General features: G+C 43.3%; 2 protein-coding genes and 1 pseudogene across 3 annotated transcripts; 2 read left to right on the top strand and 1 right to left on the bottom strand.

Annotated features, from left to right (window-relative positions):
• Positions 1–3,520: 3,520 nt before the first annotated feature.
• LOC132438597 (protein POF1B pseudogene) lies at positions 3,521–5,289 on the bottom strand (annotated as a pseudogene).
• Positions 5,290–28,134: 22,845 nt separating this feature from the next.
• Positions 28,135–38,120, top strand: LOC132437620 (signal-regulatory protein beta-2-like). The gene is given in 5 exon segments (XM_060030966.1): positions 28,135–28,255; positions 34,505–34,870; positions 35,942–36,283; positions 36,818–36,883; positions 37,954–38,120. Coding segments are annotated over 5 exon segments (1,062 nt in total).
• A 6,565-nt stretch (positions 38,121–44,685) lies between these two features.
• NSFL1C (NSFL1 cofactor) lies at positions 44,686–65,741 on the top strand. 2 transcript variants are annotated; one of them, XM_060031101.1, is made up of 10 exons: positions 44,686–44,908; positions 47,271–47,368; positions 53,223–53,296; positions 55,190–55,223; positions 55,796–55,961; positions 56,570–56,662; positions 57,876–57,985; positions 58,390–58,527; positions 63,310–63,474; positions 64,622–65,741. In XM_060031101.1, the coding sequence occupies exons 1-10, from the start codon at positions 44,804–44,806 to the stop codon at positions 64,782–64,784; spliced, it is 1,146 nt and encodes a 381-aa protein (XP_059887084.1). In that variant the 5' UTR covers positions 44,686–44,803; the 3' UTR covers positions 64,785–65,741. The 2 variants fall into 2 exon arrangements, with proteins under 2 accessions (XP_059887084.1, XP_059887083.1); XM_060031100.1 differs by lacking the exon at positions 55,190–55,223 and having other exon boundaries at positions 44,692–44,908; positions 53,223–53,297.
• The last annotated feature ends 6,348 nt before the right edge of the window (positions 65,742–72,089 follow it).

The following is a 72,089-nucleotide window of genomic DNA, read 5'->3' as shown; positions in this document are numbered from 1 at the left end:
ATAAACAAAATTGATAAACCATTTGCCAGACTGATCAAGAAAAAAAGGAGAAGACCAAAATCAATAGAATTAGAAATGAAAAAGGAGAAGTAACAACTGACACTGCAGAAATACAAAGGATGATGAGAGATTATTATAAGCAACTCTGTGCCAATAAAATGAACAACCTGTAAGAAAAGGACAAATACTTAGAAATGCACAACCTTCTGAGACTGAACCAGGAAGAAATAGAAAATATAAACAGATCAGTCACAAGCATTAAAATTGAAACTATGATTAAAAATCTTCCAACAAACAAAAGCACAGGGCCAGATGGCTTCACAGGAGAATTCTATCAAACATTTAGAGAAGAGCTAACACCTATCCGTCTCAAACTCTTCCAAAATAAAGTAGAGGGAGGAACACTCCCAAACTCATTCTATGAGGAGACCCTTACTCTGATACCAAAACCAAAGATGTCACAAAGAAAGAAAACAACAGGCCAATATCACTGATGAACATAGATGCAAAAATCTTCAAAAAAATATTGGCAAAGAGAATGCAATAGCACATTAAAAGGATCATACACCATGATCAAGTGGGGTTTATCCCAGGAATGCAAGGATTCTTCAATATATGCAAATCAAACAATGTGATACACCATGTTAATAAACTGAAGGAGAAAAACCATATGATCATCTCAATAGATGCAGAAAAACCTTTTGACAAAATTCAATAACCATTTATGATAAAAACCCTCCAGAAAGTAGACGTAGAAGGAATTTACCTCAACATAATAATATGACAAACACACAGCCATCATTTTCCTCAGTGGTGAAAAACTGAAACCAATTCCACTAAGATTCGGAGGAAGACAAGGTTGCCCACTCTCACCACTATTTTTCAACATAGTTTTGGAAGTTTTAGCCACAGCAATTGGAGAAGAAAAAGAATTAAAAGGAATCCAAATCAGAAAAGAAGAAGTAAAGATGTCACTATTTGAAGATGACATGATACTATACACAGAGAATCCTAAAGATGTTACCAGGAAACTACTAGAGCTAATCAATGAATTTGGTAAAGTAGCAGGATACAAAATTAATGCACAGAAATCTCTTGCATTCCTATACACTAATGATGAAGATCTGAAAGTGAAATTAAGAAAACACTCCCATTTACCATTGCAACAAAAAGAATAAAATATCTAGGAATAAATCTACCTAAAGAGACAAAAGACCTGTATGCAGAAAATTATAAGACACTGATGAAAGAAATTAAAGATGATACAAATAGATGGAGAGATATGCCATGTTCTTGGATTGGAAGAATCAACATTGTGAAAATGACTCTACTACCCAAAGCAATCTACAGATTCAATGCAATCCCTAACAAACTATCAGTGGCATTCTTCACAGAACTAGAACAAAAAAATCTCACAATTTGTATGGAAACACAAATAACTTCAAATAGCCAAAGCAATCTTGAGAAAGAAAGACAGAGGTGGAGGAATCAGGCTCCCTGACTTCAGACTATACTACAAAGCTACAGTAATCAAGTCAGTATGGTGCTGGCACAAAAACAGAAATATATATCAGTGGAGCAGGATAGAAAGCCCAGAGATGAACCCACACACATATGGTCACCTAATTTATGATAAAGGAGGCAAGAACATACAATGGAGAAAAGACAGCCCCTTCAGTAAGTGGTGCTGGGAAAACTGAACAGCTACATGTAAAAGAATTAAATTAGAACACTCCGTAACACCATACACAAAAATAAACTCAAAATAGATTAAAGACCTAAATGTAAGGCCAGACACTATTAAACTCTTAGAGGGAAACATAGGCAGAACACTCCATGACATAAATCACAGCAAGATCCTTTTTGACCTACCTCCTAGAGAAATGGAAATAAAAATAAAGAAATGGGACCTAATGAAACTTAAAAGCTTTTGCATAGCAAAAGAAACCATAAACAAGACGAAAAGACAACCCTCATAATGGCAGAAAATATTTGCAAATGAAGCAACTGACAAAGGATTAATCTCCAAAATTTACAAGCAGCTCATGCTGCTCAATTTCAAAAAACAACAAACAACCCAATCCAAAAATGGGCAGAAGACCTAAATAGAGATTTCTCCAAAGAAGATATACAGAGTGCCAACAAACACATGAAAGAATGCTCAACATCATTAATCATTACAGAAATGGAAATCAAAACTACAATGAGATATCATCTCACACCAGTCAGAATGGCCATCATCAAAAAATCTACAAACAACAAATGCTGGAGAGGGTGTGGAGAAAAGGGAACCCTCTTGCACTGCTGGTAGGAATGTGAATTGGTACAGCCACTATGGGGAACAGTATGGAGGTTCCTTAAAAAACTACAAATAGAACTACCATATGACCTAGCAATCCCACTACTGGGCATATACCCTGAGAAAACCACAATTCAAAAAGAGTCATGTACCAAAATGTTCATTGCAGCTCTATTTACAATAGCCAGGAGATGGAAACAACCTAAGTGTCCATCATCAGATGAATGGATAAAGAAGGTGTGGCACATATATACAATGCAATATTAGCCATAAAAAGAAACGAAATTGAGCTATTTGTAATGAGGTGGATGGACCTAGAGTCTGTTATACAGAGTGAAGTAAGTCAGAAAGAGAAAGACAAATACTGTATGCTAACACATATATATGGAATTTAAGAAAAAAAAATGTCATGAAGAACCTAGGGGTAAGACAGGAATAAAGACACAGACCTATTAGAGAATGGACTTGAGGATATGGGGAAGGGGAAGGGGAAGCTGTGACAATGTGAGAAAGTGGCATGGACATATATATCCACTACCAAACGTAAAATAGATAGTAAGAAGCAGCCGCATAGCACAGGGAGATCAGCTTGGTGCTTTGTGACCACCTAGAGGGGTGGGATAGGGAGGGTGAGAGGGAGGGAGATGCAAGAGGGAAGAGATATGGGAACATATGTATATGTATAACTGATTCACTTTGTTATAAAGCAGAAACTAACACACCATTGTAAAGCAATTATACTCCAATAAAGATGTAAAAATAAAATAAAAAAAAATAAACTGAGTTTTTAAAATTCTATAATATTCCTTTTCGTTGTTGTTGTTAAAAAAAACAAGCAAACAGTATTTACTCTTGTAGCTAAATTGCACATCTAATACCATAGAAAACCTTCTAATGGAATAACTTGTAAAATCTCTACCCCAACTAATTAATTCAGTGTCTAGGGAGCACCCTATTGAAAAATAGTGGATTAAGTCCTACAGTGTCTGTAATTGAGTTTTAATGATTGGTGCGTTGCTATACTGAATACAAAAATGTGAAAGAAAGGAGTCAGGCCTTGTAAATGGCTGGATAAACAAGTCATTTTTATAGCTAATTAATTCCATTAGACTTGCTAAGTAGTAGCATGATTCAAAATATTGATTGGCTTTAGTTATGGAAAAATAACAATTAAAGTACTAGTGAAGACACAAAAAAAATTCCTTTGAGTTGGAGATTCATTCATGGACAAGTACATTTGTCTTCCGTTTCTCAATCACAATAGTCTGTGTGTCACTCCCTGGTGGTATATATTCATAGTCATTATACAGGAGGCCTAGGATTGGATATTGTGTTCTGTACTTTCTAGTGTTAATAGTTGTCCTTCCACCACTGAAGGGTCGGTTATGAGATGAATATATTTCTTGTCTCAATTTTGAGAGTTCCTCTGACTGACACTTTATAAGGGAATCCTTGTCTTCCTGCAAGCTTGTCAGATCGTGAATCTTGAATTAGAAGTCACTGAAACTTCCTTCTCTTCTTGAAACATCTTTTTGGCACTGATTTAATTGAGTCCTTAGTTTGCGGATCTCTCTGTCTTTCTCCGTTCTTAAGTTTTTTACCATCTCCGTGTAATGGTTGCCAATCTCATCCATTTTAGCCTGCAGCATTGGGCCTGTGCAAGTCTCAGAAACTTGAATTCTAAGATTTTTCTTCTCTTGCTCTAAATTATGCTTACAGTATTCCAGTTCTTTTAGTCTATATTCTATGTCTGATAACATACGCTGAAGAGAGAGATTGTTTTCTTCCAATGCTTGGCACTTTGCTTGGCATTTTGAGGTTGAGTCTTGAAGTCCTTGCTGCTGCTGGTGATTATTTGCTCTCACTGATGCCAAGAGTTCTTCATACTCTTTTATTTGAGTTTCTTTGAATGCCAAGTCTTTCTCAAATCTTATCTTGTCATTTTCCAGGGATGTCAAGTCATTGTGAAGATGTCCTCACTCCTCCTGTATGTTGCTGAATGTGGACAGCACTAGCCGTAGTGATTTATCAGACACACCCCTCATCTGCAGCATACAGCGAATTTGCTGTTTTGTAAGTTCTTACAGTCCTTTTGGAATCACTGATTCAATGTCTTCTGACTCATCTGTAGACTCAAAGTCCTGTTTGCTTCCTCCAGTTCTCTGCATATGTTCTAATAAGGTCTGTATTTTTACAGCTTAGATCAGCAAGCAACTCTCCAAAATATTGGGGGTCAATTTTTCATGGCCATCATCCTGAATTATCACCTGCTCATGTGCCTGGTTTGAGCCACCATGACACAGTTCAATTCTAGTGTTTGTAGAAATTGAATCACTTCCTGTGATGGTTTGGATTTGCTGGCTAGAATGTGATTGTTGACAGTGTGGAGAGTGGATGATCTGGGGCTGCTGGACAATGTGATGATGGCTGAACCTGAGGATAGCATTCCTGATCCATATTTAGCTTTTCCACTTTTCTTATGGTTTTTCCATAAATAACATTATCTCCTGGAAAGAAATGGCCTCCTCTTAGGAATGGAGACAGTGGTTCCTGTTCAGGATTTTGCACTCTATATCACCTAAAAATGGTCTGTGGATATGTAGTGACTCTCACCGTTGGAGAATGGAGTTCCTGTTCAGTATTTGGGGTTGTACGTAGAGTGCTTGGGGCACAAGTAGATATTTTCAGAGTTGGAGAATGAAGTTCCTGGGAACGGTCACTCCAAACCAAGCTTTTGTAGGGGGAGGTAGTTTTGAGAGGGGAGAGCACTTCCCATGAGCTGATGGGGTCCAACTCCTGAACCACCTTGTTCATGGGCCCACTGTAAGTCCTCAGTCACTCATACACAACATTTTTTCTGGAGGCTGCTGGGCTTGGCTTGACTGATGGTAGGAGTAGTAATTCTGGGGCTGGCACTGCAGCACCTCTGGGGACTGCTGAGTCCCACAGCTGCTGCTGCTCATCTCACTCCAATAGCTTGAGTTCATCATCTTCTCAGTGGTCAGCAAAGTTCTCCCCAGATGCTCTCCGTGACAGCAACAGAAGCAGGTCTGGCCAAAACTGGATCCCAAAAGACATCTTGGGACAACTGGCAAAACTAGGAGGGGATCTGAAGATAAGATGATAGTAATATTTCAGTGTTCCTGATTTGGAAGGTATTGTGACAATGCAAGAGAATGTCCTTATTTGTAGGAAATACACACAAATATTTAGGGATGATAAGGCAAAGTGTCAACTATTTATTCACAGATGTTTCTGAAAAAAATAGTTCTTTGTACTATACTTGCAGACTGTCTTTAATATTGAAATTATTTCCAATATTTTTTAAAAATAGTGACATTCTTTTGTAATGGAAAAACTCATATCTGTTATAAAACCAATAACCAGCTAACATGTACTGGGAGCTTATTGTGTGCCAGACTTTGTTTTGAATGCTTTACATGTATGAATTCTTTGTCTTCACAAAGAGCAGATGCAGTGTGGCCAATAACTATCTTCATTTCACAGCTGAGGGACACAAAGTTTCAGTAACTTGCCCTAGTTCACGTAAATGGTAAGTGACTGACTGGGATTTGAACCCAGGCAGTCTAGTTCAAACTCCCTCACTCTTAATGACCATATACTCTCCTTTGATCCTCTTGTCTAGGTCAGTGACCTTAAATACCATTGATAACCCAAGAACTCCTATTCTTCCATCTGGGACCTCTGTCTTAAATATTATAACTAACTACCTACTCAGTAGCTCCACTTAGAAAGCAAATTTAATATTTCAAAACTGACCTTCTCATCCCCCTAAAAGCTGCTACACCCATAGGCTTCCCCATTTCAGTAATTGGGAACCCCCTTCATCCAGGTGTTTGACCAAAAATCTAGGAGGCATCCTTGACTCCTCTTGTCTCTCATCCCGCATACTTCCTATCAGAAATTTTGTTGATTCTACCTTAAAACACATCCAGAATCCAGCCATGTCTCTCCATCTCCACTGCTTAGATTCACCTACCACCCTCTTTTCTAGATTGTTGCAATTAGCGCCTCACTGGTCTCCCTGCTTCTGTCCTTGCCTCATCCATTCTCAATAGAGCCAGCAGGGGACACTTTTAAACAAAAGCCTGATCCTGTGCCTCCTCTGCTCAAAACCTTGCAATAGCTGCCCTCCTCACTGAGAGAAAACTACAAAGTCCTTACCTGGACTCCCATGGGCTCACCTCAACTCCTTTTCCTTTCTCTATGCTTTTTTCATAGGACTTATCACTTTCTAACACACTCCATCATTTACTTATCTGCTTTATTTATTATTTATTATGTATGGCTTGCCTTTCCCCCTACTCCCTAAAATGTAAACTCCAAGAAGGCAGCGAGTTTTGTCTGTTTGGTCCACTGGTAATTCCTAAGCACCAAGAACCTGGTACATAGTGGGTGCTCAATACTTGTGGAGTGAATGAATGAATGACTACACTACAGTCTTTCATGCTGAGTAGGTGAAAGAAGGAATGCAGGGAAGGGTAAAAAGAAGGCAGGAGACAGAATGGGAGGAAAAGAAGAGAGAATCCTCAGTCTAGGACTGCAGAGAAAGTTCCCTGGTCCTGCCAGCTCCTCCAGCTTATCCCATGATCTGTGACTAGAAGTTTCTAGGAAACCACAACGTTTAGGAAAATCATTCTTTTGGGAAGACAGCGATGAGTACTTGACAGTAAGGAAGGCTTGACAATGAGATAGTTCTAGACTCAAATCTAGGGCTCACCAACTTCTGTCATTTCCCTTGTGGCAGAAAGGCAATTTTCTTTTTTTTTTGCGGTACGCGGGCCTCTCACTGTTGTGGCCTCTCCCATTGCGGAGCACAGGCTCCGGACGCGCAGGCTCAGCGGCCATGGCTCACGGGCCCAGCCGCTCCACGGCATGTGGGATCTTCCCGGACTGGGGCACGAACCCGTGTCCCCTGCATCGGCAGGCGGACTCTCAACTACTGCGCCACCAGGGAAGCCCAGAAAGGCAATTTTCTGACGTGGGATATTGTCATGTGCCTTCACCTAGTTTCCAGGGGGGGAAGGCTGGGAAGAAGCAGCCCTTTACTTCACCTCCTGTGAGGGGTAGGGCTGAAATCCTTTCCTGTATAGTCTCTGGCCCCAGGCACTGTCCTGCCCTTGCTCCTTTCTCAGGGTAAATCTTCTGGTTATCAGAACATGGGATTCCAGGTACCATGGCTGGCCACATCCAGGCAACCCACATCACTGCCCCTGGTTGCCGCTACTGTGGACCCTACTCCCAGGATGGCCCTGTGAGTAGGATGCGGGACAGAACAGGAGTGTTGGGGAGCTAAACCCAGAGGTCTCTGACATTGCAGATCAAGATAAAGGTAGACAGGGAGAGTCTACACAAATGACTTTTCCCCGCCTCTATCCAGGTGAATTTTACCCAAACCTCTTAAACAGACTCCCTTTTTGTTCCTGTTACTGTAACAAATTTATTGGACATACTGGACTCAGTAGGGTTCAAGGAGAAAGCCACTTCATTCTCCCTCACAATAACCTTTCAAATAAGATCTAACAAATCATCCCCCCAATGGGTAATAGTCATTACATATTATTCAGATTATAAAAATTGCAATCTCTCATTCAGTAGTTTCCACTCCCACAGATAGACCAGCCCCAAGTGGGAAACCTGTGTGGTGCTGAGTGATGAGTAGGCTTCTTCACCATTTCCCAACTTCTCTTCCATTCATTCTTCCTCTCACTGCTGTCTCTGGATCCCCCAAGACTGAGAAAGAGGGAACAGGGAAGAGAACTTCCTAACCATTTTCCTTTCCATTTTTCCCCTTCAGTGACACAGTGGCAGCCAGTAGTGGGTGGAGAAGTCCAAGTATAATTTTTTCAAATAGCACTGTTGTGATTCCCTCTGAGATATCCCCCCAGGGAACTACAAGCTGCAGTTCAAGCAGCCAGCCAGCCCCTCACCTACACTTGTTTGGGTGTGAAAGAGTGAAACTTCCAGGGACACATGTCCAGCTTAAGGGTCCTCCTAAAACCCCTCAGTCAACCTGAGGTGGGGTGAACTCCTCTTCCTTCCCCTAAGCATTTCCACAATCCATGCTCTAAAGAAATCCCTACTCTAATCTCTCATATGGTTCTTCACGCAGCCTCCTTTTATATACTGTCTCAGTAGGTGTTGGGCTACTGATGATAGAACTAGTCTTGGACCATCTGTTCTGCACATCCTGTGTAGATGATCCAGCCACAGTGATAGAGTCTCATTCAGCACCCTGGATAAAGCTTGGCATGCAGTATTGATGATTGCCAGACACTTTGTTATTTTATTTAATCCTCGTAAGACAACAGTAAAATAAATTTGCTATCCTATTTTAGATATAGCCTCTCTCTCTTCTCTCTCTCTCTCTCTCTCTCACTCGCTCTCTCTCTCTCTCTGTCTCTCACACACACACACACACACAAATACACATAAAGATACACACACTCATAGAGTTTAGGTGTTTCCTAGATTCTGCTGCTAAAAAGATGACCTCTGAACATTCAATAAAAACAAAACCACTATATACATGGGTATGTCAAAAGCAGGCCTAAAAATATTTAGTCTGGAAAACCCAACTCCACAATGGACAAAATGACATATTTGCAATCTAGGAGTTCAGGGTGCCTGAGGGAAGTGTTGCTTCTCAGGATGGTGGAACAATGCCTAGTCAATGCCTGGGAAGCAGCACCCCACAAATCAACAGCATCACATAAAACCACACTGTAGGAAACTTGCTCCCTCACTGATAGGAGACCTAGACTGAGCCCAACCTCGATCTGGGGTATAAAAGCAGAGTGAGAGATTTCCAACTTTAGGAGGAGCATAGGACTTGGCTACAGAGGACCTGGGGTGAAAGGTAGATCCAGATAGGAAGACAAAGAGATTAGTTCCAATGTCCAAATCCCAGACAAAGGAAGTCTGTGTCACTGTGCTGTACACTGGTAACTGCTCATCTGTGTTGAACGGGAAACGAGGTAGAAAAAGAAGTATAATTTAATGATGTACCTAGAATGGCTCTGAGGGGTGATTGGAAAAGGGCCTTCATATAGGACAGCAGACTGCAAAGATGGGATAGGTAGCTGAGTTCAAATTCCAGTGTGTCACCAGAAGATAACAAGACATAAAAAGAAAGAGGGAAACATAACCTATTCAAGGAAACAAATTAAATCTCCAGACACCAATCCTAAAGAAACATAGATTTATGAATTACCAAACTAAGAATTCAAAATAATCATAATAAGGATGCTCAATGAATTAAAAGAGGGCACAAATAGGCAACTAAATGAAATCAGGAAAATTATGCATGAGCAAAGTGAGACTATAAACAAAGAAATAGAAACTATATAGAAGGAAAGAATAAATTCTAGAGAGGCAGAGTCAAGATGGCAGCGTGGGAGGATGCGGAGTTTGCCGGACACTGGTGGGGGAACTCGACACCCAAGGAGATGGGAGGAAGCCCTAAGCGACCAGGAAGGACGTTGTGGGGGAGTGACGGGGGAAGAGAAGTGGAGGCTGGACAGGACCAGCACCTCTGAGGGGCGGCTGGGAGATGGGAGGGGTTCCTACACCTGTAGGGACCCTTGGAGGCTAGGTGGATCCGGGGGAACTTGCCTAGCATTTCTGCTGCCCAATCAGGCCCCAGGAAGCCTGCTGGGGTGCCCAGCCAGGTCCTCCACATTCCGAGGCGCCCTCCGGCGACCAGGGTCCTAGGATCATAGGAGGGAGGACCGGAAGAAGAGGAGAGGCCAACAGGGAGGGACCCTCCAAGATCAGAGGATCAGGCAGAACGTGCCTAGTGTTTCCCTGCCCACTCGGGCCCAGGGAGCCTGCTGGGATCCTGAACCTGGTCCTCTGCCCTCCAAGGCCACAGGCACTCCTGGGCCCCTCCTGCTGCATTAAGCCTAAGCCCCACCGCCCACCACCCCAGAGCCTTTTCTGGCCCCGTGTGTCTTAAGCATAGGCCCCGCCAACTACCTAAACTCTGCCCCTGCCTAAACCCTGCCTCCCCACTGTCAAGGCTTTTTTCACCTTTCTTATTATTCCAACTCTTTTTTGCTATTGCTGTTCTGTTTTACCTTCCAGTTGTTGTTTCATCTATATTTTTATATTTTTATTTTTTCTAATGTATCTGTTAGTTTTCTAACCTTATTTTATTTTTTACTCTTTGTTATTGTTCTTCTCCTCTTTTTTTTTTTTTTTTGCCACCCCATGCAGCTTGCAGGAACTTGGTTCATGATCTGGGGGTCGAGCCTGAGCTCCTGCAGTGGGAGCTCCAAGTCTGAACCACTGGACTAACAGAGAACCTCAGACTCCAGGGAAGATTCATCGGAACGAGGTCTCCCAGAGGTCCTCATCCTGGTACCAAGACCCAGCTCTACCCAACAGCCTATGAACTCCAGTGCTGGAAGCCCCAGGCCAAACAACCAGTAAGACAGGAACACAATCTCACCTATCAAAAAAAAAAAATGAGATGACAAAAAAATATGTCATAGATGAAGGAGCCAGGTAAAAACCTACAAGACCAAATAAATGAAGAAATAGACAACCTACCTGAAAAAGAATTCAGACTAATGATTGTAAAGATGATCCAGAATCCCAGAAATAGAATGGAGGCACAGATCAAAAAAATACAAGAAATGTTTAACAAAGATCTAGAAGAACTAAAGAACAAACAGACATGAACAACACAATAACTGAAGTGAAAAATACACTAGAAGGAATCAATAACAGAATAACTAAAGTAGAAGAATGAATAAGTGAGCTGGAAGACAGGATGGTAGAAATAACGGCTAAGGAGCAGAATAAACAAAAAAGAATGAAAAGAATTGAAGACATTCTCAGACACTTCTGAGACAACACTAAACACACCAACATTTGAATTATAGGGGTCCCAGAAGAAGAAGAGAAAAAGAAAAGGTCTGAGAAAATATTCAAAGAGATTATAGTGGGAAACTTCCCTAACATGGGGAAGGAAATAGTCACCCAAGTCCAGGAAGCACAGAGAGTCCCATACAGGATAAACCCTAGGAGAAACACACCAAGACACATATTAATCAAACTAACAAAAATTAAATTCAAAGAAAAATATTAAAAGCAGCAAGGGAAAAGCAAAACATAACATAAAAAGGAATCCCCATAAGGTTATCAGCTGATTATTCAGAGAAACTCTTCAGGCCAGAAGGGAGTGGCAGGATATACTTAAAGTGATGAAAGAGAAAAACCTACAATCAAGATTACTCTACCCAGCAAGGATATCATTCAGATTCGACAAAGAAATCAAAAACTTTACAGACAAGCAAAAGCTAAGAGAATTCAGCACCACCAAACAAACTTTACAACAAGTGCTAAAGGAACTACTCCAGGCGGGAAACAGAAGAAAAAGACCCACAAAAACAAACCCAAAACACCCATTTATGATAAAAACTCTCCAGAAAGTGGGCATAGAGGGAACTTACCTCAACATAATAAAGACTATATATGAAAAACCCACAGCAAACATCACTCTCAATGGTGAAAAACTGAAAACATTTGGATTAAAATCAAGAACAAGACAAGGATGTCCCCTATCACCACTCTTATTCAACATAGTTTAGAAAGTCCTAACCATGACAATCAGAGAAGGAGAAAAAAATAAAAGGAATCCAAACTGGAAAAGAAAAGGAAAACTATCACTGTTTGCAGATGACATGATATTATACATAGAAAATCCTAAAGATGCCACCAGAAAACTACTAGAACTAATTAATGAATCTGGTAAGGTTGCAGGATACAAAATTAATGCACAGAAATCTCTTGCATTCCTAAACACAGACAATGAAAAATCAGAAAGAGAAATTAAGGCAACAATCCCATTTACCATCACAACAAAAAGAATAAAATACCTAGGAATAAACCTACCTAAGGAGGCAAAAGACTTGTATTCAGAAAACTATAAAACACTGATGAAAGAAATCAAAGATGACATAAACAGATGGAAAAATATACCATGTTCTTGGATTGGAAGAATCAATATTGTGAAAATGACTATACTACCCAAAGCAATCTACAGATTCAATGCAATCCCTATCAAACTACCAATGGCATTCTTCACAGAATTAGAACAAAAAATTTTACAATTTGTATAGAAACACAAAAGACATTGAATAGAAAAAGCAATCTTGAGAACGAAAAACAGAGCTGGAGGAATCAGACTCCCTGACTTCAGACTATACTACAAAGCTACAGTAATCAAGACAGTATGGTACTGGCACAAAAACAGAAATATAAATCAATGGAACAGGTTAGAAAGCCCAGAGATAAATCCATGCACATATGGTCACCTAACTTATGAAAAAGGAGGCAAGAACATACAACGGAGAAAAGACAGCCTATTCAATAAGTAGTGTTTGGAAAACTGGACAGCTACATGTAAAAGAATGAAATTAGGGGCTTCCCTGGTGGCACAGGGGTTAAGAACCCGCTTGGCAATGCAGGGGACACGGGATCGAGCCCTGGTCCAGTAAGATCCCACATGCTGCGGATCAACTAAGCCCAAGTGCCACAACTACTGAGCCTGTGTGCCACAACTACTGAAGCCTGCACATCTAGAGCCCATGCTCCACAACAAGAGAAGCCACCACAATGAGAAGCCCACACACTGCAATGAAGAGTAACCCCCACTTGCCACAACTAGAGGAAGCCCATGCACAGCAACAAAGACCCAATGCAGCCAATAATAAATAAACAAATAAGAATGAAATTAGAATACTACCTAATACCATACACAAAAAAATAAACTCCAAATGTATTAAATGCCTAAATGTAAGTCTGGACACTATAAAATTCTTAGAGGAAAACATAGGCAGAACACTCTTTGACATAAATCACAGCAAAACCTTTTTTGATCCACCTCCAGGAGTAATGAAAATAAAGACAAAAATAAATGAATGGGACCGAATGAAACTTCAAAGCCTTTGCACAGCAAAGGAAACCATAAATAAGACAAGAAGACAAGCCTCAGAATGGGAGAAAATATTTGCAAATGGGGCAACAGACAAAGGATTAATCTCCAAAATATACAAACAGCTCGTGGAGCTCAATATCAAAAAAAAAGCCCTATTAAAAAATGGGTGGAAGACCTAAATAGGCATTTCACCAAAGAAGACATACAGATGGCCAAGAGGCACATGAAAAGATGCTCAACACCACTAATTATTAGAGAAATGCAAATCAAAACCACAATGAGGTATCACCTCACACCAGTCAGAATGGCCATCATCAAAAATTCTACAAACAATAAATGCTGGAGAGGGTGTGGATAAAAGGGAACACTTTTGCACTGTTGGTGGCAATGTAAATTGATACAGTCACTATGGAGAACAGTATGGAGGGTCCTTAGAAAGCTAAAAATAGAACTACCATATGACCCAGCAATCCCACTACTGGGTATATACCCTGAGAAAACCATAATTCAAAAGAACACATGTACCCCAATATTAATTGCAGCACTGTTTACAATAGCCGGGACATGGAAACAACCTAAACATCCAATGACAGATAAATGGATAAAGAAGATGTGGTACATATATACAATGGAATATTACTCAGCCTTAAAAAGGAATGAGGGCTTCCCTGGTGGTGCAGTGGTTAAGAATCCGCCTGACAATGTAGGGGACACGGGTTCAAGCCCTGGTCCAGGAAGATCCCACATGCTGTGGAGCAACGGAACCCATGCACCACAACTACTGAGCCTGAACTCTAGAGCCCATGAGCCGCAACTACTGGGCCCGTGTGCCACAACTACTGAAGCCCGGGTGCCTAGAGGCCATGCTCTGCAACAAAAGAAGTCACCGCAATGAGAAACCTGCACACCACAACAAAGAGTAACTCCTGCTCACCACGACTAGATAAAGCCCATGTGCTGCATTTAAAAAGGAACGAAATTGGGTCATTTGTAGAGATGTGGATGGACCTAGAGTCTGTCATGCAGAGTGAAGTAAGCCAGAAAGAGAAAAACAAATATCGTTTATTAATGTATATATGTGGAATCTAGAATAATGGTACAGATGAACCTATTTGCAGGGCAGGAATAGAAACATAGAGATAGAGAAAGGACATGTGGACACGGTGGGGAAGGGGAAGGTGGGACGAACTGGGAGATTAGATTTGACACAAATACACTACCATGTGTAAAATAGATAACTAGTGGGAACCTGCTGTATAGCACAGGGAGCACAGCTCAGTGCTCTGTGACAACCTAGATGGAGGGATGGGGTGGGGTGTTGGAGAGAGGTCCAAGAGGGAGATGATATAGGTATACATATAGCTGATTCAATTCATTGTACAGCAGAAACGAACACAAAATTTTAAAGCAATTATACTCCAATAAAAAAATCAGAAAAAGAAAAGAATAAATTCTGGAACTGAAGAATACAATAACTGAATTGAAACTTTCCCTTAGACAATCAACAGCTGACTTGCCAGGCAGAAGAAAGAATCAGTGAACTTGAATACAATAGTTTCTACATTACCAAGTCAGAGGAGCAAAAAGAAAAAAGAATTAAAAGTGAAGAGATTCTAAAAAACTTATGGGACAACATCAAGTGGAACAACATACACGTATGGGAGTCTGAGAAGGAGAAGACTGTGAGAATGGGGCAGACAGCCTATTTCAAGAAATAATGGCCAAAAACTTCCCAAATCTGAGGAAGTAAATGGACATACAAATTCAAGAATCACAGAGAACTCTAGTCAGGATACATCCAAAGAGACACACACTGAGACACACCATAATCAAACTGTCAAATATCACAGAAAAATATAGAATCTAGAAAGCAGCAAGAGAAAAAGCAATGTGTTCCTGTTAGACTATCAGTGAATTTCTCAGCAGAAACTTTGTAGGCTAGAAGTGAGGAGAATGATATGTTCAAAGAGCTGAAAAAAATTTTCAATCAAGAATACTATACTATATGTATTCTATATACTATACTATATACTATACCATATGACCCCACAATCCCACTCCTGGGCATATATCCAGAGAAAACCATAATTCAAAAAGATACATGCACCCCAATGTTCACTGCAGCACTATTTACAATAGCCAGGACATGGAAGCAACTTAAATGTCCATCAACAGAAGAATGGATAAAGAAGATGTGGTACATATATACAGTGGAATATTACTCAGCCATAAACTGGAATGAAACTGTGCAATTTGCAGAGACATGGATAGACCTACAGACTGTCATACAGAGTGAAGTAAGTCAGAAAGAGAAAAGCAAATATTGCATAATATTGCTTATATGTGGAATGTAGAAAAATGATATGGATAAACTTATTTGCAAAGCAGAAATAGAGATACAGATGTAGAGAACAGACGTATGGATACCAGAGAGGGGAGGGGGGGATGGGATGAATTGGGAGAATGGGATTGACATATATACACTATGTATGAAATAGATAACTAATGAGAACCTGCTGCATAACACAGGGAACTCTACTCAGTGCTCTGTGGTGACCTAAATGGGAAGGAAATCCAAAAAAAGAGGGTATATATGTATACATATAGCGGATTCACTTTGCTGTACAGCAGCAACTAACACAACATTTTAAATCAACTATACCCCAATAAAAATTAATTTAAAAATAAAATAAAATAAATTGAGATGTAAGTGTAAAATACACACCAGATTTCAAAGATATCATAGGAGTAAAAAATGTAACATGTCTTATTAATAATCATATTTATTACAAGTTGAGGTGATAATATTTTGGATATATTGAATTAAATAAACTTTGTTATTAAAATTTTAAAAAAGAATACTATACTGAGCCAAATTATACTTCAAAAAGAAGGATAAATTAAGAGTTTCAAAGATAAACAAAAGCTGATGTTGTTCATCAACAGTAGACTTGTTCTACAAGAAAATGCTGAAAAAAGTACTTCAAGTTGAAGCAAAAGTACAATGAAGAACAGTATAACTCCCTGATAAAGGTAAATGTATAGAGAAATACAGAATCTTGTAGTATTGCCATGTAGGTGTGTAAAAGTGGCATGGAATTTTTAAACAAGAGGATTAAAATAATCATAAATCTGTATTAATAAATGCACAATACAAAAAGAGGTAATTTGTGTCATCAATAACATAAAACAGGGGACAGAGAGGTAAAGAAGTAACATTTTTATATGTAATTAAAGGTAAGTTGTTATTGGTTTAAAATATAGGTCAACTTCAAGACATGTTATATAGTTACAATGGTAACCATAAAAAATATATAATACACACAAAGGTAAATGAGAAGAAAATCAAAATACATAATGAAACAAATCAACAAAACACAAATAAAGCAGCAAGGGAAGAATGGATGGTCAATAAAGCTATGAGACATACAGGAAAAAAATTTTAATGGCAGTAGTAGTAACTACATATCAGTAACAACTCTAAATGTAAATGGATTAAACACCTAATTAAAAGACATAGATTGACCAGATATGTTTAAAAAAAAAAAAAGGATCCAACTATATTCCATCTACAAGATCTTCACTTTTTATTTTTTTAATTTGGCTGAGCCACAGTGTGCAGGATCTTCACTGTCATGCACAAGACCTTCATTGTAGCATGTGGGATCGTTAGCTGAGGCATGCAGGATCCTTTTAGTTGCAACATGCAGGATCTTTTAGTTGCAGCATGCGGGATCCAGCTCCCTGACCAGGGATCCAATCCAGACCCCCTGCATTGGGAGCGTGGAGCCCCAACAACTGGACTATGAGGGAAGTCCCAAGAGCTTCACTTTAGATCTAAAGATCTACACAGATTAAAAGAGAAAGTAAGAGAAAAGATATTCCACATACATAGGAGCCTAAACAGAGTAGGGATGGCCATACTCATATCAGACAAAATAGACTTTATGACCAAAAAAATGCCACAAGCAACAAAGAAAGATATTATATGATGCTAAAAGGATATTAATTCACCAAGAAGATATAACAGTTGTATATCCATATACATCTAACATTTCAACTCCCATATATATGAGGTAAACATTGAAGAACTGAAGGGAGAAATAGACAGAAACATAGTAATAATATGAGACTTCAAAACCCCACTTTCATTTATGGATAGAATAATCAGACAAAAGAACAAAGGATCAATTGAACCTAACAGACATATTCAGAGTACTCCACCCAATGGTAGAATACACCATCTTCTCCAGCACACATGAAACCTTCCCTAAGTTAGACCACAAGTTAGGCCACAAAACAAGTTTAACAAATTTAAGAAGATTTAATTCATACAAATATCTTCTCTGATCACAATGCAATAAACTAGAAATCAATAGCAGAAGAAAACAGGAAAATCCACAAATGTGCGGAAATTAAATAATTCATTCTTAAGCAAGCAATGGATCAAAGAAGAATTTTAAAATATCTGGAGACAAATGAAAATGAAAACACAACATACCAAATCTTATGGGATCAGTACTAAGAGGCAAGTTTATAGTTGTAAACATTTGCATTAAAAAAGAAGAAATATTTCAAATCAACAACCTAACTTTATGCCTAAGGAACTATAAAAGAAGAACAAACTCAACCCAAAATTAGGAGAAGAAAGAAATAGTAAAAATTAGAGCAGAGATAAATGCAATAGAAAACAATGGAAAAAATCAATAAAACCAAGAATTAATCTTTCTAAAGATCATCAAAATCAATATACCAATACTAGACCACCTAAGAAAAAAGATAAAATACTTAAATAACCATAATTAGAAATGAAAGAAGGAACACTACAATAAATGTCATGAAAATTAAAAAGAGACTAATATAGCAATTATATGTCAGTGAATTGGATGACTTACAAGAAATAGATAAATTTCTAGAAACATACAGCATAACAAGACATGAAGAAATAAAAATCTGAATTTCCCTATAATAAGTAAGGAGAATGAAGCAGTAATCAAAAACCTTCCAAAAAAGAAAATCCCATAACCAGATGGCATCACTGGGGAATTCTATGAAAAATTTAGAGAAGAATGAATACCAATCCTCCCCAGGGTTTCCAAAAATTGAAGAGGAAGAAATACTTCAAACTTCAGCATTACCCTGATATTAAAAAAGACAATGACTCAAGAAAAGAAAACTACAGACCAGTATCCCTGATGAATGGTCATGCAAAAATCTTCAACAAATACTAGCAAATCAAATTCAATGCACATGAAAATGATTATATACCATGAACAAGTGAGATTTATAAATGGAATGCAAGGATGGTTCAACATATAAAAACCAATCAATGTAACACACCATAATAACAAAATGAAGAACAAAAACCACATGATTATCTTAATTGAGACAGAAAAAGCATCTTACAAAATTCAACACCCTTTCATGATAAACACACTCAACAAACTAGGAATAGAGGGAGATTACCTCAACATAATAAAAGCCTTACAGGAAAAGCTGACAGCTAACATCATACTCAATGGTGAAAGACTGAAAACTTTTCCTCTAAGGTCAGGAACAAAGATAACAACTCTTGCCACTACTATTCAACATAGTACTAGATCAATTAGACAAGAAAAGAAATAAATGGCATCCAAGTTGGAGAGAAGTAAAATTATCTCTATTTTCAGATGAAATGCAATCATACGCAGAAAGCACTAAAGATTACATACACGGGCCTCCCTCGTGGTGCAGTGGTTGAGAATCTGCCTGCCAATGGAGGGGACACGGGTTTGAGCCCTGGTCTGGGAAGATCCCACATGCCGCGGAGCAACTAGGCCCGTGAGCCACAACTACTGACCCTGTGCGTCTGGAGCCTGTGCTCCGCAACAAGAGAGGCCGCAATAGTGAGAGGCCCGCGAACTGTGATGAAGAGTGGCCCTCACTTGCCGCAACTAGAGAAAGCCCTCGCACAGAAACGAAGACCCAACACAGCCAAAAATTAATTAATTAATTAATTAATTTAAAAAGATTACACACACACAAACTTTATAACTAATAAATGAGTTCAGCAAAGTCTCAGGATACAAAATCAACATATGATAATCAGTTGTGCCTCTATAAACTAACAATGACCAATCCAAAAAGGAAATAAAGAAAATAATCCCATTTACTATAGCATCAAAAAGAATAAAATGCTTAAGAATAAACTTAACCATGGAGGTAAAAGACCCATTCAGTGAAAACTATAACACTTTGCTAAAAGAAATCAAACTATAATAACTATATATAACACTTTGCTAAAAGAAATCAAACTATAACACTTTGCTAAAAAGAAATCAAACTATAACACTTTGCTAAAAGAAATCAAATCACTTTGCTAAAAGAGGAAAGACATTCCATGCTCATGATTGAAAGACTTAATATTGTTGAAATATTCATAGTACCCAAGGCAATCTACAGATTCAATGCAATTCCTATCAACATTCCAAAGACCTTTTTTGCAGAAATAGAAAAATATCCTAAAATTCACATGGAATCTCAAGGGATCCTGATAGCCAAAACAATCTTGAAAATGAATAATAAAATTGGAGACCTCACACTTCCTGATATCAAAACATACAACAAAGCAGTAATATTCAAGACAGTGTGGTACTGGCATAAATATAGATATAGATAGATATAGATGTAGATATATCACAGTAGAATAGAATAGAGACCCCCAAAATAAACCCTTCCATATATAGCCAAATTATTTTCAACAAGCATGCCAAGATCACTCAGTGGGGAAATAATAATAGATTTTGTAAATGGTGTTGGGGAAACTGGATACCTACATGCAAAAGAATGAAGTTGGACCCTTACCTTACAATCATATACAAAAATTAACCCCCAAAAATGGATTAAAAATCTAAATGTAAGTCTTAAAGGTGTAAAAATTCTAGAGGAAAATATAGGGGAAATTTTCATGACATTAAGTTTGGCAATGATTTTTTGGATATGACCCCAAAACCAAGGCAGCAAACATGAAAATTGACAAATGGGACTACATCAAACTTTAATATTTCTATGCATCAAAGAAAACAATCAACAAGGTAAAAAGGCAACCTACAGAAAGGGAGAAAATATTTGCAAATCATATATCAGCTAAGGGGTTAATATCTAGAAAATTCTACAACTCAACAACTACAACAAAAATAACTTGATCAAAAATGGGCAAAAGACTTGAATAAACAATTCTCCAAATGAAGAAATACAAATGGCCAACAAGCATATGAAAAGATGCTTAAAATCACTAAGCAGAAATGCAAATTAAAACCACTATGAGGGCTTCCCTGGTGGCGCAGTGGTTGAGAGTCCGCCTGCCGATGCAGGGGACACGGGTTCGTGCCCCGGTCCAGGAAGATCCCACATGCCGCGGAGCGGCTGGGCCCGTGAGCCATGGCCGCTGAGCCTGCGCGTCCGGAGCCTGTGCTCCACAACAGGAGAGGCCACAACAGTGAGAGGCCCACGTACCACAAAAAAAAAAAAAAAAAAAAAAAAAAAAAAAAAAAAAAAAAAACCACTATGAGATGTCCACACTACCCAAAGCGATCTATAGATTCAATTCAATTCCCATCAAAATTCCAATGGTAATTTTCACAGGAATAGAACAAGCAATCCTAAAATTTGTATGGAACCACAAAAACCTCGAACAGCCTAAACAATCTTGAGAAAGAACAAAGCTGGAAGCATCACACTCCTCATTTCAAACTATATTAACAAAGCTATAGTAATCAAAACAACATCATATTGGCATAAATACACATAGAACAATGAAACAGAATAGAGAGCCCAGAAATAAACCACAAATATATGATCAATTAATTTACAACAAAGAGGCCAAGAACATACAATGAGAAAAGGATGGTCTCTTCAATAAATGGTTTTGGGAAAACTGACAGTCACAGGCAAAAGAATGAAACTAACCACTATAATACACCATACACAAAAATTAACTGAAAATGGATTAAAGACTTTAATGTAAGACCTGAACTCATAAAACTCCTAGAAGAAAACAGGCTATAAGCTTCCTGACAGCAGTTTGGATGACGATTTTTTTTTTGAAACTGACACCAGAAAGCAAAGGCGACAAAAGCAAAAATAAACAGTGGGACTATATCAAACTAAAAAGCTTCTGCACAGCAAAGGAAACTATCAACAAAATTAAAAGACAACCTACTAAATGGGAGAAAATATTTGCAAATCATATATCTTATAAGGGGTTAATATATAAAGAATTCATACAACTCAACATCAAAAAAGCAAACAACCCAATTTAAAAATGGGCAGAAGATCTGAATAAACATTTTTCCAAAGAAGACATACAGACAGCCAATAGGCACATGAAAATGTGCTCAACATCACTAGCCATCAGGGAAATTCAAGTCAAATCCACAATGAAATATCATCTCACACCTGTTAGAATGGCTATTATAAAAAAGACAAAAAGTAACAAATGTTGAAGAGGATGTGGAAAAAAGGGAACCTTTGTGTTCTGTTGGTGGGAATGTAAATTGGTGCAACCTCTATGAAAGTCAGTATTGATCTTCTTCAAAAAATTAAAAATAGATATGCCATATGATCCAGCAATTCCACTTCTGGGTATTTATCTGAAGAAAATGACAACACTAACTCAAAAAGATGTATGCACCCCATGTACACTGCAGCATTATTTACAATAGGCAAAATATGGAAACGTCTTAAGCGTCCATTGACAGACGAATGCATAAAGAAAATGCAGTGTATATGTACATTGGAATACCTTTCAGCCATAAGAAAGAATGAAACCTTGCCATGTGTGACAATATGGGTGAATCTTAAGGACATTATGCTGAGTGAGATAAGTTGGACAGAGAAGGACAAATATTGTATGATCTCACAATATGTAATCTAAAACAAACAAGCTCACAGATACAGAGAACAGATTGGTGGTTGCCAGAACCTGTGGGGGCAGGAGACAAAACAGGTGAAGGAGGTCAAAATGCCCTAACTTCCAGTTATAAAATAAGTAAGTCATGGGGATGTAATGTACAGCATGGTGACTATAGTTAATAATACTCTACTGAATATTTGAAAGTTGCTGAGAGTGAATCTTAAAAGTTCTCAATATACAAATGTCAAATAATTGTATTGTACACCTTAAACTAATATAATGTTAGATGTCAACAATATCTCAATTAAAAACTCAATTAAATTTTTAAAACCACAATGAGATATCATCTCACATCCATTAGGATGGTGACTATTAAAAGAACAAAAAATAACAAGTGCTGACAAGGATGTGGAGAGATGGGAACCCTTGGTCACTGTGGGTGGGAATGGAAAATAGTATGGAAGTTTCTCAAAAAATTTAAAAATGAGTCTGTCATACAGAGTGAAGTAAGTCAGAAAGAGAAAAACAAATATCGTATGCTAACACATATATAGGGAATCTAAAAAAAAAAGGTTCTGAAGAACATAGAGGTAGGACAGGAATAAAGACACAGACGTAGAGAATGGACTTGAGGACACGGGGCGGGGGAAGGGTAAGCTGGGACAAAGTGAGAGAGTAGCATTGACATATATATACTACCAAATGTTAAATAGATAGCTAGTGGGAAGCAGCTGCACAAAACAGGGAGATCAGCTCAGTGTTTTGTGACCACTTAGAGGGGTGGGATAGGGAGGATGGGAGGGAGACACAAGAGGGAGGAGATATGGGGATCTATGTATATGTATAGCTGATTCACTTTGTTAAAAAGCAGAAACTAACACACCATTGTAAAGCAATTATACTTCAATAAAGATGTTAAAAAGAGAACTATTATCTGATCCAACGATCTCACCTCCAGTATATATCCAAAAGAATTCAAAGCAGGATCTTGAAGATATATTTGCACGTTCATGTTCATCACAGCATTATTCTCAATAAGCAAGAGATAAGCAACCCAAATGTCCATCAACAGATAAATGGATAAATAAAATGTGGTATGTCCATACAATGGAATATTATTCAGCCATAAAAAGAAGGAAATTACATCACATGCTACAACTTGGTTGAAGCTAGAGAACATTATGCTAAGCAAAATTACCCAGCCACAAAAGGAAAAATACTGCATGACTCCACTCATATTAAGTATCTAAAGTAGTCAAAATCATAGAAACAGTAAGTAGAAAGGCAGTTGCCATGGACAAGGCTGGATAGTTAATGTTTAGTGGGTATAGTTTCAGTTTTGCTAGATGAAAATTTTCTGTGATCTGTTGCCCAGCAATGTAAATATATTTGACACTACTGAATTGTACATTTTAAAAGGGTTAAGATGGTAGATTTCTTGGTAGGAGATATTTTTAACCACAATAAAGAAAAATAATCCACAAAAGAACCCTTTAAGATGGGTGAAAGAAGCCAGACACCAGTCATTGTATAATTCTACTTATGTGAAATTCAAGAATCAGCAAAACCAATCTATGGTGACAGAAAATAGATTGGTGGCTGCCTATGGAGTCAGAGATTGAATAGAAAGGAGCAGGGGACTTCCCTAGTGGCATAGTGGTTAAGAATCCACCTGTCAATGTAGGGGACACGGGTTCAAGCCCTGGTCCGGGAAGATCCCATATGCTGCAGAGCAACTAAGCCTGTGCGCCACAGCTACTGAGCCTGTGCTCTAGAGCCCACAAGCCACAACTACTGAGCCTGAGTGCCACAACTACTGAAGCCCGCTCGCCTAGGGCCCGTGCTCCACAACAAGAGAAGCCACCGCAATGAGATGCCCACACACTGCGACAAAGAGTAGCCCCCACTCGCCACAATTAGAGAAAGCCTGCATGTAACAATGAAGATCCAACACAGCCATAAATAAATTAATTAATTATTTTTTTAAAAAAAACCTCAATATCTTGAGGTGGTGATTACATGCGTGTATACAGAAATTTTAAAAATCTAAAATTTCAGTGAGCTACATTTTTGTTCCCTTACATACACTACTCTGTAAGTCATACCTCAACAAAAATTAAAGCAATACCAACAAACATGTCATGGGATTTGACATAAAATAAGAAAAAATAGACAGAAAAGGGGAATCAAGCCACAGGACAGGACAAGTTGCAAACAGCAGAGAGTCAGGTTCAAGGACCTAGAGGCTTCAGTATTAATGAGACACCAAATGCTCTTCTAAATAAAGAGAATGGGCTTCCCTGGCGGTCCAGTGGTTAAGACTCTGCTGTTCCAATGCAGGGGGCGTGGGTTCGATCCCTGATCAGGGAACTAAGATCCCACACGCAACGTGGCCCAGGCAAAAAATGAAAGAAAGAGAGACAGAGAGGGAGACAGAGAGGGAGAAAGAAAGAAAGAAGAAAGAAAGAAAGGAAGGAAGGAAGGAAAGAAGGAAGGAAGGAAGGAAGGAAGGAAGGAAGGAAGAAAAAGAAAATGGCTGAAATGATGCTAGATGAATTCAAGTTCAGGTCAAAAAAAGAAAAAAAGCCATGCAATCCTGCTTTATTCTCATGGAAACTGGGAGATTTGTTGCATACAGAACACTGGACATCCTCACTGCTTTAGCTCCCTAGTTTATTCCTAGTTTCGGAAGAACCAAGAATCTGCAATATTCATAGGAACCCACCACCAGTGGTCACAGCTGCCTGTGACTTACAAGTGATTTATGGAAGATTTATGGTGGGGGCCACTGCAAAACCTCACATTTGTCACCTTCTGATGCCCACACATCTTCCCCTCTCCATTTCTAGAGGGGCAATCATGCCTCTCCTTCTCTTTCACCTTCCAAATCTAATGCAAGCATCTCTCCTCAGTAGAACTGAATCCCAAGCAAACCTGGCAAGGAGTTCTGAAAAATGTGGTCCCCAGGGTTTAGCTCCTCTGATAAAGAGGAGAACAGAGAAAGGAATGGAGATAAATGTTGATTACAAAAACACCAGTGCTGTTTTTTAATTTTTTTGTTTTTTGTTTTTTGTTTGTTTTTGCTGATGAGGTTGAATATTTTCCCTAGATTTGCTTACTGGGTTTTCCATTTTGTGGTAAACAATGAAGAAGCTGTTGTTTTACAAAGTTCCGTTTTTGCAGAGAGAAAAAAGTCAATGTTAAGTGTGGACTTGTGATTTATATATACCTCAGTTGCCCCTTTTGAAAACAATTTAGACTAACTCCTCAAGCTAGTAATAGACACCACCATTCCTGCAACAACCAAGTACCAAGTCCACTAAACCAGGAGGAGAATCATTGCTCCTAGATACTGAGAAATTACTGGGAGCCAGTGCCCCACATGCTAATCATATGGCATCTTTTTATGGTGAAGGGACAAGTTTAATATTTTTTATATACTTCCTTGTGCATTTTTCCTCCTCACAGTAGTCCAGTCCTTCCTGTGCAGCTCTGTCCCTTATCAAAGATGGAGCCTAAGACTTGTTGCCTCAATGAGGGGGCCAAAGGGATTCCAGCCAAAACAAAGAAGACCATCTGCTCAGAAGACAGTTGAGGTTAGGAAAGTCCCTACAGAAAGAAAGAAGGGGGTGTCTTCCCTATGATTTGATGAGGGTGGCAAGTAAGGGGGAGGAAGAGCAGGAGTTGAGATGCTAGGGTCCTGGCAACCATACCCTGGGGTCAAAACTCTGGGGTGTGGTGAGAATGGCGTATACAAACCCCAAGTGTATTTAGAAATCCTAGGGAAGAAGGGATTTGACCTGGCTTCTTAGGGTGTCCAGGAACCTTCCTAGGGTGCCATAGACCACACAAGGGGCCATGTTCAACCTGACATCTGAGCAACAGATCAGAAATAGTGAGGGAACTGAATGTCTCCAGAAACTTGCAACCATGGTTAACCCTAGGGAACATAATATTAGGGAGCCCTATGAAGGAGACTTTAAATTGTGTGAATTTTGAACCCCATGGATGCCTGTGGTAAATTACAAAAATATATATAATTCTTTACCCCCTCCCTGTATCCATGCCCTTTGCGATCTGATTTTGCAGCTCCTCTTATTAAGAGGTGAAGTCTATTTTCCATCCCTTGAATCTGGTCTGGTCTTGTGACTTCCTTTGGCCAAAAGAATGTGGCAGAAGTGACACTGTACCTTAGAACTTCTGCTCTTTCTCAAAACTGTCCCTCTCAACTGCACAAGCCCAGACTAGCCTCCTGGAGAATGAGCGACCATATGGAGGAAAACTGAGGTGGCCCAGGCAACAGTCAGCCAACCCCAGTAGCAAAGCAGTTTAGCCAACCTGATGCAGATCTCGAATGCATGGCAATACCAGTCAAAAATCAGCAGAGATATGAAGAACAATGGAGCTGAGCCCAGATGAAATTATCAACCCACAGAATCACAAGTTAAATAAATGGTTATTGTTTTAAGTCACAACATTTTTGGTATGATTTGTTACTCAGAAGTAGCTAACCAATACAATGCCTTACCTATTAAAATAAATTAAACTAATTTTAAAAAACTTGAGAATGAAAGAAATAGCTGAGAATGGAATTCACACAGATAAGTGGCTGATTCAAAAGTTCCCCTGTGAGGATGACATGGAGGTCCTGAGGGTCTGGTGGAATTTTCTAGGCCTGTGATCTGTTCAAAGAGGTTCCAATAGATGGGCCACCTCAACAGGAGAACAAGTAGAGGAAGCAATGCAATTTAGCAGTGGTGCCAATGAAAGGTCCCAAAGGCCATACAGGACCAGCCACACCTTGACAGACCCAGTGAAAAGTGCTCAGGGATGAAACTAGACCAACCTCCAAGACAGACCCAGACCCCAAGACAGTGTTCAAACCCAAGGCCCACTATTCTACCCCAGAAAGAAACTTCAGCTTCCTCTGCACCCAGGACCATCTGCATTAGGAAAGAAGAAGGGAAGCACTGAAAACTTGAGCTTCTTTTATTTTCTAGAAAAGACTGAGTTAACCTAAGAGAGAATGATGGCAGCATATACAGTGCTTACTCCACCCCATACTTGCAAGCATATTTTTATTTTTATTTTACGGATCAGTGATTGTCCTGGGGTCACACAGCCAGATCCGTGTAAAGCCAAGATTTGAATCCAAACAGTGCAGCTAAAGAGGCTGTCAGACCTGGAAAAGCCTGGAATTAATTAGCACACTTAATCTTTTCCTTCCTGATAGGTAGCATGATGGGGCGGGGGCGGGTCCCAAGGAAGTTTAGATCAATTACAGAAAATTAAGGTGCCACAAAACACAGATTTTTGCACAGTCCAAGTGTGTTACATTTGGACCCCAGAAAATGGAGGTTTAGAAAGTTGCCCAAGATTACACAATTAGGAAGAGAGTGTGTGTCACCCTGCAATGTTAAAAGGAGACCTCTGGGAAGCTTGCTTTATAATAAATCCTTCTTAAGCAAATATCACCTCCTCTATTTCCTACATATTATGAATAATGATGGCTAATATGTTTAGCCTTTACATTATGCTAAGCCCTCACACACATGTATCATTCCTGCAACACCTTTCTTAGGAAGGGATTGTTACTGTCCCCATTTTGCAAATGAGGCAACAAAGGCTCAAAGATGACAAGTGACTTTGAAATGTCACACAGCCAGGAAGAGGCAGACCTGATTCTTGATCCAAAGTCAGGCTGACTTGAGGGCACACTATGACAGCCATGCTCATCTCCCTTCCAGCATGCCAAGGACAGGGTCTGGAAAAGGTCAAGTCTTTGACAGAGTGATTACAGGAACTACTGCTCAGACACGAAAGCCGGAAACTTCTTCACCCAGCTTCTTCCTCTTACACCAGCAGCCTTGTCTTGCTGTAGTGAAAATATTTCCCCAAGTAGCCTTGGCCATGAGAAGCAGAAAAAGCCTTGCCCAGAGATCTCACTTCAGACTCCAACACCGATCAGAGAACGGAATGGTGGCCAGTCTAGGAGACCACGGGAGGCACACTTTGCCCCCAGTGATGCCCACCCCTACCCGCCTGGCTCATTCATCTCCCCGCTCCTGGCTGCTGGCACTGCTCCTTGTCCTCTGGGGTGAGTAGGATCTGGGACAGAACAGGATCCACCCCTGGCTGATCCCACAGAGAGGTGCCAGGAGGGGCTTGACCCCACCAAAGTGGAGGGGGAGGGGAGAGCTGAGAACTTTCCTGATCCCAGCAGAGTGCAGACCAAGTGTTGAGAGAAGCAGAACTTCTTGGGCAGCACAGGGATGTTAAGCTCCCAGGCTCTGGGCTCATACCGCCGGGTTCTGGCTCAGACACTTGTATGCCTATCTACAAAGAACTGCTCTTTGGGGCCTTTCTCTAGGGGTACTGTATTAAATATAAAAATGGTGAGGCTCAGCCCAGGACCAGCTACATAATTTGCCCAGCCTTGTGAAAAATAAAAGTACAGGTCCTTTGTTCAAAAAGTATTAAGAGCTGCAATGAACATTTTGGTACATGACTCTTTGAATTATGGTTTTCTCAAGATATATGACTCAGCCATAAAAAGAAACGAAATTGAGATATTTGTAGTGAGGTGGATGGACCTAGAGTCTGTCATACAGAGTGAAGTAAGTCAGAAAGAGAAAAACAAATACTGTATGCTAACACATATATATGGAATCTAAGGAAAAAAATAATTAAATAAAAAATTAAAATAAATAAATAAAAGGGCATGAAGAACCTAGGGGTAAGACGGGAATAAAGACACAGACCTACTAGAGAATGGACTTGAGGACATGGGGAGGGGGAAGGGTAAGCTGTGACAATGTGAGAGAGTGGCATGGACATATATATCCACTACCAAACGTAAAATAGATAGCTAGTGGGAAGCAGCCGCATAGCACAGGGAGATCAGCTCGGTGCTTTGTGACCACCTAGAGGGGTGGGATAGGGAGGGTGGGAGAGAGGGAGACGCAAGAGGGAAGAGATATGGGAACATATGTATATGTATAACTGATTCACTTTGTTATAAAGCAGAAACTAACACACCATTGTAAAGCAATTATACTCCAATAAAGACGTTAAAAAAAAAGTATTAAGAATTTTAAGACAGCAGCAGTAGAGCATTAAGGCAAGCATGAGGCCTGTCTAAGCTTTGGGCCCTGTGCACCGATACAAATCAAACATCCATGAGCCAAAATGCAACTAATCCTGGGACCCACCTCTTTGTTTGGAGGATTCAATGAGATAATGCCTGTAAATACCTGGCACGATGTAAAAATTTAATAACTGTTGGCTATTATTATCATACCCATGTCTCCTCTAAGTCAGGATCAGGCTGATTTAGCTCCTGAGTTTTGGGCCTTCTGGGTACAACTCACCCTCTGAGCCCAGAACCCTCTGAGCCACCAGACAAGATGCATGGCTATCAGTGGGCTCATTCCACCACCTGCCCATGTGGGTCTCTGCCCCAAGCCCTACTGAGGTCCAGATTCTGTTCATCACACCTAGGGTCCTCCAGAATTGTCACCCCCAAGAGAGGCCCCAGTGGGACCCTGGTGTGGAGTCAGACCTGGATGCTCCCTCGTTCACTGGCTGTGACTTGGGGCACCACTTCTCTTCTTCCAGCTGGTTTTCTCGAGGAAAATGTGAATCGTAATTCTTATTAACTCGTTTCACAAAGACTTTTGAGTGTCCATTACATGTTAGGCACTAGGGTAGGAAATCATATATCTAAACTAATCGGGATAAAATATATTCAAAATATTTTTGAAAAATGTTGATTTCTATCATGCTTCCAAAAGGGAACCCCTCAATAGGAATCATGAAAAACAAGAGCATGCAGATGGAAAATGGGTGGAAAGAAATCCCAGAGCTGTGAGAAAGGGAATGGTCCAGCCCCACAGCTAAGGTAGAGACAAAGCACCGAGGACAATTCCCAAAGTCCATGTGACAACATAGAAGGAGAATCAAGAAAGGGAGAGAGAGAGGGGTGTGGGGCACAGGGCCTTATTCCAGGCTCCAGTTTCCTCCCTGCTATTTCACTTTCCCAGACTCACCCCAACTGGGATAAGAATCATGAGACTTTCTGAGCCCTCATCTCCTCCCACTGCCTCTACTCCATTAGTTCTCCCTTTCTCATCACACACAGAAGCTTCATCTTTATAAATTTTTTAACAGCTTTATTGAGGTATAATTGACATACAATAAACTGTACATATTTAAGGTGTACAATTTGACAAGTTTTGTGGGCATTGGACATTTCACACTTGTAAACTTATCACCAAGATAATCAAGTTGAGGAATACCTCAAACACCCATAAAAGTTTCCTTGTGATTCACCCTTTCCACTCCTCCTCCTCCCCAGGCAACAGCTTATCTGCTTTCCATCACGATAGAGTAGTCTGCAATTTCTAGAACTTTATACAACAGACATCATACAGTATATACTCCTGTTTGCCTGGCTTCTTTTACTCATTGTAATTATTCTGAGATTCATTCATATTGTTGCACATATCAATAGTCATTTCTTTTCATTTCTAGCTACCTTATGGATAAACCAGTTTGTTTTTCCACTAACCTATTGACAGACATTTGGGTTGTTCGCAGTTTGGGGCTATTACAAATAAAGCATCTTTGAACATTCATATAAAAGTCTTTGTGTGGACACATGCTTTCATTTCTCTTGGGAAAATACTTAAGAATAAAATGACTGGATCATATGGTAGGTGATTGTTTAACTTTTTAAGACACTGCCGAAGTGTTTTCCAAAGTGGTTGTACCACTTTACATTTTCATCATCAATGTAGGAGGATAACATTTCCCCCACATCCTTGCCAACACTTGGTATAGTCAGCCTTTTCAATTTTAGTCATTCTAAAAGGTGTGTGGTGATATCTGTTTGTAGTTTTAATTTGCATTTCCCTAATGTGTAATGATGTTGAATATCTTTCACGTGCATTTTTTTGATGAGGGTCGGTTCAACTCCCATTTTTAAATTGTGTTTCTTATTATTAAGTTTTGAGAATTCTTTGTATATTCTGGTTACAAACCTTTTATCAGATGTATGCTTTGCAAAGATTTGTTCCTACTCTGTGGCTTATCTTTTCTTCTTTCACAAGTGTCTTTTGAACTCCTTTTAAGAGTTCTTAATTTTTATTTATCAACTTGTTCTTTTATTGATCAAGATTTTGGTGTTGTATCTAAATATATGGTAGAATTCACCAGTGAAGCTATCTGGACTTGGAGTTTTCTTTGTGAGAAGGTTTTTAAAACAAATTAAATGTTTTAAATAGATAGAAACATCTATTTATCTCTTCTTGAGGTAGCTTTCGTAGTTTGTGATTTTCAAGAAATTTGTTTGTGTTGTTAAGTATATATAGCCATGAAACTTGTTAATAACAATGCCTAATTATCCTTTTAATACCTGTAAAACTGTACTGGTGTCACCTCTCTCATTCCTGATACCTATCTATGGGTCTCACACTCTCTCTCTCTTTCTCTTTCTCTCGCTCTCCTTCTCTCCTCATTCAGAAGGGCTAGAGATGTATTAGTTTTAATGATCTTCTCAAAGATTTTATTCTTGTTGATTTTCTCTATTGTTTTTGGTTTTCTACTTTATTGATTTTCACTCAGATCCTTGTAGTTTCCTTTCTTTTATTTACTTTTGATTTAATTTGCTCCTTTTTTCTACTTTAAGATGAAACTACGGTCATTCATTTAAGTCTTTTCTTCTTTCCTAAATAAGCATTTAATGCTAAAATATCCACCAGCTTAAGCAACATGCCACAAACTTTAATGCTGTGTTTTCGTTTTCATTCAGATCAAAATACTTCCTAATTACCCTTTTATTTTGTCTTTGACTCATGTATTAGTTTTCAAACATCTGAAGTTTTCGTGGCATCTGTCTGTTACTGATTCTACTAATTTAATTCCATTGTGGTCAAAGTTCATGCTTTTCATGACTTGAATTCTTTTAAATTTATTGAGACTTTTTTATGACTTAGAACATGCTCTATCTTTGTAAATGTTCCTTGTACAATTGAAAGTAACTGTATATCCTGCTATTTGGGGATATAATTTTCTGTAAATATCAATTAGACTAATTTGTTGATAGTATTTTTAAATCTTCTGTATTCTTTCTGATTTTCTGCCTATTTGTTCTATCAACTATTGAAATAAGGATATTGAAATCTCAGACTGTAACTGTGGATTTGTCTGTTTCTCCCTGCAGTTCTGTTGGGTTTTGCTTCATATACTTTCAAGTTCTGTTATTAGGTGCATAAATGCTTGGGGGTTTTATGTCTTCTTGATTATTTTACCCCTTTATCATTGTCAAATGGCATTCTTTATTCCTGGAGATATTTTTTGCTCCAAAATCTACTTTATCTGATATTAATATAGTCACTCCAGCTTTTGATTAGTGTTACTATGATACATCTTTTTCCATCATTCTTCTTTTAACATATTTGCATCTTTATATTTACAGTGGAGTTCTTGTAGGCAACATGTAGTTGGATATTACTTTTTTGTCCAATCTGACAATCTCTAACTTTTACAGGGAATATTTAGACCATTTACATTTAAAGTAATCTTTGATATGATTAGGTCTAAATCTATTACTTTCCTATTTGTTCTACTTGTTCTTTGTTCCCTTTTTCCTCTTTTTCTGTTTTCATTTGGTAATTTAATATTTTTATAATGTTATTTTCTCTCCTTTATTGGCTTATTAGCTATAACTTTATTTTGAAGTTTAGTGGTTGTTTTAGGGTTTATAATATACCTCTGTAATTTATCAACATCTACCTTAAGTGATATCATACCATTTCACATATAGTTTAAGAACCTTATGATGGTATACTAACATTCTCCCCACACCAGCCTTTATTCTATTATTGCCTTAACTTTACCTACACATGCATTATAAGCCTCACAATAGAATGTTACTATATTTTACTATTTTGGGACCTTGCTTTCTAGATTTGCTAGGTGGGACCAGAGCACCTCTCTCTAGGTAGAGTACTCCCTTCTGTGTAGTCTACCCTTTGCCCTGTCGATCATGAGGTTTTCCAGTATTACTGGTGGGAGCAGGCATTATTCTCAGCCCTGTGCTGAGTGATGGGCACAGTTTAGCACATCCATGTGAGGAAACTACCTGAGGCCAGGGGAAGAACGACTAGAAAGAATTAGAGAGAACAAGGTCTGACTGACTCAAATAATGGTGTTTGGGGGTGGGTGTTTGCTGAACTTCCTGGAACTAAGGATAAACGAAATTCCTAGGATTGAATGTGGGGTGTCACTTGGTCACAGTTATGAGGCAGTTCTTAGTGGCTAATGGTGCATGCCTAGCTGAAGATGAGGGGAAATTAATTTAGAATTCCACAACCCTTCCCTAGATCCTGTTAGAAGGGAATGTTTGCTTCATTCTACTCCCCTACCTCACTCCCAACTGAGAAACACCGCGATACAAACTTAAGTCTTGGAATGAGACCAAGTTATTCCCAAGGCCTGATGGAAGCACAGATGAAGGGAAACTTGAGGCACAAAGCTGATGACCTGTAGTGAGCAGAATCTTGAGGCAGTTTATCTGAGTCCAAATCCTGGCCATGACACCTACTGAATGCATGGTGCCCCTCAGGTTTCCGCACCTCCTTGAATATTAGTTTTCTCTCAGAAATGGAGAACCTCACAGAGCTCTTGGAGGGAGTACCTGAGTTGCTGTTCATAACCCAGGTGTAGAAGAACTTCCATTGGGAGGGCTTGGCCTTCCTTCTCTGTGCCCAGTCTCAAGCCAAACTCAATAGTTCAACCTATCTTCTTCTTATAAGGTCACCAGTTATATTTGGGTTAAGACCCACCTATGTGACCTAATTTTAACTTAATCACCTATTTAAAGACCCTATCTCCAAATGGAATCTCATTCTGAGGTACTGGGAGTTAGGACTTCAGTATATGAATTTGTGGGGGAGAAAAATTCAGCTCAATTAGCAGTGATCCTAGGAAAGCTACCTAACTCTTTCTGGGTTCTCAGTGTCTTCTATTGTAAGATGGGGATGATGCTGCCAACCTCTAAGGAGTGTTGGAGGAATAAATGAGATAATACATGCATTGCCTGGCACATGGTGAGCACTCAAGTGCCATCTATTACTCATAAGTAATCCATTTAATAGCCCTGCTCTCTCTCTCTCTCTCTCCAGCCAGCTGCCTCATCTCCTCTTTTACTTCCCTCTCCAACAACACCCCTCAAGTGTTCTAAGCAATTGTTCTTGACCAGCTGAGGGCTGGTTTATGTTAAGTTTGCCTCTTAGGGCTCCAAGTCCCTCCAGCCCAGCACAAGGCCTTTCTTCCTCTGTTGCAGGAGCTTCTGAGCAGAGCAAGGGGGGTAAATGGCAGGTCCTGCAGCCTGAAGGCCCCATGTTGGTGGCAGAAGGTGAGACACTCCTGCTGAGGTGTACAGTAGTCGGCTCCTGCACTGATGGCATGATAAAATGGGTCAAGGTGAGCAACCAGGACCAGCAGGAAATTTATAACTTCAAACATGGCTTCTTCCCCGGGGTAATGCCCATGATCCAGAAGACACTGGAACCACTTAATTGCGACTATTCCATCTATATCCACAATGTCACCGCGAAACATGCTGGAAGCTACCACTGTGTGAGACTTGATGGCTTGAATGAGCACTCAGGAAAGAAGCTGGACGAGGGCACCTCTGTGCTTGTGAAGAGTGAGTATCAGGCCCTGCAGGTCATAGCATTCTGCTCTGATCTGTCTCCCTGCATCTGTCACCTTTATCCACAATCATGCTGCACACACAAAATCTCAGTGGCATATAACAATTAGTATGTCTCACTCACACATTTACAGGCAGCTGGAGTGGTTCTGTTCTACATGTCTCATTCCAGGGCCCAGAAGTTTGGCCAGAGTACATATTTCTCATGGAGATGGCAGAAGCACAAGAGGGCAAGTCCCAACACCCTAAGCACATTTCAAGCTTCTACTCATATAACATCTGCTAACAGCCCATTGGCTAAAGCAAGTCACATGGCTAAGATCAAAGTTAAGAGACAAGGAAGTGTACCTGGCCACCATGAATCCACAGCAAGAGTATGGATGTGCCACACTATCAGAGGAGAGTCAAGAACTGGGGCTGATCATTTAATCCCCAAATAACCAGTCATACTATCTATAAGTCCACCATTGGTGACCTGGACACCCAAATCCTGGGTCAGTAGAAATGTGTTCTTAAATTAGTCACTTCAGCTCTCTCTCCTTCAAGTGCTTAACTTGCAAAATAGGCAACAAAATTCCTACTTCAAGGGATATTCAGGTGATGAAATAGAAGAATTGATGTTTGTGAAACCCCCGTAAACCGTTGACATGGAGGGTATCCATGTATGTGTGGTGGGGTGGGGAGGGGGGTTCATTTTAACTTAATGCAAGCATTTCAGGAAGTCTTCTCTTACTCCTTCCAAGCCTCTCTTAGTCTTGCAGTCCTCTGGGTTTCCAACCTCAGGGGGATTTTCTGGACCATCTCCACCCCCAGACTGAGAACTTCTCCAGGGCAGGACATTTGTAGGTCTTAGCAAGCTTCCTTTTCCCCAATCCTAGCATCAGCACATAGTAGGTACTGAGAATCCCTTTACTGAGTGAATCAATTAGTGAATAACAAGGGAATGTGGGAGGGAGTGACTGAGTGAAGAAAACAGGGGAAGCAAAGGGAGGGTAGATATGAGGGAGGAAATGATTGGACTACGGAGGGAGAGAGGGAACAACAAAGTCCTCTCTTTGGCTGCAGGAGCTGGGGACCCAGAGCCAGACCTCTGGATCATCCAACCCCAGGAGTTGGTGTTGGCAACCACTGGAGACACTGTCTTCCTGAACTGCACGGTGCTTGGAGATGGTCCCCCCGGACCCATCAGGTGGTTTCGGGGAGCTGGTCTGAGCCGGGAGGCCATTTACAACTTTAGAGGTATCTCCTACCCCAATGTGACAGCGGTCCGGGCTTCCAACAATGATTTCAGCATTCTTCTGCATGGCATCTCCACTGAGCATTCAGGCACTTATTACTGTGTAAAGTTTCAGAGGAAACCCAACAGGCAATACCTATCTGGACAGGGCACCAGGCTGAGAGTCAAAGGTGAGACAGGTGGTTTAGGAGATGTTGGGGGAGAGGGAGAGGTGGTCCACAAGGAAAATTTCATCATGTCCCAAACAAGCTAGCTCTTCTTAGCCTCAAGGCCTTTACATAAGCTATTCCCTCTGCCTGGAATGCTTTCTCCTTTTCTACGGAGAACTTCTACTCATCCTTCAAGGCCCAGCACAAATAGCCCCTCCTTTGTGAAACCTTCTCCTTCTCCCAGGCAGAGTTAATTTATCCCCATTCTGAGCTCCACAGAACATTTTATAGACTGTTAATGATTCAACAAATATCTATTGCATGCCTGTTGACTACTCTACACTGTACTAGGTGCTGCAGACACTGCAATGAAGCAAGCATTGTCCCTACCCCAGAGAGGCTCATGCAGTTCTAACTACAGGGCTTGACTTCTAGCCCCCATCCCGGGCAGAAACTGGCAGACTCATCTCAGGGACCCCAGCTCCTAACACAGGGACTCAAGAAGTAGAGTGATAGAAAGAAAGGGGAGTGTGAGACCACTTTTCTCCCTTGCAGCAAAGCACACTTCTCTCCAAGAGTCAGAATTCACCAATGAACGTGCAGCCAAGGTATTTCCATCAGGTGAGTGTACCTATCTCCAGTGGCGTTAACCAGGCTCCCACAGGTAAGTGGGGCCAGAGATGGCTTGGCCATGGGAAAGGTGCAGTCCCAGACTTCTAGGGCCCTTTTGCCACTAAGACAGTTCCCAGGACTCCATCTCAGCTGCAGAACCAGAACCCAGAGAACCACATTAAAGCTCAGTCAAAGGAAGGACTTTCTAACAGTCAGTGCTAACTGTTCAGTGGGCAGTCTTGCTTACGAGGTGGTGAGCTCCCCGTGATTCAGAGCAAGGCTGCACTATGAAGCTGTGCTTAACAGTGCTGAAGAACATGGCTTTGTAGCCAGGCTTCCTGGATTGAGCCCCTTTCTAGCTGTGAGATTATGGACAAGTTGCCTTACTCCTTGAATCTCTGGTGCCCTGCTCTGTGATCTAGGGGGAAGAAGGGAGATAAGAAACAGAGAACCTACCTCATGGGGTTATGTACAGATCCAATGGGGCCACATGTGTCAAGTGCCCAGAACTGTGCCTGTCACATCACCTCAAGGTACACTCAAGGGCACTTGATAACTGGGGCGAACTTGGAATAGAGGTGACCAGGTTAGCTTCCCTGATGCTCAGCCCTGTTCCTGCCATTCTTGGGAGCCAAACCACTTGGTCCCATCACTACTTTGACACATGTAGACCTGAGCAAATCACTTCCCCACTCTGGATCTGTCTCCTTATCTATACAAGCTGGATTGCTATCCTACCTTGCAAGATTAGTTTGAGGATTATATAAGGCAATTAGGAAGTGCTTAGCTCAGGGCCTGAGACAGAGGACCTGAGCAGTCTATAACGAAAGCAATTTTCTATTGTTATCAGAGGTCAGAGATGCTGTCAAGATGATTAAAGGTATAGGTAGGATATTGGGAAAAGGCTCTTCGAGCCTGGGACAGGGGTATGGGAGGTCTTTGATCTCTTCCAGGGTAAAAAGGATGAGGCCCCAGAGGTTATACAGAAGTTTGACCCAACTCCAGCATAGAGGCACTGAGGTGTGGGCTGTTGGGGGCTCAGCTGGGATCCTTCCTGAGCTTTCCTCTGTGTCCCCCAGGCCTCCTGTCTGTGCTCACTCTTGTGGTCCTGGGACTGAAAGCTGTGACCTTGGCTGCAGTCCTGCTGGCCCTGGCTGCCCACCGGAGGAATCCTTGACAAGAAGATGTCAAAAATTCAGGCCCAGCAGCTGTGCTCATCTTGGCATGGGGCATGGGGTATGGATGACTGGTCAGCCCTAGAGTGGGTCCTCTAAGAGAGGGCCAGGGACTCCCCAATCATTCCTCTGCCTCCAATTCCAGCCTCCAGTTGCCCTCAGGCCTCATGACGAACTCCAGATTCCCTACACCCGATTTCCTTTCACCTGGCGAAATTCCCCATTTGGCACTGGGCTCCCCTCTGACTTGCCTTCCTCTCTCTTCTCAGCCTGTTCAAGCCCTCCTTGTTCTTCAAGACCTTGCCCAGGTCTCTCCTTGAGGCCCTTGCTCCTGATGTAGGCCCTTCTGGAGGGCTTGCCCCCTTGCTCCCCACTCCACATTTTCTCTTCCTTCAAGATGCAACTCAGAGTCTTTCCCAGAAGGTTTCCCTGAGTGTCTCTGAGCCCAACCAGACCACCTGCGCCCCTCCATCTACATCCTTCCTTCCTCCTTTCCTGCCTTCTTTCCTTCTCCACTGTGGCTGACTTGGGTGGCTGTAACAGTTAGAATGCAGGTTTGGCAACTTTAACAAAACTCTTAAATAACAGTGGCTCAAATCAGAAGAAAGTTGGTTTCTTTAGTAATATTCCAGTATAAGCCGGCCAGGCAATTCGGGACTCCCTGGTATTGAGACCCAGGATTCCTTGATCTTGTTGCTACCAGGTCCATATCCCAGGCAGAAAGACCAGGGAAAGAAGTAGTGAAGGGGAGAATGACACTTCCCTTCAAGGTCACAGCTGGGAATTTGTCCACATCACCTCTAACTGGCTGGAATGTGGTCACATGGTCACACCTAGCTGCAAGGAAGGCTAGGAAATGTAGTCTTTATTCTAGCAAGGTGCGCCCAGCTAAAAGCTGTCACTAGAGAATCAGAGAGTAAACATCAGTAGATAACCAGTGATCTCCACCTCTGTGGCATAGACACAGTTTCTTACTTGTTCCGTGGGACACCTGAATTCAATTCCCAGATGAAATGGCATCTCTTTATACCTCCACCTCCACTAGGGCAGCATAATGGAGGGCAGTAGTTCTCAAGAAGAGAATACTTTGCCCCCCCAGGGGGTATGTGGCAATGTCTAGAGACATTTTTGATTGTCACAACTTGGGGGGTACCATTGTCATCTAGGGGGTAGAGGTCAGGGATGCCGCTAATTATCCTACAATGCACAGGGCATACCCCACAACGGAGAGTTATCTGGCCCAATGTATCCGTAGTACCGAAGTTGAGGAACCCTGATGTAGGGGAAAGCACGCATTCCTTGGAGTCAGACATGCCCGATTTCTAATCCTGAAGCCCCCACTCCCTCCCTGACCACCATTAGTAACTAACTGCACCTCTTGGAACGTCGAGGACAATCACGTGGACTCTCTGCACTGTATAAGAAGCAATTCAATTCAACATCCACTGAGGGCTTACTATGTGCTATGTGCTCTGTGTACACTCAGTGCATGCAAACTCCCTTTCCTCTTTCCACACAAACATTTATTAGCACCTATTAGGTAGGGAAGTGGATTAGTCTGGATGTTTTTCATCATAACAAACAGAAAAGCAGCTGGAATAATACTAAGTCTAAGGGGCCATTAATTTAGTCTGAGTGTTTTGTGCCAGTTTCAGCATATCGATAACCAGTGTTGTGGTTGGACTGGCCCTTGTGGTTGGTATTATGAGTGCAAGATGCCCTTCAGTGATACCCATCAGGGAACTTTGAAGAAACAGAGGCTTATTACTTTACAAGACCTGGAATTTACACAGCATTCCTGGGGCCACACAGTGAGGTCACAGGGAAAGAGAAAGAGAGAGAGAGAGAGAGAGACAGCACCTGGGGTTCTGTTTTATTGGGGTTGATGATTTTGTGGGCTCACTCTTTATTGGTAAATTTAAAACTTAAGAGTGGGAATTTAAAGCCCAGGAAGAAGAAGAAAAAAAAAACAACTGGGAGCTCAAATGATCAGTTACTGAAAACAAACAAGATCTCGAAAACAAAGGAAGCTCTATGGGGGAAGATGGCCTGACTCTATCTAGCCCTGTGGCTGGCAATGTTTTTATTCAAGATAAACACATTGAAGGGGATGCCTCTTTGAAATGAACGCCTCAACAATCAAAACTTAAATCAGATAATCGTGTTACAAAAAAGGAAAAAGAAACAAGTGTCAAGGTTTACACTGAACTGAGAATTGAATAAATCATTGAATTACCAGATATCAGAAGAAAGGGTAGATACAATACATTGAATAATGTCTCCCACAAAAGATATCCAAGTCATAATCCTTGGAACCTGTTAATGTTACCTTATATGGCAAAAAGGACTTTGCAGATGTGATTAAAGATCTATAAATGGAACAGTGGTCCTGAATTATTCAGGTGGGCCCTAAATGCAATCACAAGTGTCCTGATGAGAGAGAGACAGAGGGAGATTCCACCCAGAGGAGGAGGAGAAAGCAATGTGACCACAAAGGCAGAGATGGGAGTGATGCGGCCACAAGCTAAACAATGCTGGCAGCCACAAGAAGCTGGAAGAAGCAAGGAGCAGATTCTCCCCAGTGTCTCTGGAGGGAGCATGGCCCTCTAACACCTTGATTTCAGCCCAGTGATACTGATTTCATACTCTGGCCTCCAGAAATAGGAGAGAATAAATTTCTGTTGTTTCATGCCATCAGATTTGTGGTAATGTGTTACAGCAGCCATGGGAAACGAATAGCATGGAACTGGGCCTCTGAAATAACTGGAGGTGGTTGCCTTCTCTGCCCCTGAAAATCTCCTCACCTGACAGGGTCCTGCAGAGTCTGCTCCCTGCAACACACATCCCCATCTTATCTCCCAACACCACCCTTTAAACTGACTCCACTCTGGCACCCACATGGGCCTTGGCCACACACATTCCCTAATTCAGCCAAGTCTCTACATAACTGTTTCCTTCAAGAAGCCTCCCGAGATCACCCCCTCCACCGCGACATCTTCCTCCTTCTCATTTCCCATTTGCACCTTAAGTTTTCTTCTCAGCACTTACTGCTACGTGTACGTGTGAGTGCGTGTGTATTTATTTCCTTGATGATTATTAGTTGTCCCCACTAGAATTTGAGCTCACTGAGGGCAGGAACCTAACTTTTCACTATTGCAGCCCCTTACATTCCGACATAAAAAGTAGTTGAAGGCTGACAACATGCCAGGCAGGTGATGGAAGGTGGAACTAGAGAGTGGGACCGGGGTAAGGCCAGGATGGGAACAAAGGTGTGGATGAAATTGGAGGGGACTGGGATGAAACTTGGGGAGGAAGTGAGCTTTGAAGGGTGGGGGAGCATGTAGTACTGGGAGTGGGGTTATGGGAGAAAGGGGTGGGGCTGGGTGGGTCAGGAGCAGGTGGTGGTGCATCTTCAAGTTTGGGGGGAGCCTGGAGCTGGTAGTGGTTGTGGGACTTGGGGGTGGAGGCGGGGCGGGGGGAGGTGGGTGGAGGGAGGGGCTAGAGGTAGGAAGGTGGCAGGGCCTTCAGCACCACCCCTCACCCAGTTTTGTTAAGGATATTTAGATAAATGTTATGAAAATGTAGTTTCAACTTCACACCCGCACATTCCCTTCTAATCAAATTGTGGCCCTAAATACCTCCAGTCAGATCATCTGGAGCTGCGTCCAGAAACCAGCCATGGAAGCAGAGTCCTATAGGCCAAAGAGAGACAGGGGTGGTGTAGTGGTTGGGAACACAAGGCTCATATCTGAGATGCCTGGATTCAAACTCATTTAGGAATCTAGGGTTCCCCATTTATAAAATGGAAATGATAATAGAACTCACTTCATAGAGTTGTCATGAGGATGAGTAAGTTAGTGTATTTAAGTTTCTTTTAAGAGTGTCTGGGGGCTTCCCTGTGGCGCAGTGGTTGAGAGTCCGCCTGCCTATGCAGGGGACACGGGTTCGTGGCCCAGTCCAGGAAGATCCCACATGCCGCAGAGCGGCTGGGCCCGTGAGCCATGGCCACTGAGCCTGCGCGTCCGGAGCCTGTGCTCCGCAACGAGAGAGGCCATGACAGTGAGAGGCCTGCGTACCACAAAAAAAAAAAAAGTGTCTGGGACATAGTAAGTGTTCAATAAACATTAGCTATCAGGTAGTGTTACAGGGGAAGGATACCCAGAGGCCTCTGGAGGAGGGGCCAGGGATGCCCTGGCATAAGAAAGTGTTTTCCCAGGGGCACAAAAGTGAAGAGAGGTGACAGCTGGAACCAGGGACTCATATACTAGTTGAGGAGCTGCATCATGGGGAGCGGATCACCTTCAGACCTTTAAGCTGGGGCAAGTCATCAGTCAGTTTCCAGGGTGGAAAGACCTTGCTTTCCCCTGAGCATGAGCGTAGTGTAGAGTGAGCCCCCAGGCTCTTGGACTTTCTGGGAAGTTGGAGGGCATCTGGGGTGGACACAGCAATGAAGGGGGAAGGAACTGGGAACCAGGGCTGGTGCTGGATGCCCTGCAATGGAAAGGAGATAGTTGCACCACAAAAAACGGTCATTCCTCCCACACATCCCACCAGGACCTAGTGCAGCTGAAAGCCTGCTCTTAATAAAGTGAACCTAGACCCTAATTCATTTAACATATAAACTTAAAAGTATTTTTTTGCACGGTTTTGATATATACCAAATTTCCTAGGAATGCAACTGCTGTGTCCATCAAGGGAAGACTGAACTTTGTGTTGTTCATAATCTTACTGAGGCTTTTTTTGAAACCATTTTGAAAAATTACATCACCCACAGCAGCACACTAACAACATTTTTAATCAACCATAATACAGCCCTGTACGTAGAGGCCAGCATGTAACTGCTTCATTTTGCTTTGTACTGTTCTTATACCTGAGGATTGAAATACAGATCATTTTACCCCAATTACTATCCTTTCTTTTCTCCAGTTAGGGCATGATATTGGTTTTCTCAGTGCATGTAGGTCAGTTTTATTATCTCTGGATTCCATTTAAGGCAGTAAAGGGGTGATACAAAATGTTTGTTATGAAAATGGGTCTGAGAAGGCTGTGAACACTGGCCTGGCCCACCTCTAACCTCCTACCTTGTATAATGTAGGCCCTGAGGCCCAGAGGCCCAGAGAGGGCAAGAGGCCTGCTCTCGTCACCCAGCTTGTCCAGCAAGCGCCCAGCCCACAACAATAGTGAACACTAAAGGCAGCGACTCTGTGGCCACATCACTTCAAGACTGTATGTTTGTGGGTCTCTCATTTTTCCTAGCCACAAAGGCATCTGTTTTATGGAAAATGAAAATTTTTATTTATTGAAGTTAGGTCATATCCCACAGTCAGCTCAATACTCCTTGGGGGTCCAGGAACCTGCCCAGCATCCTTGTCCTCAGATTTTGATCCCTGCATTTCTCACCTGGATATGCAAACACACAAGGTTTCATTTATTCACTCCTTTATTAATTCAGCAAACAGTCAGTAAGTGATTGTTTAATGTCAGTGACTGCAGGTCACGGGAGATAAAATGACAGCTAACGTTTGCTGGGGCCTCACTAAGTATCAAACATTGCTCTCAGCAGTTCACATCGAATCCTCACACATCCCTCTGAAGTAGGAACTCCGAGGAGCTCCACTTTACACATCAGGGAATTGAATAATAGAGAGATAATCTGCCCAAGATCACACAAGCAGTAACAGCTGGGCTTCAACCCCAGGCTGAGTCCAGAGCATGTGCTCTTAAGCCATATTGTGCTGGAAACAGCCAGAAACCCTGCTGTTCACAGGGATCGTGGCCCTTGGGGAAGGCAGACATTTAACATGGCACCAGAGGGCATACACTGGGGACCATCTGACAGAGCCTGGGTATGTAGAAAGGCCTCCTTGAGGAGGTGACACCTAAACTGAGACCAGAAGCATAAGCAAGAGCAGACCAGGGGAAGAAGAAGAGAAGAGCATTTCAGGCAGGGTGGTGAGAGGCAAGAGGGCAAAGAAGCTGAGGACCTCTAAGACGGGATTGTGTCTGAGAGACCTGAAGAAAGTGAGGGAGCACCTTGCCCACCGGAGAGTGAAAGGTGCTCCAGGCAAAGGGAGCACAAAGGCTCTGATGCAAATACGCATCTGGCACCTTCAAGGAACAGCAAGAAAGGAAGTGTGCCTGGAGCAGAGGAAATACTGAGGAGCCTAGGAGATGAGATGGAGAGCTGGCACATCTCACAGGGGTCTTGCAGGCCCTGAGCCATTTTTAAAGCAGATTGAGGTGGGGAGCCACGGAAGGGTTGGGAGACAAGAGTGACTTGTTCAAGGCTCTCTAATGTGAACAAGAAGGCAGGGACTCTGTTTTGCTCGCTGCTGATCCCCAGCCGTGGAAGAGCAACGGGCCCTTGATTCCACTCAGTAAATATTTGAACAAGTAAGTGAATGAACGAATGAATAAATTAATGAAATGAGGAAACGACTCAATGAATAATTGTGAAACTGACTCCTTTCGGGATCTTTCATCCCACAGGTACCCAGCGGAAGACCCGCCCCTCCTCTCATCCTCCCCGCGCTCCCACCCCTGCTGTTAGGTTGAGGGTCCACGCTACGGCCGCCAGAGGACGCGGAGCGGCGGAGTTCTCGCACGGAAGGTTTTGCGTGAGGCACCGCATGGGGCGGGGCCTGCGGGCGGTCGCCGCTCAGCTGGACAGGGCTGACCGGTGGGCGGAACGCGCCGGCGGGGCTGAGGCTGTGCGGCGGGGCCCGGGGCGGTTTGGGCGGCGCACGGAGCTAAGATGGCGGCGGAGCGACAGGACTCACTGAGGGAGTTCGTGGCGGTGACGGGCGCCGAGGAGGACCGGGCCCGCTTCTTCCTGGAGTCGGCCGGCTGGGACCTGCAGGTAGCGCCGCGAGGCGGGCCGCGTAGGGCGGGCTGGGGACTGCGGGGCGCGGGCGCCTGGCGCGACAAGCCCGCGGTGGCCGAAGCGCACAGTCATCCCGCCGGGCCGCGGCCCGACCCAGGCCTCAGGGTCCTGGGGCTGCTTGCCACGCGTCGCCAGCTTGGCCTGGGCGTGGGGAAACGCGGGCTAGCTCCGGCCCCAACCTGCTGTACCCGGCCTCAGTTTCCCCTTCTGCCTGGCTTTCGGGTCAGCGAGATTTGGGGCACTGCCGCAGCCCGCGTGAAGAGGGAGAGCCTGGGGGCGTGGCTGCCGCGCCGAGTCTAGGCTGCAGGCCCGGCCCGACTGACCAACTCCCCGGTGGAGCGGCGCTGGGGACTAGGTGCTCGTTCATTTCCATTTCCGCAGCCCCGGCCTCAGGCCAGGGGAGAAGCCCAGCCTAGGACTTGGCCCACGCCCCCTCCTACCTAATTGCTGGGAGAAACTGGGTAGTGGAGCCTATTCATCTTTAATAAGTAACTCTTCTGTAAAATGGGAGTCTTCGTGGAGCTTATCGTCTAGTTCAGAGCATGTATTAAGTATACGTTAAATATTTATTAGTTAAGAAGACAGTAAGATAGGCTACACGAGGCAGGGATTTTTGTAAACTGTTGAATCCCCTGTGCCTGGAAAAACGCCTGACATGTAATAGGCACTCAGTAATTAATTGTAGGAAGAATTGCATACATGTTGTTCGCCAGCCTACGTCTCAGGTCGATGACGATGATGAATATTTATTGAGTGCCTGCCATGAGCCAAGTGCTGTTCTAACTGCTTTAGGTGTTTTAAGTCGTTTAACCTGTGCGTTTTGAAGCTGAGGTTTAGGGAGGTTAAGTAACTTGCACAAGGCCTCACCAGATGCCAAGTGGAAGAGATGGCATTTGAACTCAGTTCTGTCTGATACCAGAGCCCAAGCTCTTAACCACCATGTGCCCTGGCACTTGACATGTGATGGTTCAGTTAATCCTAGCCACACTATGAGGTAAAGAAAACTTCCTCAGTTGTATAGATGAATTGGAAGCTCAGAGGTCAAGTGATAGGCCCAAGGTCACACACCCAGGGATTAGGATTTGAACTGTGTCTGCTGAGTTCACCATTTATATGCTTCCGGAAAGTGTAAGAGTTAGATAAAGCATCACACCTGTACAGACACACAGTGTAAAGCTCCTGTGCTGGGCAGAAATACAAAATGCAGCTTCTGCCTGAAAGACCTAAAAGCTCACAGTGTTACAGGTGGCAGGTCATCAGCCCCAGTCTCCTCATGCTCTTAGTGGGGAAATGGGCTCATGCATGTGACATGACTTGCCCAGGACTTGAATGTAGACACCCCTCAATGCCAGTTCAGTGCATGTCCCACCACAGCATACTGCCTCCTGGCAGGCCTGCTAAAGCGTGTTCTGTAAAGGCACGCTGCTTCCAACAGGCTGGTTATGTCCCACAGCAGCTCACTGCCTCCTAAAAGGTGGTGACCTTGAGGACAAGAGCCATGTCTTTTTCACCTCTGTAGACCTCATTGCTCTCTTACTTCTTTGTGCAAAGTAAATGATAAGTAAATACCTGTGCATTGAGTCCATGCGAGAAACATCCAGTTACAAATGGCCAAAAGAGGCCCTTATTCCTTCTGTATCTACAGAGCTAAGACATGACTGCATAAATGTTAATGGATCCTCATCCGTTTTGCAGGGTTGGTGGGATGGGTGTCCCCATTGCACAGATTAGGAAACAGCCTCAGAGAGAAAGTAAAAGTAGCAATCTGGACTGACCTCACAGTTCCCAACTCCTGGCTATCACCTAAATGCTGAGAGTAAGGGCCCGAGCAGACTGACTGGGATCGAGCCTGGCTCTACTCCTTACCAACTGTGTAACCTCAGACAGCTTTCTTAACGTCTCAGTGCTTCTCTATCAGCTATAAAATGAGATGATAATAGCACTAACTACATAGGGTTCTTTAAGGATTAAATGAGTTAACACAGGTAGAGTTGTACTCAGAACAACATGGCTCATAAATAAGTGCTCAATAAATGTACACTGCTTTTACTAGATCACATTTCCTAATGAAAATGAGAATGAGGAGTGTCACCATCCCAACTTTCCTTCTTGCCTTCTTTTCCCCTTAGTAGGTGGAATTTTTTTCAGGTAATATGAAAACAAGTACTTGGGCCATTACCTTTTGGTCTTATTTTCTATGCCCCACCCCAAATGCAGAGTGCCTTGTAAGTGTGGGCCATATTTTTGTGTCTGCTCCTTTGTGTTCAAAGGAGATGAAAGGAGATGTGTTAGATGAAGGCCTGTTTAAGGATCCCAAGTTACTACCTCTCTGTTTCAGATCGCCCTAGCAAGCTTTTATGAGGATGGAGGGGACGAAGACATTGTGACCATTTCGCAGGCAACCCCCAGTTCAGTATCCAGAGGCACAGCCCCCAGGTAAGGGCCAACTTCAGTTATTGCTACATTGGTGTGCTTCCAGCAATGGGACAGAGGATTCAGGCCTGGGGATGTGGACCAGTGGGTTTGAGGGAGGAAGATAGACTGACTGGTGCATAGTAGTTTCTTGCAAGACTTATTCCTTTCCTGTAGAGATTTGGGATTCTTAACTGAGTGTGGTATATGATCCAATCCTGGAGGAAACCACAGAACCAACTTTTAAGATGTTTGGTGGGGGGGGGGGGGTCTCTTATTTATGAAATATGAGGAGTGGCCTCTCCATTTATGGAAGTTTTTAAGTAGAAACCGAAGTACTTCCTTTCAGGGATGCTGTAGATGTAAAAGATTAGACCAGGTGACTTTAAAAAGGCTCTCAATATTTTAGGATGCCCATTACCCTATTAAGAAGACTTAGAGAAAATAAACCTGTTTAACCCATCCTTTCCCAAATTGATTAGGGAGACCTTGTCTTATTCTGTGAAGCAGTGTTAACCTTTGCTATCCCATTTGCATCCCCTGTCCTGGCCACCCTGGCTCCAAGATTCTCACAGCCGATCACTGCTGTGATCTACAGAGTGAGATAATGCAGGTCTTCTGGGAGACAGGCAGGGCCTCTTCCTTTAAAGGTGTCTGAACTACAGCTCCCCTCTCTGCCGCAGCCTGATTTGTTTCTACTCTCTGGTGTATGTTCTCAATTTATTTGAGTTTGAATTCAACCCCAGAATACAGATATAGTGTTTCTTTGCTGGTGAAGTGATAAATTGTGTTTCTCTCTAAGGGCATCTGAGATTTAAATTACATTTCCTCCCTTTCTAGAAGGAACACTAACCCCAGTTCTCATTGCTTCCTTAACTTCTTCCCCTACCTACATTTCCAGAGGAAAGAGGTAATAGGCAGGACATCTTTTAGCTATTCATAGATGCCCACCTGTGAGGTGTCAGTGATGGCACATCAAGATGTTACTGCCTGGGACCTGGTTGATAAGGTAAGGGCTTTACTTGTAGCTGCTGATAGAGACAGCTGATTTCCTGGGGTGTGTCTTTCACAGGTACCACAGATTACTGTTGGGGTGTTGGCACAAAAATACAGAGGAGGGGACTTCCCTGGTGGCGCAGTGGTTGGGAGTCCGCCTGCCGATGCAGGGTACGCAGGTTCGTGCCCCGGTCCGGGAGGATCCCACGTGCCGCGGAGTGGCTGGGCCCGTAAGCCATGGCCGCTGGGCCTGCGCGTCCGGAGCCTGTGCTCCGCAGCGGGAGGGGCCACGGCAGTGAGAGGCCCACGTACCGCAGGAAAGAAAAAAAAAATACAGAGGAGACGAAATTGAAACTTAGCCTCTGATGTCAGTCACATATTCACACCTGGCTTCTCTGGTAGACCAAAGTCCTGTCAAGACAGTGGTTTATGGGACTTCCCTGGCGGTCCAGTGGTTAAGGCTTCACCGTCCAATACAGGGGGTGCAGATGCAATCCCTGGTTGGGGAGCTAAAATCCCACATGCCTCGCAGCCAAAAAACCAAAACATAAAACAGAAGCAATATTGTAACAGATTCAATAGAGACTTAAAAAATGGTCCACCTCAAAAAAATCTTTAAAAAAAAAAAAAAAGACAATGGTTTATTAGAACCTGGGCTAGGAGCCTGACTGCTCACGTTCAAATCCCAGCACTGCCACTGTAGAGATTTGTGACCTTGGGCAGGTTACTTAACATCTCCAGTCCCTCAGTTTTCATCCTCTGTCAAATGGGAATGATGATAGTGCCTACCACATGCGAGATTAAATGAGTTAATACTTACATAGCACTTAGAACACAGAACGTGTTAACTGCTATTATTGTCATTTTATTATTACCATTATTAGCATCCATTCTCATCTTCCCCATTCTTATTTGTTCCCTGTCTCATTCCACAGCAAGTCTATATGTTAAAAAGTAGACTTAAAAGTAAAAAAAATCAAGGGAATAGAGTTTAACATTAAGACTGCGGGGAGTAAAAGACCAAGCACACATGCAGGCCTAAAGGTCTTACTTTTTTGCTTTGGTTAAGCCTCAGACTTGGTACTAGGCTTAGGTGAAGCCAAGGAAAAGGGAGAGGGAAGGCACTGTTTGTTACATCGTTGTGCTTGTCCAGGTGGTAAATGCTGACTGCATTCTCAGGGAAAAGGCAGGCTTGTGCTAGCACCTCAGAGGAATCCTTTGTGGGGCCTGCCTTTCCCCTGTTTGACCTGACTGTTGCAGGACACTTAGCCTGCTGCTGAGCTCTCCCCGACCCCACTGTCATCTTCTCACATACCCTCTCATGTCATCACTGCCTCTGTGGCATAGCACTCAATTAGTGAGTTCCTCCTCTGACTCTAGAACAGGGGTTCTTCACGGGGAGGCCCTGAACCCCCTAGGAGGAATCTGTGGAATGGATGTCAGAAGGTCCATAAATTACCTGAAATTGTAGGTAAAAACTTATATATATGTAGTACCTTTTCTGGCAAGAAAATTCATAACTTTTATCAGATTCTCAAAGGACTGTGGGACATAAAAAGGTTAACCATAGCTATAGGAGAAAGTTTAAACTCCTCAATTATAACAGCTGTCATTTATTGAGCACTTAACCAGCTGCCAGGCACTGGGTTAAGCTTTTATTGATATATATACATCTTTTTAATCCTTACTACAACCCTGTGAGGTGGGTACTGTTATTCTTCCCATTTTACAGATGAAGGCACTGAAGCTGGGCATCTTCCCAAGATCACACAGCTAGCAAAACAAGGATTTAAATGTAGATCTGTTTCTGCTTCCAGCATTCAGCTCTCAGCCAGAATGATGTACTGCCTCTCCCTGTGGACTTTCACTGTCCTCCAGAATTCGCTGTGAACCTGCCAACCTCATCTTATCCCCCTTTTCCTCCTTTCTTAAATCTTTATTTCAACCAAACTGATTTCTTTGGTGTCTCAATTCTGCCTTGTTTTTGGTTCTTCTGCTTTTGTTTGAGCCTCTCATCTGACTGGACATGCCCACTCTCTTGCTTCCTTTCCACCTGTGCAGATACTCTGTGTCCTTCCAGGTTTAGCTCCCTCCCCACCTTCTCTACTGAGCATGTTATCCCCCAACCCATAGGCAGCACAAACTCCAGTCACAACCCATATCCACATACTACTGTATGACATCTTTCCTGTGTTGTCTTGAATTCTTCTCCTGATAATTACCTTAATATTTTTCTCCCTAAGTAAGTTGTAAGTTCCTGGAGGTGGGAGGGCTAGTATTCCAGGAGCACCCACCATCTGTCTGGCTCTGCCAGATATTCTCACATATGTTCTCTTCTTATACCTCTATAACCATGGAAGTAGGTCAGGTGCTCACCATTTCACAGGTCAGGGTGCTGAGTCTTAGGAAAGATTGAGTAACACATTTGCTGTTACAGTGGATTCAAACCCAGATTTGTCTAAATCCAAAGCTGCTGCTTCTGCCATGTGCTATTAGCTACTTCTCTGTGCAGCACCTCCCACCCCTGTACCGAGCACAGGGTCGAGCAAGAGGTAGGCTGTTTTTTCTTCTTCTTTCATTCAACCAAACTGTACTTTCTTAGAATTCTAGGGACCACCGTTGTCTGATTCTCTAAAACTATACTGTCCAGTATGGTGGCCGCTAGCCTCATGTGGCTATTTAAACTAATTAAAATAAAACATTCAGTTATTCATTTGCACTTACCAAATTTTAAATGCTCAATAGCCACATGTGACTAGTGGCTTCATTATTGGACAGTGCAGGTACAGCATTCCTGTCACTGCAGAAAATGTGATCTGACAAAGCACTTTTGTGCCACTTCAGGATGCCTGGGAGATAGAGTTCTGATGCTGAAAAATTGAAATTTCTGAGACATTTTGCCAATTTGTGGAAGATACAAGACAGAGTATTCTGAAATTGGTAATGCCCCCAGGACATCCATACTGTTAAGGTAACTCTCAGAGCATTACTCCAGAGCAGTTGTTCTCAGACTTGAGCATGCATCAGAATTACTTGGAGGACTCCTTAAAACCAGATTGGTAGACACTCCTTTCAGGGTTTCTGATTGACGAGGTCTAGGGTAGGGGCTGAGGATTTGCATCTTTCACAATTTTGAGGGTAATACTGATGCTCCTGGTCCAAGGACCAACACTTTGAGAACTGCTGCTCAAGAGTAGTACTTGAAATGTGCTACACCGTGCATCAGCACCCCGACTGTTCACAGCACGCCCACGAGGTTGGTGCTGATTGTCTCCATTTTCACATGAGAAAATGAAGGCTTAGAGAATTTCATTAGCATGCCCAAGATCCCAGGGTTGGAGGCTAAGTTGGCATTGGAACCAAGTAAATGGACACCAGAGTCTGTGTTAGATACTGTCAGAGTCTAGGTGTAAGAACTTTTGGGGAAGGGGTCAGACCTATAGCCAGAGCAAGTGGTTTGCTCAAGCAGGTATACACATGTGTATTTGAAGGTGTTTAACGACAGAGAGATAGAGGATTTTTTTTTTCCATGGATGCTAAGCTAAGCATCTGTGGAAAACTCCCCTGGGAAGAGTAATGAGTGGAATTAACCTTTTAGGGCACTAGTATGGATCTTATCACTTGCATCCTTTTAAACCGTATTGTGTAGAGCATGAAGGAATGCCTAGGAGGTTGCTCTCAGCTCACTTAGGCAGGAATGTATTTGCTACATCGGTTGATCTTTGTCCTCTTTTTTCTAGTTGGTGGAGCCTCAGAGCCTATTCTGTCCTCTGATTGACTCCCTGAAATAACTCTTTCTTCAAGGCTGAGCTGGAGTAAACAACTCCTTCTCTAGCCTCACTAAATCTCCATTACCCTCTCCCCCCATATTAAAGAGAAACAACTTTTTTTCCCCTAAGGAATACAGAAAATGGTGTGTCTCATGATCCTTGAAAAACTAAGATTATTCCTTAAGGACAAATCTAAACTAGGAAAAAAGTGGCAGTGTAAGACAGTGTCAGAGGAGGGAGTTAACCCTTGTCATACCATGTTTAGTGTGCCCTCTCTACCGCACCCCACACAACCCTGCTTTTTTCCTAAACACTAATAAATACTTGACTGACCTACAGCAGAAGCAGACAGAAGCCTTTTCACTCATATATTCATTTCATTTTTACTTCTTGATGATTTATCCTTCCTCTAATGTGTTACTTTCACTAGTCTCTGTGTATGTGCTGTAATGCCCTGTTGGTCTCCTTTCCCCACCAGCCCCACCATCCTTTATCCAATTGACTGATGGTCCCCTAGTTTGTCAGCACTCGGTCCAAATGTTGCATTTTTCTATGACGCTTTTCTTGATGTTCCCCAACCCCCACCTAGAACAGGAGACTGCTCTCACATCCCATGTGCTTCCCTCTGTCACAGCCCCTGTTGCACAGTATTTAATGGATGGTTTCCTGGCCAAAGAGCCACTAGCCTGTAAGCAACTAAAGGGTAAGAACTGTGCCTGATCATTTTATAGACTTAGCATCCAGTTCAGTGCCTGGCACACAGGCATTCCCCCAGTATTTAAAAATTATATGATGAAAATTGCTATCCAGTAGTACGTTTTTAAAGTAGTACAGACCCTATCCGGTTCCCTCCTCCCCCTCTAGGAGAGCTTAAATTGGATTTCATTTTACTTCTTGATACACTTTCTAATTTATTCTTAGTCCTGTGTGACCTTGAATAAATATCATTGTTTTGCATTATAAACTTGAGAGGTTAACCCTCTTCCCATAGATCCTCTTCCTGCCCCACCAAAAAACCTAACCTCAGTGTCCTCAACTGTTAGCAGCTGATGATGCAGATCGCCTTTCTTTAACTCCCCTTGAGATCATTTTGCTCCTTTCTGTGTCTCCAGCGATAATAGGGTGACATCCTTCAGAGACCTTATTCATGACCAAGACGAGGACGAGGAGGATGAGGAGGGTCAGAGGTGAGTCTTTATTGGGGGCACAGTCCACAGGAAAGTCCATGGTAATGTACAAATCACCTAGAACAGCCTAGAAGGATAAACATGCTCGGTTATCATTAGCCATTACTACTGTGGGCTAGTCATATGCATACTAGAAACAGTTTTCCACTCCCTGTGCTTAGAAGTGATCCCTGTCCTCTTACTATTTTCTTTTCTTTTGGGGTATTCTGGATTTGTTTTTGTTCTGTTTCATTTTTAATTATTAAGATAATATGTATTTATTGAAGAATATTAGGGGAAGGGAAATAAATCTATAAGGAAAAAAGCCATTTGTAATACAACCCAGAGGTAACCACGTATCAATAATATTTTTGGTGTATTTCCTTCCAGCTTTTCCTTATTGAAAAAGCAATATATTACATAATAAAGAGAAAAAAAGGGCTTACAAATGTATATTCCTCCAATATACAGACACAGTACTGTTTTTTGTTGGTTTGTTTTTAACCTTTAGGAATGTTATAATAAAATTAGTGTCTGTTGTGGAAAATGTAGAATAGTGTAATGAAAAAAAATATAACACTCATCCACCCTGTGGTAACTACGGTTAATATTTTGGTATATTTCCACTAAGTGTTGGTTCTGTGTGTAAATATAGTTTGTTTATATTGTATTTTACATGGTGAAAGTCAGATGTTTGTTTCTTGCTTTTGTACGATTAATGCTACATCTTGAATACTTCTCCAGGTCATTAAGATTCTTCATAACTGTTTTCAGTGACTATAATGGTCCATCATATGGAATGCTCGACATTTAAATCATTTCCAGTTTTTTGCCACCTTAAATATCAATGCTGTGAACATCTCTGTGTATTAATCTTTGACTACATTTCAGATTATTTTGGATAGTTTATAGAAATGAAAATACCGGGTTAAGGGCATGAATATTTTTAAGGCATTTGATCACAGATTCCTAGTTTGTAAGCCAGGGCTTTGAGATCCCTTAATAAGGATCTTACAGTCCACTGAACAGAACTTTGTCTACCTGGAATGAACAAGGATGAACTGGCTGCAGCCTCACTTCATGGGTTTTGGTTGTCCATGGAATCTGTCTTGGTCTGTCAAACATTCCTAAGGAACATTGTATAATAACCATTATGGAAATGCAGTTATCTCATCGTGGTCACTCTTTGGGAAGTGGGCTGAGAAATTATGTGTGTTCTGTTCTCTGTCTTCATCCACGTAGTGACCTTTACACTACCTCAGAGCCTTCTGTTTAGATACACTCAAAGTTCAGGAATAAATGTTAATTTCAGTGTTTTAATACTTGAATGAAAGGCAGTGTCATCAAGTAAGTGAATGCCCAACTCCTAAATGACCTCCTCCTACTTCTCCTGTCCTGTCACATCCTCCAGGCGGTGACCTTCTTTTACTTCACATCCCGGTTACATCTCTGGTCCCTCAGCATTTCAGACCTAATGACACTGGTGCTGTTGTCCATGCCAAGGCCTAGGGTTTTGCCTTGCATTCTCTGGGGAATGTCAGGAAATGGAAGGCTGAGGCTCAGTTTTATAGGTTCTCAGTTCTCCTCACTGAGATGTGCTATTGATTTAGCTGTGAATAGGAGTGATAAGGAGGCAGCTAGCCAAGGCTACATGACTGAAGATTTTCAGATGCAGCTAAAAAAAAAAGTGCTAACTTCATCTCAAGCCATGCTTGGCCTATTGCAAAGCAGGTATGGGTATCTTGGGGCTTGTATTTGAGCTTCCCTGACCTCCTCCAGTACCCACTCTTCTGCATCTGCCCGGTGTATGTCACAAGAATTGCAAGGTTAGGTGAGGCTTGGGAGCTCTCGGTGCTGTATCACACCTTACATGTGTGCATTACTCTGTGCTTGTTCTTTTGCATACTTCCGCTGATTTGAACCTGATGGCCCTGACTTAAGGAACAGGTAGGTAGGGCATGTGATCCTTCCCTTCCATTTCAAAGAAGGAAAGTGAGGTTAGCTCAGTGCATTGGCTTGCCTAGGTCACTCAGTGGCAGAGCCAACAGTGGAACCTAGCTGCTTGTACTAACCACACCACTGCCACCATTAATCCAGGGCTGCTAGTGGTAGCTGCTTCTAACTGACCATAGTGATCATCTGCTGGAAAGGTGCTGGCCGCCGGATGGTGAATTCCTAGAGCTAACATGCTGTCGTGCATGCCTGGAATACCCTTCCCTTGTCCTTTACCTGATAAACTCATCCTCAAGATTTAGCCCAGAAGACACCCTTCTAGGAACCCTTGACTGTACACCCCAGCTCTGTGTTCCTAGAGCACCCCTTACTCACTTCTACTGTGGCTCACACTGCAGTATGGCTGCCTGCCTCTTAAATCTGTCCCCACCTAGACAGTAAGTTCCTTAAAGATGGGCATTTGTACCCTTTGCCTCATTGTGCCCAGCTCCTAGCCCAGAGCCTGGCACATGCTCTGTTCATGTTTTCTAAGTATATTTGGTGTTAGATGTGTATTTTCTGCACAGGTTTTATGCCGGGGGCTCAGAGAGAAGTGGACAGCAGATTGTTGGCCCTCCCAGGAAGAAAAGTCCCAACGAGCTGGTGGACGATCTCTTTAAAGGTGCCAAAGAACATGGAGCCGTAGCTGTGGAGCGAGTGACCAAGAGCCCTGGAGAGACCAGTAAACCAAGAGTGAGCATAAGGGGTCGGGGTCGTTGTCTGTGTCCACAGGACTGAGGTTCCAGAGCAGAGGAAAGGAGGCCTTCCTCACCCCAGTAGTGACTGAATTTGTTTTTGTTTTGTTTTTCATTTGCTCACTTCCTCTCATATGCAGAAGAGCAGTGCAGTTTCTCTTACCTTTTAACATGAAATCAAGATTTGGGGCAAAGTTTTCAAACCTATGGCCTATGGTCTGGATCAGGTTCTGCAAACATGTTTTGTTTGGCCTAACCAACCTGACTTACTCCGTGTCTTGCTTTATTTTTGTTTTAATTGAATCGGTGGCCACCTGTTTTACATACAGTCAGGATTTCTGTTTTCTTTGTGAAAATCAAAAAGTCTTTAGTGTTATCATACACCTAGATTCTGAAATGGTCATGATTAACTAGAGCTTAGTAGCAGCCATTCCCTTTAACCAAGCAATACCCCCCCACCATTCCAGTTTTGACCCCAGTCTCTGAGTTTCCTACTCAGAGAAAGTGTACCTAGTAGTTAACAAGCTTGAGATAACATCATTGTATCTGAATAACCTGATAACTGTTGACCCACTTCTCCGGTCTTCATGAACTTGTCTTTTATAGCCATTTGCAGGAGGTGGCTACCGCCTTGGAGCAGCACCAGAGGAAGAGTCTGCCTACGTGGCCGGAGAAAGGAGGCGGCATTCCGGCCAAGATGTGAGTGTGCACCTACCTTCTCTAAGGAAGCTCGTGGACTGTTTTATCATTTTGGGGGAGAAATTAGTCCCATGTTACATGTGAATCAGCAGCCTCCAAAAGGGAAGAGGCAGCAGGTTTGCTGTATTCCATGAATGGAAAGGCTTACCTGAGAATCAAAGACAGCTCTCATCTGTCTGGGTGTGGGGGGAGGGGGGTGGCCCATGAGTGGGGACAGGCAGAGCGGATGGACAAATAATGGAGTTTTCTGAGCATTCCATGGATCTCAGGCAGAGGGATAGTGATTGCAGGGTTCTCTGGTGGTGTGAATGTGCCTGAAGAACTTGGTCTTTAGACACCCCCCCAAGGAGGCCTGAAACGTACTTTTTGAACTTTTTCCGTATTATATTCCAGTCCTTTTTTCCCTGTGCATAGGGATCCCCCCTCTCCAATAAGTATAATCATACTGTAGAGTCAGTTTTGAGGTTTATATCGTAAACGTTTTTTTAAATTTTATTGAAGTATAGTTGATTTACAATGTTGTATTAATTTCTTTTGTACAGCAAAGTGACTCAGCTATAAATATATATATACTTTTTCAGTGCCATAAACATTTTCATACGACCTTGTGACCATTAGTCTCCATAATGTATTTGTTTTTAATTATTTTGGGTTTTTTTCCAAAGTAAAGTAGTCAAGCAAGGAGGAAATAAAAATCCTATCCACCTGAGGTAGCAGCTGCTAATATGCTGGTCTTTAGTCCTCTAGACCCTTTTCTGTATATATATATATAGGGAGTCATTAACAGAAATTGTAGATGTCATTTTTAATGGCTGCAAAATAGTCCACGGGAGATTTGCCATGCTACTTTAGTTGAACACAAGCTTTGTGCCAAGCACACTGGCAACCCTATAGATAAGGAAGCCACAGCTTCAGTTGAGTCATCTGCTCAGTGCCGCTTAGCTAGTGAGTGGCAAAATCAAGATGCAGACCCAGGTCTGCTTAAATCAAAGCCCATTCTCTTAACTTGTGCCATATCACTTTCTTATTTTAGGTTAATACTTATTTCATTGGTTGTTGATTGATCTCCTTGTGCATGAGTATATGTTTGTCTGTCTGGGTGTTTTAATAATGACACAGTAAAATAGTAAAAACTCGTTAATTTGCAAGTTCATGCTGGTGTGCTTGCCCGGTTCCTGACAATGTATGGACTGCTTACCTCCTGTTGGCACAGGTTCATGTAGTGTTGAAGCTCTGGAAGAGTGGATTCAGCCTGGATAATGGTGAACTCAGAAGCTACCAAGACCCATCCAATGCCCAGTTTCTGGAGTCTATCCGCAGAGGGTGAGCAGAAAAGCCCTCCTTCGGATTCCATATCAGTGAGTGAGATGGCAGATGGGAAAGAAGAAGCTGATTCAAATGTTTATTATTTAAGAAGTTTACATTTTTAAGCAGATTTAGCACAGTTGAGATACAGATTCACAGATCTGCTCCCAAAGCCCTGTGTATCTGCATTTCCCCTTTGGGCCTAGGACAGAGCCAAGTCACCAAATAAGGTACAGGTCTCCACTCTTGACTCTGAGCAGGCATGAGAGAAGGGGGAGGCGGACAGGTAGCCACTGGAGCAGTCAACTCCCTGTGAAGCCCAGCTTCACAGTTGGAACTGAGAAGTTTCTCCTCGCTTTGTAGCATCACTGTCATTCCCATCCTGCTCTTTGTGGGCCCCAGAACTGCCTTTTCTCCCACAGAGAGGTGCCAGCAGAGCTGCGGAGGTTAGCGCATGGTGGGCAGGTGAACTTGGACATGGAGGACCATCGGGATGAGGACTTTGTGAAGCCCAAGGGAGCCTTTAGAGCCTTCACTGGTGAGGGTCAGAAACTGGGCAGGTAAGGAGCAGCACAGGTGGGAGTGGGACTGTGTGGGTCACTCCTGTCGGGCCCAACAGGCCCTGTGTAAGGCTCACTTTGTATAGCTCTTTACTGTTTATTACAGAGTACTTCAGATTTTATTTTTATGGGAGGAAGAGTATGGGGAACATAGGCTTTGGCATTAACAAACCTGAGTTTAAATCTATTCTTCACTTTCTAGCCATTTGACCTTGGACTATCCAGGCTCAGTTTGCTCAACTATAAAGTGGGACTAATAAGAATCCTTACCTCCTCGATTACTGCTGGGAGGAGCACGTAGAGCACTGCCCCACAGTGAGCAGTCAGTGTAATCAGTAAAGGTAACACATTGCTGCTTTGACTCGGTAATCTAGGTGTCCCGGGCAGGGATAACCTTCTGCATGGCTTAAAGGCTGAAACAGACACATGTATTCAGGTCACTTGAAATGGGGATTCAGAGGAGAAAGGAATCCTGGACTCTTGCCGGCGAGCCTGCAGCGGCATCATTTAGGATCCAGGGAAGCTCAGAGACATTGTTGCCCCTTTGCAGCCTGCTGCTCCACTGTTATGGCAGCTCTTATCTCTATTTCTTTGGTCCTGCCTGAGACTCAGTTTGTCATTTCCTGTGAAATTTTTGCCACGTGTCCTCTGCCACTATCTCCATCTTGCATTCAAACCCCTAATAGGATCTGACTGGTTGATAGTCCCTATTACCTCTGATAGGCAGGGTTCTCACACCAGATCCTTGACCATCCCACAGACAGGCAGCCTTCTCTCAGGGACCCACTCAGCTTTGGCCATGCATGGGGTCACTTCGTCAGTATCCTTCAGAGAGAGATTTGCACACGAGAGGCACTCAGCATGGTGACCCTCCCCTCCAGTACCATCCTTATTTTACAAAGGGAAAGCTGAGGCTCTTGGACTTTAAGGGATACCCTTAGGTGCTCCCTATGGTAGAGCCGGGACTGGAATCAGGCCTTCTGATTGGCATTTCTCCCCACACTCCTACACAGCAAGACACTGTTTCTGACCTAGCTCTGGCAGCTCTTGAATTAGGCACTGCCCTTGCTCACCTCACCACCATCTGCAGGAATCAGAGTGTGGTCTGCCAACAGCTGTGCTCTTTGAGCTTCTGGCTGGCCCTCTCCTAGAATCCCCTGCCTCCCTGCTGGCCATTCATGCCTCATCAAGAGCAAGGGTCATAGCTCAGGACATTAGAGACCAATAGATTGTGGTTTACCAGGACCAAAATAGTTAAGTCCACCCTGCTCATCATTTCATCTACCACATTGGGGCCTGTGGGTTAGTCCGGGACAGCTGTTCTCTGATCCATCTGTGACTTACCTGTCAGCTATGGTAAGCTTTGTAGAGCACCAGATAATTTTTTTCCGTATATTATTAAACTAAAATGTGTTTATCTTAAAAAAAAAATAGAAAATACAGATAAAGAATAAAAACTGTCCCTAAACCTAACACCAGATATATCCAGTTAGTATCTGGGAAGTATCCTTCCAGTCTGTATACGTGTATGGTTGTGTGTGTGTGGGGGTGTGTGTGTGGGTGTGTGTGTGTGTGTGTGTGTGTGTGTGTGTGTGTGTGTGTGTAAAAATAAATGTTCTATCACCTGTTATTTTGCCTAATCAGTGTAGTATGGCTGTCATTCCAGATCAGTGGGTGTATTTCTACATTTTTTTTTTTTTTTTTTTGGCGGTACGCGGGCCTCTCACTGTTGTGGCCTCTCCCGTTGCAGAGCACAGGCTCTGGACGCGCAGGCTCAGCGGCCATGGCTCACGGGCCCAGCCGCTCCACGGCATGTGGGATCTTCCTGGACCGGGGCACGAACCCGTGTCCCCTGCATCGGCAGGCGGACTCTCAACCACTGCGCCACCAGGGAAACCCTACAATATTATTTTAATGCTAACATAAGTTTCTATCTTATGTATGTGCCATAATTTAACCAGTCCCTGATGTTAAACATTTAGGTGGCTGCCAGTATTATGAACAACATTACAATGAATATCTCTAATTAAATCTTTATATACCCCTTAATGTTGTACTAGAAGTAAAATTGCTAGCTCAAACGATCTTCATATTTTTAAGATGTTGTCAAATTGCCCTCCAAAAAGGTTGTATCCGTCTTTCACCCACCAGTAGTTTTAAGGAAGGGTCCAGAGCACTGTGCAGTTTGGGTTTGTCTGGTTTCATGATACTAACAGAAAATGCTTCTACTATTGGAAAGTCTAACTCTATTATGTATGAAGACTCCACATCTCAAAAAATTAAGATGTTTTTAAGGAGTCTGTTTTAGCAGGATGGGAATACTTAGTGCAGGTGATGAATCAACAAGTCGAAACAGAGCTTGATAATCAGCTGTGATGCTTGTCAGCTAAATAAATGTTCATTGCCAGTACCAGTACCAGTACTTTGATTTTATTTCAGTTCTAGCTTTTAATGAAAAGTGAGCTAAAAAAATGTTTTATACAGCTAAGGGAGATGGAACATTAGCTTTTCAGTCTAAACTAGATGGACAGCTCTTTTAGTTTTTCCAATAAATTTTACTATGCTTTCCATTGTCTTCTTGTTAACTAAAATGATCAGGAAGCCAAAAGTTTAAGAAATTTTTCTCAGGTTTGCCTCAAAAATCAGTCAATGCTTGTTTTTTCTCCAATTACCTAGAAAAATAAAGTGAATAAATAGATTTTTCTCACTTCAGAAATCTGAAAAAGTTTGTTCAGTTGCATGAAACTTTTTTTATTTTAGGCTTTGCATTTGTTTGTTTGGATGGGAACTAATCTGAAGATTTGGGAAGCCTGCATTTACTTGATTTTGAGTACCAAACACCAAGAGTGCACTTGGGATGGGGGTGAAGGGTGACACTGCTGCCAGGATGAGCTTTGTCCCCTCACCATGCTTTCTGTAGTGGTCATCTTTGTAAAGCAGGTGGCAGGGTCTCAGGAGGTAGCATTGTGGCGACAAAGCACCTTAGTGCCCAATTTATTCCCACTACAAAGGAAATGAGCAGTCAGGTAATTCCGCTTCTCTCTCATTCAGGCCTTTCTGGCAGGCAGTAGCATCAGTGAGTACCCATCATGTACTTGGAATTGTTATAAACAGTTGAGGGACAGGCTGCCTAGAGTCTAATTAGAGAGTTGACCTAATGCCCTTAAAACTAATGAACAGAACAGAGTAGATCTTAGGCATTTACAGGTTCAACATTTAACTTTCCACTGTTTCCAAGCATCTCCTCAGGCCCGTGGTGGTGTAATTTATCTGTGTCTCAGCTCACATTTGAGTCACACGTGCTGTGAGGCTGATCCATAGAAGCTCCTCTCATAGCCAATAAGTGTGGCCAGGTTTCTCTTCTGAGCTCCACTTTGTAATTCTCTAAGCCACTATTTTTCATGTTTACAGAAAAGAGTAAGTTCAGTTTTCAGTTCTTCCTTGCTAATTATTTGCCCTGGGGCAACATTTCACTGTGTTCGATGAAAGAATCTGCAGGGGGTTAACAAGCGTAACATGAAAGAAAGGACATGGTGATCAAATAAGTCTGCCTTAACCCCACGATCTCTCAAGGCCTTCTTTAATATGTTAGTGGCCTGTGATGCTGTTGGTATAATATGTGGCATTTCCAAAACCTTCCTGGAGATAACTCAAGGGACTAGGGTCCCGGGGAACACACTTAGGAAAGCACTTTCAGTTGGATTTCCTAAGAACCCTTTTTAGGTTGTAAGGATCAGAGGGAACGGTGAGGTGTATGAATTAATCTAACTAGAGGCTTTGGGCGGAAGCAAGGGACTTCTCATCCAGTGGCCTCTGTTCTCTGCATAGGTCTAGGCCAAGATATCTGCTAAGAGAAAGACTGAGAATGAGATACATAGATGGTTTACTGGAGAGAGATGAAGCCTCCAACGGTTATGGAGAATTGGGAATTCGTGTGCATTTTGTGTTTGTCAGCCACCCTGAGTGTAGCACCCCTTTAATCCTCACAAGAGTTCTTGTTAAAGAACCTTGTTACTACCCTTGTTGAAACTCAGGGAGCTTAGATAACTAGCCCAACACTACCATAGCTAGTGGGTAAATTCATACCCTGGTCAATCTCATTCCAAGATCTGAGCCCTCAACACTGCAGTAGGAACTGTGTCCTGTTCATATTGTATAATTAATCCCTGCGGTGCCGGGCACTTAGTTGGCTTTCCAGAAATCTCAACCACCTCCTGATAGTTGACACATGAGTATGAGATACTCACATGAGTGAGGTTGCACTGGGGCAGGCAGGCCTGAAAACTCCCATCAGAGGAAAAGAGTCTGGACTTGTCCCTTACATTCCAGCAGTCACCTGCCAAGCTGTGTCAGGCCTACCTCAGCTGCAGACTTGGAGTGCCCCCTCCCCATTCTGCCCTCAGCCTCTCACTGAGGCTAAAACTCATCCTGGTCTGTTGGATCCTCCAGCATCAGATCCCAGTTTCTCCTGGCCCAGGCTGTCGTGCATACTGCTTTCCTCCCTTCAAGCCCTTGTTCAGTTGTGGACACCAAGAAAGAAGGGGGTTGGTAACTTGCCCAACTCCAGGAGTGAGGGAGCTAGCAATAATTTGGGGGTTGAGGTGAATTCCGCTGGACCTCTAAGTTCCATCAGGACAGGGATTCTGTCTTGGACACTCCTTATATCAGTAGCAACAAACAGCACCAGACGTAACAAGTGCTCAGTAAAAATCTGAGACAGGATTCCCCTCTTGTGTGGGGCCTTGTTTCTGTTTGTGTCCTGACGCTATCCTCTCTCCTCAGCACTGCACCCCCGGTGTTGAATACCAGCTCTCCAGCCCAACAGGCAGAAAATGAGGCCAAAGCCAGCTCTTCCATCTCAGTCGATGAGTCGCAGCCTACCACAAACATCCAAATACGGCTTGCTGATGGCGGGAGGCTTGTGCAGAAATTTAACCACAGCCACAGGTACCTTGCATTATGTGGCCTGGCTTATTCTAAGAGGGTCCCAGAAACTCCCACGGACAGGTGAGAAGCAGGGAGCAGTTCTTCCCCCTAAACACCAGCAGGCGCTCCGTGCTTTCCCCAGAGGAGGCAGTGGGATAGGAAGATACGGAAGTCTGAAGCCTTTGGTTTGGTCCCCTCTTCCATTAAGTGCGGCCAGTGACTTGCTCCCTCCCCTGTGTGGATCTCTTTCCTCATCTCTAAAATTAGGGGATCGGATTCCTCAGGGGGGTTTTTTTAACCACCAAACAATTTGTTCAAAGGAAGTTTCATGCTAAAGCCCAAGTGTAGAACAGATAAAATTTGAACTGCTGTGGTTGATAGAGGGGAGAGGGGATGCAGTGCACCCTCCCACCCACCTGGCTTCCTCTACCTCCCTGCCCGCCAGCAGCCTCTGAAAACCACTAGGCTACTAAGGTCTCTTCAAGATCTGGACTTTGAGAATTCTAGAATACCTGTTCCATCTCAGATCATCTGGGATCAAAGCAACTGTGCCTCTCCAATTTAAAGATGGGGAAACTGAGGCACAAAGTGATGAAGGGATTAGCAGGGGAGGACTGTTGCCAGTAAAGCTATTTGGCAACTCCTTTTTCTAGAATAGCAGTGTCTAAATTTCATCAATCATAGGCCACGTAAACCAGAACCCACATGTGGGGCCCAGGGGATGGCTTGCCAATCCTTGAGTGTTGACAGGCTTCACATGAGGTTAGTTGTGAAACAAGTTTGATTAGGATTACAGAAAAGGGGTCAGGCAGAGAAGCCTCTAGGAAGAGGGACCCAAATGTGGGCAGGGAGCACAGCATGATGAAGAACTGAAATGGGGAGGTAGGAGAACAGGGGGAAGGAGGGTGGTGTAAAATTAGGCAGGCCTCAGGACCACAGTCAGGAGATTGCTGTTTATACCAGGGAAAGGGGGAGCAGCTCTGAAGGGTTTTAGACAAAGGAGTGACATGAGCTCATGTGGTTCCAAATGAGAGCTTTGGACACTCTGTGGAGAAGGATTGGGCAGGGGAGGGGACCTGGGGATATGATACAGCTTCCTGAAGCGGGGGGTGGGGGCGGCAGAGAAGAACACTGCTCACCCACCTCCCCACTCCCCCCACTCCACCAGGATCAGCGACATCCGACTCTTCATCGTGGACGCCCGGCCGGCCATGGCTGCCACCAGCTTTGTCCTCATGACCACCTTCCCAAACAAAGAGCTGGCTGACGAGAGCCAGACCCTGAAGGAAGCCAACCTGCTCAATGCCGTCATCGTGCAGCGGTTAACATAACTGCCTGGCCCAGCCAGCAGCCTCATCTCCTTCCTGTGTCCCCGACGGCCGGCTGCCCCGTGGAGACCACCCCTCCACCCCCTCCCGCACACCCTGCAGTCCAGTGCCACGTCTCCTCCATAGCTCTGCGTTCTTAGATCTCAGTTGGACATTTGTTTTCTCCTTAGTTGCATTTCCTGGGTTTTTGTGACGATCAATGGACTTTAAAGAAAAAAATAAAAACAACCAAAAAAATGGAAGGAATATCACCAGCATGTTATACAGAACCTCTCCCACTGAGGCAGGCTTTGATTATCTTAAAATCATATTTATGTCTAAGGTGTGTGGGGAGGAGTTTTCCATCCCCTCTGCGCAAAAATTGCATGTGGCACACAACACCCACCCACTAGTGTGTCCCCCCACTGCCCCCAGGATGACTAGTGGAGGATTTCCCCTGTGTAGGGAAGGGAGTGGGGGGACTTACAGAAAAAGGCTTTTGCAGCCACTCACTTCCACAGGAACAGATCTCTTGCCTGGATAAAACTGAGCAGCAACAAGAGTACCCTGAAGCATGAGGTCAGATCCAGAGGCACACAGCCTCTGTGCTCCTTTCACTCAAACCCTGGGAGGTTTACACTCTCCAGGCCTTGGCCAGCTGAGATTCTAGCTACACCTCCTGCTTCAGCGCTTTCCTCCCTCATCATCCAGGCTGCTCTGTCATCGCTTTATTTACTCCACATGCAGAAATCTGTACCTAGGAGGTAGACAGGGTATCTTTTTACTGGGAAACAGCTTGTGCCAACCCAGATGAATTCAGAGTCAGGGTATCTTGGTCTGAAAGAGAAACAATTATAATACCACTGAGCACTGATGACGCATGGCAAATCACATACTGAAGAAGGGGTGGGTTCCCTGTGCTACGAGCTCCTTGTACTGTGGTAGCATTTGCAGAAGGCTTCTGCTGACTGAAGTTAGGGTGAGTAACAAAGATGGCTTTGGTGTGCAGGCTTCACCCCGCTCTTCTCTGCCCGCTGAGTTCTCACTTGCACCAACGTGGGCAGTAGTCCCAGCCAGGGCAAGACCTTCCCTCTATAAGTGTGCAAGGTTGAGAGAGGAGGATCACTGGGGTCTTGGATGGAAGCCTTTCCACCCCCTATTAAGTGAGTCACAGACTTAGAATCAACGCTGACTCAGAATTTTCTGGCTTTGAATCATAACGTGCCTCAGTACTCTTTCCAAGCAGTCATCACCAATCACTTTCTCTTTTCTGTTTTACCCCCTGCAATGAGCCAAGAGCCAACACTACTTCTACCCAGAGTCAGGGAGGCCTTGGGGATCCAACCTGAGAAAGGACTTGGCTTGGTGCTTCTGATCCCAAAGTGACAGGGGGCTGCTGGGGCTGCAGCATCTGCCACAGTTGCAGGTAAATATGAAACTAAATGCTGGTCTGGAGAAACTAGATTATTGTCACCTTGACCATTAAAAACCAGAATGAGGACAATGGCGTTTTGTACTTTCTAATGGGTTGCTTTGAAGAAGTTGTGTAATGACAGCAACCATTGTAAGTACTTCAGTGCCTCACAATGGTTCCATTGTACAGTGCCAAACCCTGAAGCCCAGGTCACACAGCTGGTAAGTGGTAAGGCCTATCTGCCCCCCAAGGCTCCTGCTCTTAACCATCATGCCACATAGATGTGCACTCCAACCCCAGCCCTGTATACATAAATACACTCGACACTCCCCACCCCTCTTCAGGGTTTCTGCTATGTTTATTATTAGAACCAGAACAAAGCGTAAAAACACGCTTAAAACCTGCATCATGTAGAATTTACAAAGGCCTCTGGCTTCCCACCCAGCCCTGGGAAGTGAGTGAGGCAGCTGATGTAATCGTTGCAGCCACCATGGTACAGACCAGCCAGGTAACTGGCCCTAGGTCAGAAGGACTGCCAGCCACAGAACCAGGGACCACACTAGTCTGGTTCAAGGCTAAGTAAGGGTGTTTTCAGCCCTAGTTTTTTGTGCTGGTGGCCCAGATGGAAAGGTTCAGCCATCCAGATAGGCTTTCATAGGTTTAAAAAAAAGCGGGGGGAGATACTCAACAGCCACTGGTTCTGGGGTTTCTGAATTCAGGGCAGTTCTCAGTTGAGGCATTTTGGATCATCCCAAAAATTGGCTGGTGAGTGGGATCCTCCTGGCATTAAATAGGCTGGGCCAAGGATATAGTGCAACATACAGGGACAGACTGTCAGGGTCAAGGGCAAGAGCAGGGGCACCAACAAGGAAGTCCATTAGGACATGTCCTAATGGAAAGATACCTAAAATTCGTCACTGAGTGAAAAATGCAAGTTAGTTGTCATGATGATGCCCTAATGAGTACATTTTAAACTAGTCTCTACTGTGCAACATGTGTGTTCCTGTTTGGTCTCGTAAACCACACCATGCTAAACAAAACCCTGTAGGTACAGTTTGGGACACGTCTGGTTGCTTCCTCGAGAGATTGCTTTGGATGGCATTGAGAAAGTGCCCTCCGGAGCCACAGGGCCCCTTCCCATGACCACCAACAGTATAAAGTGTGCCCATCCCTGCCAGGAACTCCTTAAAGCTGACTTTGAGTTCATTGGGGGAATAAATTGGTGCAGAAATGTGGGTTCCCTGCTGCTCCCTCTATCCAAACTGCATTTTTGGGGGAAACTGGTGTCAGGACTTCTCCCTCCCAGGGCCAAGTAAGGCGGTCTTCCTTCGTTAAAATGGGTTTTCCTCCCTTGTCAAGGGCTATGACTGTGTCCTCCCCTCCCCCCTTCAACATCCTCTGCCTTCTCAGGCCAGGCCAGGGAAGTGGAGCAGCAAACATTGTTGACTTCTAGTGTCCAGCCTGGTTCCCGGTCTGAGCAAGCTCCTGTGCCATGCGCCTGCATCTCTCTCTCTCTCTCTCTCTCACTCTCTCTCTCTCTCCCTCTTTCTCTCCCTCCCTCCCTCCCTCCCTCCCTCTCTCTCTCTCCCTCCCTCTCTCCCTCCCTCCCTCCCTCCCTCCCTCCCTCTCTCTCTCTCTCTCCCTCTCTCTCTCTCTCTCTCTCCCTCTCTCTCTCTCTCTCTCTCTCTCTCTCAGTAGTCTCATGCCTCACCCCATGTCCAGTCCCTCAGTAAGTCCTCCAGGTTCTGCTGCAAATGCATCCCAAACCCAGACACTTATCATCCCTCCCTACTATCTCCCTGGCCCATCGTCCATCTCTCACGTCAACAACTGCAGTGACTTCCTTGTTGGTCCCCCTGCTCTTGCCCTTGCCCCTGACAGTCTTTTCACACACAGTCACCACATCATTACTCTCTTCCTTTTAAAGCCCTCAGGAGCTCCTCAGTAGCCCTAGAAACTTCTTCTAAAGCCTGAAGAGCCCTGCAGGACCTGTCCCTTGCCCATCACTTAATCCCTCTGTCCTGTTTTATTCTCTGTCTTATCCTAATCTCCAGCTGATGCATTATACACTCTGATTCCTTTGTCCCTCCACTAGATTATAAGCTCCACGAAGCAGGGTTTTTTTTTTTTTTTTTTTTTTTTGCGTTACGTGGGCCTCTCACTGTTGTGGCCTCTCCCGTTGGGGAGCACAGGCTCCGGACGCACAGGCTCAGCGGCCATGGCTTACGGGCCCAGCTGCTCCGCGGCATGTGGGATCTTCCCGGACCGGGGCACGAACCCATGTCCTCTGCATCGGCAGGCGGACTCTCAACCACTGCGCCACCAGGGAAGCCCAAGCAGGGTTTTTTTTATGCTTCACCCATGTACCCTGAGTACCTGGCACAGTGCCTGACACATAGTAGGTCCTCAACAAATAACTTGTTGGATGAACCTGTGAAACGGAGATAAGACCTCGCCATCTACTCCCTTCCTCCCAAAGCAGGTTCCCATTCAGCCACAGGGGGGCATCATTCTAAAGGGTGCTATAGCTTCAGGTTCTTCCAGAAAAGACACTTAGGCAGAACAAAAAACAGGTGTGTGTGGGGGGAGGGGGCCCAGGGTGTAAGGGAATGCCCCCTAGCACTTTCCCCACCCTGCCTGGGCTGGACTAGGAAGGTTATTAAGGGCCAATTACCTCCACAGTGAGCACCTGAGATCCTCAATGCCGGGACCAGTTCTTTAGCTTCTACTGATGATAATAGCAGCCACCATAATTTGAGCACTAACTTTGTGCCAGACCTTGTATATACCTTACTTCATGTAGTTTGACAACACCCAAAGGTACCGTGGTAGCCCATTTTGTGGAGGAAAATACTGAGGCCTAGTGCAGTGAAGGGATTTGCCTGAAGTCACACACCAAGTAAAAGTCAGAACCAAGACTTTGAATCCCCAGCTGCCTGACTCCAAAGCCACAGCCCTTGACCACCAAGTTCTACGGCTGTGAAAAAGACAGTCCCAAGGACAGCGGTAGGAGGAATGACTGGGACATGTGGGGAGAAGGACAGCAGGAAATCAAGGAGGACTTCTGGGAGGAGGGCACCCTTGAGCTGGGCTGTGAAGGATGTTCATTAACAAGGAGGAAAAGAGTTTTCCTTCCTCAAGAGACAAACCCAAAGGATTTGTGAAGGCGTGGGGCAGGCAGATCTGGCTCTGAACTTAGGTTCCATCTTTTACCAGGTATGACGTTGGACAAGTCCCTGGAGCCAGTGCCAGGGGCTGCATCTTGTCCCTACTGAGGGACAACACTAAGTTCCCCTCTGGACTTGTGGGATGAGAGAAGACTAAGGAAACCAAGAATGGACTCCAGAGCCCTGGGGTCAAGCCCTTCCTCCTCAACTCAACTCCTTCTCTCTGCTCTGCAGTTTTCCCATCTGTAAAATGGGCTCTCAGCAGAATTATTGTATTGTTAGTACCAATTACTGTATGCTAGTAACACTGTTTCCCAAACCTGTGAGCGCCTGTGTCCCCGGATCAGCCAGTACTGTTAGTTTTGACAACACCACTCAGCCTCCAGGGCAGATTTGGGACACCTCAACTCCCTGAAAGCGATGGGGTGTATCCAAAGATTTCAGACTGATAAGAAGGCAGTTCAGCTTGCAACCTCTCTCCCCGGCCCAGGGGTTTGTCCTTTTCTGGATGATTTTCAAACAGGAACTTGGAGGGCAAGGCCCCAATCAGCAGAGACACCAAAGGCTCTTAGCGGGTGGGACCACGTGACCCCATGGAGATGGGATGGCTTTCCTTCCAGGCAGACCAGACAGGTCCCCAAATCCCCAGTTGTGGCCAGAATTCAAGAGAGACTTTGGCCATCTGAACACTCTCAGCTCACCAGCCAGATGACAGAGATCTAAAGTTGGCAGGGGCAGGGGGGGAATGTTGGGGGGTGAGAGTTATTGCAAAGGCCAGACAATTATCTAAACCAAATTCCTGAAGCCCCAAGGGCACAGGTAGAAGTGACCAAGAGATAAAGTGCCCAGTGCCCTGAGCTGGACTTGGATCTGAATCTTGCCACACCCCTTACTGGCCGTATCCTCTATCAGAGCTTTAATGTCCTCATTTCTAAAGGAAGATAATGATTATATCTGCCTCAGAGGGTTACTGTGAGAATTAAATCAAATAACGTGTATAGGCACACACTCGTTAAGTGTTAGTTGTTACCTGCATCAGGGCAGAAAGCAGATAAGCCGTGACCTCAGACCTCAGCTTGCTAAGCGCAGCTGAGATCTTGAGCCCAAGGAAACACATTTTCTGAAATCTAGGTTTCTTGCAGATTTAGGAGATTAAAACAAGTGAGAAATATAGCCCACAGTAGCCATCAGTCAACAAGGGTTGGTAAGCACCGCCGGGGTTCCTTGAAGGTTTCACCCCATGTACAGTCTGCAGGGGAGAGGGATAGTCATTAAAGGACACTGAGGAAGGTGAGGGGCAAGACAGACCCCGGGAGCTTGTCACAGGTAGACATGGCCTGTCAGGGAGCCAGAGAGCCTTCCCCAAGGAGAGGACTTTGGTGCTGACAGCTGGACATGGTGCAGGATTCAGCCAAGTGATCAGAGAGCTGGTGAAGAATGTTTCAGGAGGAGGGAGCAGAAGGTGCAAAGACCAGGAAGCCCCAGAGTGTGTAGTGCATTCTGGGAGCCAAGTGAGGTACGCACACATGAATGAATGAATAGCTTTGAATCAGTCTTTGTAATATAAGATTCTAAATGGATTTAACCAGATGGTTAAGTAAATTATGGCGCATTCACACAGTGAATACAATGCAGCCATTTATAAAGAAAGAGTGCTCGTGCATGAAAAGGAATGTTCTCCAAGACACCTTATAAGTCATTTCCAAGAATAGGGCTTACCGTGTTCCAGACACTGTTCTCAGCACTTCACAAGTTTTAACCCATGATCTTCACACCAACCCCATTAGGGAGAGAAGAAAGAGAAACATGGAGTGTAGATTACTTGCCCAAGGTCATGCAGCCAGTAGGTGGAGGAGGCAGGATGTGATCATGAGGACCTGATTCCAGAATGTCTGCTGGACCATTTCCCACCCTCCCTTGGAACGTGTAGTTTGCTTCTGTAGGGGAGGCAAAACTTTACCTCTACCCGTCTTAGGTTTTTAGCTAGGACTCTAACAAATAGATAGATTAACAAGAGAAAAACAGTTTATTAATGCGTGCAGTGCACATCACACAGAAGAAACCTAACAAATAGTACAGTAGCTCATCCTACATATGAACGAGTTCTGTTCCGAGAGCACATTTGTAAGTCCACTTTGTTCGTTAAGTCCAACAGGTTAGCTTAGTTACCCAACTAACACAATTGGCTGTATAGTACTTTAATAGGTTTATAATACTTGTCACACAAATAATACATAAAAACAAACACAAAAAATAAAGAGAACATTTTTAATCTTACAGTACAGTACCTTAAAAGTACAGTAGTACAGTACAACAGCTGGCATACCTACAGGGGCTGGCATCTAGTAAACAGGCAAGAAGAGTCACTGACTGGAGGAGGGAGAGGAGGTGGGAGATGGTAGAGCTGAAGGATCGTCAGCAATAAGAGACGGAGGGCAAGTTGCAATTTCACTCACACGTGACACTGATGGCACAGGTTCTGGTTCCTTGCTGTATTCAATTCTATCTAACCTCTTGAAAAAAACGATCCAGTGATGTCTGGGTACTAGCTCTTTTTTTCTCATCATAGATGACATGGTAGCACTGGATTGCATTCTGAACCTCTTCGTGTACCGTTCTACATTCGGGTCCTATGCCTCAAAAACTAACAGTGTCTCCTCAGATAAAGAAAATCCCCTTGCCATTTCCCACCTCATGAATCTCTTCGGTTCTTCAGTTACTTCTTCTCCCTCTTGTCTCTCTTGGTCC

Source organism: Delphinus delphis, chromosome 15 (assembly GCF_949987515.2).
Source record: "Delphinus delphis chromosome 15, mDelDel1.2, whole genome shotgun sequence".
NCBI lineage: Eukaryota > Metazoa > Chordata > Mammalia > Artiodactyla > Delphinidae > Delphinus > Delphinus delphis.
The sequence above is the reverse complement of the archived record's forward strand: the minus strand, read 5'-3'. Positions and strand labels throughout refer to the sequence as shown.

Coding starts and splice junctions, on each gene's coding strand:
- NSFL1C (XM_060031101.1), top strand. CDS start 44,804: ATGGCGGCGGAGCGACAGGACTCACTGAGGGAGTTCGTGGCGGTGACG. Junction 56,663..57,875: donor GGCGGCATTCCGGCCAAGAT/GTGAGTGTGCAC, acceptor CTGTTGGCACAG/GTTCATGTAGTGTTGAAGCT. Junction 63,475..64,621: donor AAATTTAACCACAGCCACAG/GTACCTTGCATT, acceptor CCACTCCACCAG/GATCAGCGACATCCGACTCT.